Source organism: Petromyzon marinus, unplaced genomic scaffold (assembly GCF_048934315.1).
Source record: "Petromyzon marinus isolate PM22_M1 ecotype Great Lakes invasive population unplaced genomic scaffold, UKy_Petmar_22M1.pri1.0 PM_Scaffold_439, whole genome shotgun sequence".
Lineage (NCBI taxonomy): Eukaryota > Metazoa > Chordata > Hyperoartia > Petromyzontiformes > Petromyzontidae > Petromyzon > Petromyzon marinus.
In genome coordinates, this window is record NW_027423434.1 from 5737 (window position 1) to 77351 (window position 71615).

A 71615-nucleotide genomic window follows, 5' to 3' on the forward strand; every position below is an offset into this window, starting at 1 on the left:
GTCCGAGACATGGCGTTTGGTTTCTCCAATGTAACTACTACCACAGAGGCAACTTAGTTTGTAGACACCAGGGTATTGTATGTCCGGAATCACATCTTTTACAGACGGAACCAGATCACGGATTTTATGTAATGTGTTGAAACGGACCTGGATCTTGTGTTTATTCAAGATTTTGGAGATCTTTTTTTAAAATAAATTAATAAATACACCGTTTAAAAATAAATTTATGCAAACCAACACACCTGAAGACGACCTTTTGTGTTATGGTCGAAACGTCGTGAGAATTTTTATTGTTTTATATGTATTTTATTATTTTGTTGTTTCCCTTCAACGTGACTTTACCGAAAGAACTAAGAATATGAATTACTGCAGTCACGAAAGCTTTAAATCAAAAGTTTACAAAATATTGAGGGAACACAGTTCTTTTGCAATTAAGGTCATGGGTAAAATGCAGATCAATAGACGTCTAGCTACACATGTGCAGCCCTCTTGTAAATCCACTGTTGGATGATAGCTACACCACACTGGAGGTTACCTGACCATACTTCATCATGCTGTTGGAGCATAGCATCACAGTAAACAATAGATGCCCTCTGCTGACCACCACATAGCCCCGGACTTGCCTACGACTATATACGTGACTTTACCGAAAGAACCAAGAATATATTTGCCTATGACAATCCGGTATACGTGGTGGTCAATCACCTCAGCACTATCCAGGCTCAACCCTATTTAGCTTCCAAGTTCTGATGAAATCTGGTTCATTCTGGGAAATGTATGACCTTTACTTAAAATACAATCTCACATCACTTGATGCAAGACGAAATCTACATTGGGCTCTGCCATCCATAAAATCTCTTATTGTTAAATCTGTGCTATACTTAATATATTAACCCCATTATTAAACCCAAGAAACATAAGACGCCCATCGAATTTACTTTTAAATCTCCAAAGAACAAGAAAAGGAATAGGTGACAAAGCATTTGCCATTGCAGCTCCAACGTTTCGGAGCAACCTTGTTTCCACCATTAATATCGTAAATTTTCCTTCAAATAATATTATCAAGCAGAAGCTTAGTTCTGGATACCACTGCATTTCTAAATGTGATTCGTAACTTTCATCCTTCCCATGTATTGTTTGTGACATTTTCACGTACAATTTTATTGAGGGACTTTGTGTTGTCTGGGACTGTTTTTGCTGTCGTTTTGCTGCCTTGCCCAAGCTTGGAAATTGGGCAAGGGCATCCTTATTTTTGCGAGAATTCGTTATAATGAGCAATTTTAATTTGAACCCAGTTTGTTCGCAAAACGAGCAATTGTTTGTGAAACGAGCGGAGACCGATTGATGAAATGCGTGCTGTGGCGCCAGGGCCGCAGTTTGTTGTTTGCATCGCGCGCTTTCAGATGCGCTTCTGCGGCCATCTGGAACGTTGGTGAAGGGAGGGTAGCGCTAATTATTTGCAGATGCTGAGGACTGGCACCTGCATTCACTGTAGTTCTTCATGTGTGGTAAATGTGACATTTGATTTTATATTGTTCAAGAGTGGGAAATGTTGGGGCTGAAAAGTAACGTCTTTTAACATGGAAGTCAATGGCGAAACTGTGATCGTTTAACGAATTTTTACTTAACGAGCAATTTCCGTGGAAAGTTTCTCGCTTTTAAGCGAGACACGCCTGTACTTGATCTATTTTAGTTTTATTTTTAGTGATTTGCTTAATTTTCCTATACGTTGTCATCCTATCGTTTTTTTTGTATTGTAAATTTCTGACCCATCCCGACTGGACCTCTGTAAAAAAAAGTTTCATAGCTCATCGGATTTTTTTCCAGGATATAAATCCTGATTCTGATTTGGTCAAAGGCTATGAACCCACCCTTCACAGTGCCACCACAAGGCAATTACACGTTACTAGTTTTACTACCCGGCTTCGCCCGGGACTTGGATTCTTGTCTTGGACGAATACACGGCCTACGCGGAGGGTGGGGGGGATGCGTGACGTCGGCAGGCACACTGCGTGACGCTACGGCATACTTTTTGCATTGTGAAAGTCTGGAAGCTGCCCATATGCCAAATTTCAAGTTTGTTGCATGTCGGGAAGTATGCTAAACATTTCGAACAGACACGCATTCACAAATTTCCCTTTTATATGTAAGTATATTCTACAAAATTAAAGTCCTTACGTCCGTGTGGAATCCAGTGTCGTCAAGCCCTTGCTCCGGCTTAGTGCACGGCGTTCCTTGAGCCAAGAACTCCACCTTGACCCGTGTGCCCTCATGGTCATCTTTGGTGCCGTCCATCGGTGTTTGCTTGACGGGGACTTGGCCAAATTCAGGAGCGCTTGTGGAGTTCTCCTCAGGGTTGAAGGTTGTTTTTTTCTCCCAAGCACTCGGTGGAGTAATGCGAACATGTTGCCATATTATCGCCGACGTCACCATCAAGGTAATGAGCTTAGACATTTTCGAGGAGTGAGCTGGAAAAGCCGCCTCTCCAGATCGCCAGCGATGTGCGCTTCACTCCCGAGACGTCCCTCACGAATGCCGCGAAGAGCGGCCACGTGACCAAATCGCTATGGCTACAATATGGATGTGACGTCACCGGAAGACCGCGCTTATTTGGGCATTTTCGATTTAAAGTTTATTTCGCACAGGTAAATATTCGCGATTCTTTTTTGCATCGTCGTGCTTCGTTGATATTCGAGGGGTCGCATTTTAAACGGCTTGACACGAAATACTGTACGTGACTGTAGCGTGCCCAGACCAAGGATCTGTACCATCCTCGCACAACCCAGTTTAGTTAAACCCAGGGGTTGGGTCGTTGGCAACCCAGCCTGAATGTTTTAAACTCTCACAAGTGCTCAGGTTTCCTCCTACATCTAACCACTCGTCGATTGCCCAGTAACACCTTCATATATCGAGAACCACACGAGCTGTGTCATTTATGGACGGCCCCTTAGTGCTTGATACCTGCGTGTGCCGAGGGTAGAAATACTCGCCCGATCTTCGGGTTACAGGATGAGGATGACTTCACGAGGAAAGTTCGAAAGAGACAGTGATGTCGTCGGGGATGTCAAGACAAGATTGAAACGAGAGTAAATTCCACGTTTGCAGTACTGGTATGGATTTCTTTTTATTGAACAGACATTTGCTGAGGAAGATGCATTTATTAAAAAAAAAGTTATTTTCACCTCAAGAAACCTCCCAGGATATCTCAATTTTGCTGAATTGAATATTGTCTGGGGTGGTGCTAAAAGTAAAATGAAATGTTCCTGGTAAAGTGTAAAAAAAACGCGAATGAGTTTTTCTTTTCACGTTCAACCCTTCGCAAATTGAAGTGCTGCAATAAAACAGCACTTAGCGAATACCAGAAAATAATTAGTAGCTATTTACATGTTTGGCCGTTTTAACCTTTCTAGCTACGCATCCTAAACTTGCAAAAAATAACTTGTTGTGAAAACACAATTGATGTTTTAATCAAATCGCAATCACAAATATCACCATACTAAATTGTTTAATATTTTATTCGAAAGCTCATTGCATGTTTCATTGAGGTACATATGGCCTCACGTGGTATACTGTATATATGTACCGTTCATTGTGCATTCAACAGTTCCACTATAATGGTGTAATGGAGATGCCTGATATGAAACGACCATGAAGTGGCAAAATAGCAAAATACTGTAATTTAGCTATTCCCCTTCTCTTGCTATTCCTCCTCTGTTGAACGAGCTCCATTTACATTGGTTTACTATATGGTCCATAGTTTTGGTTACATGCCCACAATCGCAATGTGGCATGTGTCTTTACTATTCCATTCATGATGAAGATGTGTGCGTCAACCTAATGATGTTCTTGTACGGTTGATGGTTCCACCGTGTCTTCGAGGAATGTCAAAGCTAGGGGGTTTGATATTTGGGTCTAGGATAAGGTGTTTATTATGGATGCTAGCGTTATTTCCGAGCTGGATGCTATTCTAGGATGGTGCCAACCAGAGCTGAACGTTGAGCTCTTGGTTGGTGAAGGGTTGGTGCTTGTCGCTGGCAAGAACACATGTGACACCTCTGAGGATATTTGGAGGCAAAATGTTCTCCAGAACAGGGAGCCAGAGGGTTGGTGTCTGTTTTAGTGTTCCAGTTATGATGCACATTACATTGTTTGTGTATATAGCAGTTTTGTGTATCAGCTCCCAGGCCAGGCTGGAGCACAACATATTGCCACTGAGTAGAACGATGAGAGGGTAGCAGTTCGCAGCACATAAGCTGAGAGCACCCTAGGTTGTTCCTGTACTTTTATGCAGCAGGGCCATTCTTGATTTGGTCTTTTCACGGATCTGGCTCATGTGGGGCTTGAAGGAGAGGCTTCTGTCCTTGATAACCCCTTTAGAGTAGGGTCACAGCACGCTGCGCTATCACATGACACATCAATGGTGGCATCTGCTGCTTGATTTTTGAGGTGGAAAGCACAAGTGATTTTGGAGGGATTTCTTAGGCGTCTGCATGCAGTAACAAATATATTCCCAATGAAGTTTGATCAGCTGCTGAAGTATTAGCAATGTTTTGGGGGTTTGTGCCCTGCGCATAAAGGACTATGTCACCTGCACAGGAACTTTCGAGATGATGTACATGGCAGGGCACTTAAAGGTATGTTAAATCATTTCCGGTGTGAGGACTAACTTGTTCCAGTGCTAGTGAGGGAGGCTATTGTTCGTAATTATCTTGCAGCTGTATTTACCAGCGAGAGGTGTACCCTCAAAGTACTGTCGCTGAGCTCCACGTCGACTATTTGTGGAGTAAACCAGCATCGGATGATATTGGGTATCTTCAGCAGGTGGCCATGAGGCCCAAACGGTGTCAACGGCAGCAGCAGAGAGGTCAATCATGGCTGTGCCGGTTCTCTGTTGGTGCTGGAAATCATCTTCTAATGGGGTGCGGTGAAGACAATGATGTATTTACAGGAGCTGCTACGGCCAGTTTGAAATCCAGTTTGTTCGGGAGCTAAATTGCTTATTGACACCATTTCTGGTGGAATGGCCTCGATTTGAAGGAGCTCGAGGGAGCCCTAGAACGTATTTTGGTCTAATCCCACACTGGCCAGCAGTATAGAACGAGCAAACCGTGGAGAACATTCAGAGGTAGTTAGTCCATATAGCTGCGTGTGTGAGTGTTTGCGTGTGCGTAGGTCTCCGTGTGTGTGAGTGTATATAGTTTAATCCCAAAGCTGGATGTTTTGGGCATGAAGAAGCCGTAAACTTTGGTTGTTTCTTGTCCATTTGAGGAAGGTTGCAGGTCAATGTCTTCATGAGCAACGTTTACAATGGTGACCAAAGATTTCGGAATTCTTTTCTTCATTTTACTTTGGGCTTTTTCGAGTTCATATTGAAATGTATTCACGTTGCGACACACAGTCCTGATCTTTTTGCAGGTGGGCGGTGACAGGTCCTTTGAAAAAAAAAAACAAAAGCAAGATTTTTTTTTTAGGAAAAGTAGCTGTGTTCTATCTACAGCTGGATGAAAACTCCAACATGCTGTCTCCATCCCACAGGATTCCATGCTACCACAATCCATGAATACAATTACATTTCATGATCTATGCTTGCTGCCACTAGATAAAGCTCTAGAGGATAATTTGTCTATTCTGACTAGATGTATTGAAAGAGTTTGGAGGTACCAACACTTTACCCCACCACAAGTAAACTTTGCTTACTTGAAAAATGGGCAAACCACAGATTAGTTCATTGAAGGATTGCTCCGTTATTTTAATAAATATATTTTTTTATCCTGCTGGACCTTGTGAATGATCTGCATGCAGGCACAAGTGTAAGGGTTCGTGTCGAGTCTGGACTTTCCCCACGATTCAAGACCACATCTTAAGTACGTCAATGATGCATGCTTGCACCCATACTCTTCTGTCAGACGATCGACCGGATCTTGAAAACATGACCCTTGACCTTGGAGGCAAGATTGGCTGGCACCACTTCACTGACATGGACTACGTTGCTGATCCAGCCTTGTTTTTTGAGACGCATGAAACTTTCACAACAGTTCTCCAATATTTTCACAACAATGTAAGACAAATGGGACTAACTGTTTCATGGCAGAAAACAAAAGTCCAGAAGTTTAACACGTAGGCTTTCGCGACCAATATTATTCATAATAAAGGTTTTTGGGTTAGATCGGGTTATTTATAAATGTGTCGAAACCCTCCACCACCCGACACGGCCAATCAGCAAAATTAAGTGTCACGTTGACAAAAGACAATTAGTTCACTACTTTAGCCCACCGGTGTGTTGAAGAGTGAATCCACAACATTTACAGTTTGAATACGACGTTTCGCTGGTAATTACATCCAGCATAATCGGGCAATTCGCCAGAATGGTAAAGCCCTCACTTGCTCTCGGTCTTAAATAGAGCAGCAGGGTGACTTCATCATTTAACTCATTTCAGGTGCAGTGAATTGAGGCGGAGGGGAGGGGGGGTATTGTAATTATATAATCGATTGGCAATCAGTCAATGGTTATGATTAGTAATGAGTTGTAGATTGGTAATTAGTTGTAAGGTGTGTTATTGTGATTATATGCTACATTAGTAATCCGTTAATGTGTTTCCCTTATAAGGAATTGTAATATGTATGATTTAATAATACACTTCCAAGCCGCACTAAGCCTATAGCTATCAGAACGATTAAAGTTATTTCTGTTTCTCTCAATTTCAAAGGATTCTCTAATTAGTCTTTGCCAGTAATAATTAGTTTTACACAACACTTCAACGTTATCAAAATCAATTGAATGTCCTTGTTGACAAGCATGTTCTGCCACTGCCGACAGCTGTGTTTGAGATAATTTAATATTTCTTTGGTGTTCTTTTAGTCTTATGCTGATGTTACGTCCCGTCTGTCCAATATAGCATCTGCCACATAAATAATTAATCCGAAATACACCTTCTGTTGATAATTTAGGTAATTCGTCTTTCGTGCAAGATACTAGTTTTTGAATTTTGTGTACTTTACCAAATCTTACTGTAATGTTTTGCTTTTGCAAAACACGGGCTAATTTGTCAGTTACTCCTGAGATATATGGAATTTTAATTGTTTTAAGAATCTGATCGCTTTCAGCAGTGTTGCTTTGCGATCATGATTTGGCATTCAGTGCTCTGTTAATTTGAGTATTATTGTAGCCATTCTGTCGTAATGCTTCGTTAACGTGTTTGATCTCGATTTAAAGCTTTTGTGACTGCAGTAATTCATATTCTTAGTTCTTTCGGTAAAGTCACGTTGAAGGGAAACAAAAAAATAATAAAATATATATAAAACAATAAAAATTCTCACGACGTTTCGACCATAACACAAACGGTCGTCTTCAGGTGTGTTGGTTTGTATGAATTTATTTTTAAACGGTGTATTTATTTATTAAAAAACCGTTAGCGCCACGCGCAGCGATTTGGCAGTTTATTTAGGACTAGTCCATCTATATTCTGAAAAGAGGAGGGGGGAGACGAATTTTTTTTTTATGTATGCTGTCTGAAAGCCACTGTAAGCGTGAACAATCAATTAAGACCTGAAATGGTTTATCAAATCTTTCCAATGATTGCTAAGATAGAATCCATCTTCTCGGTTAAAATTGTCTCTGTGCTTGTATATGTGGATAGCCTCATGAACGAATCTCTCATGGTAGCCAGATGGCTTACAAAGAACCTCTGTCTTGGAAAAGTCAATAGCATGTGAGCCTACTGAATTATAACAATAATCTGCCACGGCCGAGGTGTTGGTCCTACCGTGTTTAAGGTCTGCTTTGTGTTCACGAATGCGGTCCGAGACATGGCGTTTGGTTTCTCCAATGTAACTACTACCACAGAGGCAACTTAGTTTGTAGACACCAGGGTATTGTATGTCCGGAATCACATCTTTTACAGACGGAACCAGATCACGGATTTTATGTAATGTGTTGAAACGGACCTGGATCTTGTGTTTATTCAAGATTTTGGAGATATTTTTAAATAAATAAATAAATACACCGTTTAAATTAAATTTATGCAAACCAACACACCTGAAGACGACAGTTTGTGTTATGGTCGAAACGTCGTGAGAATTTGTATTGTTTTATATATATTTTATTATTTTGTTGTTTCCCTTCAACGTGACTTTACCGAAAGAACTAAGAATATGAATTACTGCAGTCACGAAAGCTTTAAATCAAAAGTTTACAAGATATTGAGGGAACACAGTTCTTTTGCAATTAAGGTCATGGGTAAAATGCAGATCAATAGACGTCTAGCTACACATGTGCAGCCCTTTTGTAAATCCACTGTTGGATGATAGCTACACCACACTGGAGGTTACCTGACCATACTTCATCATGCTGTTGGAGCATAGCATCACAGTAAACAATAGATGCCCTCTGCTGACCACCACATAGCCCCGGACTTGCCTACGACTATATACGTGACTTTACCGAAAGAACCAAGAATATATTTGCCTATGACAATCCGGTATACGTGGTGGTCAATCACCTCAGCACTATCCAGGCTCAACCCTATTTAGCTTCCAAGTTCTGATGAAATCTGGTTCATTCTGGGAAATGTATGACCTTTACTTAAAATACAATCTCACATCACTTGATGCAAGACGAAATCTACATTGGGCTCTGCCATCCATAAAATCTCTTATTGTTAAATCTGTGCTATACTTAATATATTAACCCCATTCTTAAACCCAAGAAACATAAGACGCCCATCGAATTTACTTTTAAATCTCCCAAGAACAAGAAAAGGAATAGGTGACAAAGCATTTGCCATTGCAGCACCAACGTTTCGGAGCAACCTTGTTTCCACCATTAATATCGTAAATTTTCCTTCAACTAATATTATCAAGCAGAAGCTTAGTTCTGGATACCACTGCATTTCTAAATGTGATTCGTAACTTTCATCCTTCCCATGTATTCTTTGTGACATTTTCACGTACAATTTTATTGAGGGACTTTGTGTTGTCTGGGACTGTTTTTGCTGTCGTTTTGCTGCCTTGCCCAAGCTTGGAAATTGGGCAAGGGCATCCTTATTTTTGCGAGAATTCGTTATAATGAGCAATTTTAATTTCAACCCAGTTTGTTCGCAAAACGAGCAATTGTTTGTGAAACGAGCGGAAACTGATTGATGAAATGCGTGCTGTGGCGCCAGGGCCGCAGTTTGTGGTTTGCATCGCGCGCTTTCAGATGCGCTTCTGCGGCCATCTGGAACGTTGGTGAAGGGAGGGTGGCGCTAATTATTTGCAGATGCTGAGGACAGGCACCTGCATTCACTGTAGTTCTTCATGTGTGGTAAATGTGACATTTGATTTTATATTGTTCAAGAGTGGGAAATGTTGGGGCTGAAAAGTAACGTCATTTAACATGGAAGTCAATGGCGAAACTGTGATCGTTTAACGAATTTTTACTTAACGAGCAATTTCCGTGGAAAGTTTCTCGCTTTTAAGCGAGACACGCCTGTACTTGATCTATTTTAGTTTTATTTTTAGTGATTTGCTTAATTTTCCTATACGTTGTCATCCTATCGTTTTTTTTGTATTGTAAATTTCTGACCCATCCCGACTGGACCTCTGTAAAAAAAAGTTTCATAGCTCATCGGATTTTTTTCCAGGATATAAATCCTGATTCTGATTTGGTCAAAGGCTATCAACCCACCCTTCACAGTGCCACCACAAGGCAATTACACGTTACTAGTTTTACTACCCGGCTTCGCCCGGGACTTGGATTCTTGTCTTGGACGAATACACGGCCTACGCGGAGGGTGGGGGGGATGCGTGACGTCGGCAGGCACACTGCGTGACGCTACGGCATACTTTTTGCATTGTGAAAGTCTGGAAGCTGCCCATATGCCAAATTTCAAGTTTGTTGCATGTCGGGAAGTATGCTAAACATTTCGAACAGGCACGCATTCACAAATTTCCCTTTTATATATAAGTATATTCTACAAAATTAAAGTCCTTACGTCCGTGTGGAATCCAGTGTCGTCAAGCCCTTGCTCCGGCTTAGCAGTGCACGGCGTTCCTTGAGCCAAGAACTCCACCTTGACCCGTGTGCCCTCAGGGTCATCTTTGGTGCCGTCCATCGGTGGTTGCTTGACCGGGACTTGGCCAAATTCAGGAGCGCTTGTGGAGTTCTCCTCAGGGTTGAAGGTTGTTTTTTTCTCCCAAGCACTCGGTGGAGTAATGCGAACATGTTGCCATATTATCGCCGACATCACCATCAAGGTAATGAGCTTAGACATTTTCGAGGAGTGAGCTGGAAAAGCCGCCTCTCCAGATCGCCAGCGAAGCGCGCTTCACTCCCGAGACGTCCCTCACGAATGCCGCGAGGAGCGGCCACGTGACCAAATCGCTATGGCTACAATCTGGATGTGACGTCACCGGAAGAGCGCGCTTATTTGGGCATTTTCGATTTAAAGCTTATTTCGCACAGGTAAATATTCGCGATTCTTTTTTGCATCGTCGTGCTTGGTTGATATTCGAGGGGTCGCATTTTAAACGGCTTGACACGAAATACTGTACGTGACTGTAGCGTGCCCAGACCAAGGATCTGTACCATCCTCGCACAACCCAGTTTAGTTAAACCCAGGGGTTGGGTCGTTGGCAACCTAGCCTGAATGTTTTAAACTCTCACAAGTGCTCAGGTTTCCTCCTACGTCTAACCACTCGTCGATTGCCCAGTAACACCTTCATATATCGAGGACCACACGAGCTGTGTCATTTATGGATGGCCCCTTAGTGCTTGATACCTGCGTGTGCCGAGGGTAGAAATACTCGCCCGATCTTCGGGTTACAGGATGAGGATGACTTCACAAGGAAAGTTCGAGAGAGAGAGACAGTGATGTCGTCGGGGATGTCAAGACAAGATTGAAACGAGAGTAAATTCCACGTTTGCAGTACTGGTATGGTATGGATTTCTTTTTATTGAACAGACATTTGCTGAGGAAGATGCATGCATTTAAAAAAAAGTTATTTTCACCTCAAGAAACCTCCCAGGATATTTCAATGTTGCTGAATTGAATATTGTCTGGGGTGGTGCTAAAAGTAATATGAAATTTTCCTGGTGAAGTGTAAAAAAAAACGCGAATGAGTTTTTCTTTTCACGTTCAACCCTTCGCAAATTGAAGTGCTGCAATAAAACAGCACTTAGCGAATACCAGCAAATAATTAGTAGCTATTTACATTCTAGATTTAAAGCTTTCGTGTTTCTAGGATCCATACTCTTTGGTTCTATTGGGTAAAGTCACGTAGGTGAAAATAAAATAACAAAAAATCACGACGTTTCGGCCACAACACAAGCGGCCTTCATCAGATGAAGGGACGAGACTGTCTGGAGGACAGCGCTGGAGTGAGAGAAGCCACGCTTAGATCACGACCTTTAAGCTGTCAAGGCGCTTTGTTTTCTTGTCACACAGCTTAAAGGTCGTGATCTAAGCGTGGCTTCTCTCACTCCAGCGCTGTCCTCCAGACAGTCTCGTCCCTTCACCTGATGAAGGCCGCTTGTGTTGTGGCCGAAACGTCGTGATTTTTTGTTATTTTATTTTCACCTACGTGACTTTACCCAATAGAACCAAAGAGTATAGCTATTTACATGTTTGGCCGTTTTAACCTTTCTAGCTACGCATCCTAAACTTGCAAAAAATAACTTGTTGTGAAAACACAATTGATGTTTTAATCAAATCGCAATCACAAATATCACCATACTAAATTGTTGAATATTTTATTCGAAAGCTCATTGCATGTTGTTTAATTTATGTACATATGGCCTCACGTGGTATACTGTATATATGTACCGTTCATTGTGCATTGAACAGTTCCACTATATTGGTGCAATGGAGATGCCTGATATGAAACGACCATGAAGTGGCAAAATACCAAAATGCTGTCATTTAGCTATTCCCCTTCTCTTGCTATTCCTCCTTTGTTGAAGGTGCTCCATTTACATTGGTTTACTATATGGTCCATAGTTTTGGTTACATGCCCACAATCGCAATGTGGCATGTGTCTTTACTATTCCATTCATGATGAAGATGTGTGCGTCAACCTAATGATGTTCTAGTACGGTTGATGGTTCCACCGTGTCTTCGAGGAATGTCAAAGCTAGGGGGTTTGATATTTGGGTCTAGGATAAGGTGTTTATTATGGATGCTAGCGTTATTTCCGAGCTGGATGCTATTCTAGGATGGTGCCAACCAGAGCTGAACGTTGAGCTCTTGGTTGGTGAAGGGTTGGTGCTTGTCGCTGGCAAGAACACGTGTGACACCTCTGAGGATATTTGGTGGCAAAATGTTCTCCAGAACAGGGAGCCAGAGGGTTGGTGTCTGTTTTAGTGTTCCAGTTATGATGCACATTACATTGTTTGTGTATATAGCAGTTTTGTGTATCAGCTCCCAGGCCAGGCTGGAGCACAACATATTGCCACTGAGTAGAACGATGAGAGGGTAGCAGTTCGCAGCACATAAGCTGAGAGCACCCTAGGTTGTTCCTGTAAGTTTATGCAGCAGAGCCATTCTTGATTTGGTCTTTTCACGGATCTGGCTCATGTGGGGCTTGAAGGAGAGGCTTCTGTCCTTGATAACCCCTTTAGAGTAGGGTCACAGCACGCTGAGCTATCACATGACACATCAATGGTGGCATCTGCTGCTTGATTTTTGAGGTGGAAAGCACAAGTGATTTTGGAGGGATTTCTTAGGCGTCTGCATGCAGTAACAAATGTATTCCCAATGAAGTTTGATCAGCTGCTGAAGTATTAGCAATGTTTTGGGGGTTTGTGCCCTGCGCATAAAGGACTATGTCACCTGCACAGGAACTTTCGAGATGATGTACACGGCAGGGCACTTAAAGGTATGTTAAATCATTTCCGGTGTGAGGACTAAATTGTTCCAGTGCTAGTGAGGGAGGCTATTGTTCGTAATTATCTTGCAGCTGTATTTACCAGCGAGAGGTGTACCCTCAAAGTACTGTCGCTGAGCTCCACGTCGACTATTTGTGGAGTAAACCAGCATCGGATGATATTGGGTATCTTCAGCAGGCGGCCATGAGGCCCAAACGGTGTCAACGGCAGCAGCAGAGAGGTCAATCATGGCTGTGCCGGTTCTCTGTTGGCGCTGGAAACCATCTTCTAATGGGGGCGGTGAAGACAATGATCTGTTTACAGTAGCTGCTACAGCTATAAGAGATTTTTTATTTAGATCGCGTAAATATAAAAATGTGTCGTTAAACCCGCCACCACCCGACACAGACAACTAGTAAGGGTTGTAATGTAAACAGAACATGCCAATTCGTCACTCGTACAGCACACCAGTGTGTTTGAGAGCCAAGCCACAACATTTACAATCTGAGTACGACATTTCGCCAGTAATTACAACTAGCTTCATCAGGCGACAGCCAGATTTGCTATGGCCAGTTCGAAATCCAGCTTGTTCGGGAGCTAAATATCAACAATAAGGTAAAAGTGCAGCCCTGCAATTGCTTACTGACACCATTGCTGGTTGAAGGGCCTCGATTAGGAGATCTAGAGAGCCCTAGAAGATATTTTGGTCCAGTTCCACACTGGCCAGCAGTATAGAATGAGTAAATGTGGACAACATTCAGAGGTAGTCGAATTTTTTTTTATTTTTACAACTCCATTAGGGGTTCCAATAACAACATACAAGTGTGTATACGAGTGTGTGTGTTTGTGTATCAGTGTGTGCACGGGGGGCGGTGGTGTAGTAGTTGGTGCACTTCGCGATGAACCCTGCCACCAGAGTTAATTTCCAGTTCAAGGCCACCAACACCAGTGATGATATCTGAACTGGTCCTGGACCTCCCCTCGGTCGACTTGGCCCGAAATGAGTTCCTGGAGTTGTGTGTAAATGTCCGTGCTGGAGAGAGAGGGCATGGTGTTGGCCACCCACCCCCTTGTGTTCCATGCCAGCCTTCCACAGCACTTTTCCCCAACAGTCCGTATAGCTGCGTGTGTGAGTGTTTGCGTGTGCGTAGGTCTCCGTGTGTGTGAGTGTATGTAGTTTCATCTAACGGCTGGAGGTTTTGGGCATGGAGAAGACGTACACATTGGTTGTTTGTTGCCCGTTTCGTGCTTTGGTGATGTGAACCGTGCATCTGTTCATGGCGGAGTTCTCCTCAATGAAGCAAATGTCCTGTCGGTCTTTCATCTTGCGGTTGAAGGTGTGGTAAGTAACGGGGGTGTTGCGGGGTTGAATCTTTTTGTAGTATTCAAGTTTGTTGGCATATTTGCGAATGTATGCCCATTGGTCCACTTGGGTGTTTTCGTTGTGGCGGGAATAGTGTATCTCCTTGTAGGGTTTCTGGAATCGTTGTCCAGTCGGATCGATGGCCTCGTAGACTTCAGGCTCCGGGTCTGGCTTGTATTCCTGCCGCTGCCAAATCGCCACCCGATTTATTTCAGAAGGTTGCAGGTCAATATCTTCATGAGCAACGTTTTCAATGGTGGCTGGAGATTTCGGAAGTCTTTTCTTCATTTTCCTTCGGACTTTTTTTAGTTTGTTTTTCAACGTATTCATGTTGCGACACACAGTCCTGATCTTCTTGCTGATGGGCGGTGACAGGTCCTTAGAAAAAAACAAAAGCAAAGAAATGTTTTAGGAAAGGTATCATCAGTAGCAATGTTCTATCTCTAGCTGAATGGAAACATCCAACATGCTATCTCCATCTCACAGGATCCCATGATACCACAATACATGAATATATTTACATTTTATAATTATATGCTTGCTGTCACCAGAGGAAGCTCTAGAGCAGGGGTGGGTAACGTCCGGCCCGCAGGCCGTATGAGGCCCGCAAATTCATATGGTCTGGCCCTGCCAAGGCTACCGCAGGTGGGACTCGAAATTCAATAAATCTAGGAGCAAACCTGGAAAAGCAGTTGCGAGTAGCAACATCATCAATACCAGCAAACATCATCACACGCCCCACCAAAGAGAGGCAGACTCATGCCATCACATTAGAGGTGATTTAATTCAATGTTTGACACAATATAACAGGCTAATTTTTAAGTTGATAATTTTGTATGGCCTGCGAATGATGTTATAAATATCCAAATGGCCCTTGGCAGAAAAAAGGTTCCCCACCCCCGGCCTAGAGTGTAAGTGGACTCTTATTCCACACTGACTAGATGTGTTTAAAGAGTTGGGAGGTACCAACACTAAACCCCACCACATACGACCTTCCAGTCGATTGTGGTTTACACATTCATCGTATGAACTTTGCATTTCATCCATAATAGAGGTTTGTTTGGGTTATATCGCGTAAATATATAAATGTGTCATTAAACCCGCCACCACCCCGACACAGCCAATTAGTAAGGTTTGTCACGTAAACAGAAGATGCCAATTCGTTACTAGTACAGCACAACGGTGTGTTGGAGAGCCAAGCCACAACATTTACAATCTGAGTATGACTCTTCGCCAGTAATTACAACTAGTTTCATCAGGTGACAGCCAGATTCGTGGATGGGGGGGATTAATGAATACATATTAAAGACTATGCATTCAATACCCTGTTGATTTGTGCATCATTGTAACTTTTCAATTGCAGCACTTCTTTAACATGTTTAATTTCACTTCTCAGACTATCAACTTTCTTAGCCCGATGTACAGTGAGGGAAAAAAGTATTTGATCCCCTGCTGATTTTGTATGTTTGCCCACTGACAAAGAAATGATCAGTCTATAATTTTAATGGTAGGTTTATTTGAACAGTGAGAGACAGAATAACAACAAAAAAATCCAGAAAAACGCATGTCAAAAATGTTATAAATTGATTTGCATTTTAATGAGGGAAATAAGTATTTGACCCCTCTGCAAAACATGACTTAGTACTTGGTGGCAAAACCCTTGTTGGCAATTACAGAGGTCAGACGTTTCTTGTAGTTGGCCACCAGGTTTGCACACATCTCAGGAGGGATTTTGTCCCACTCCTCTTTGCAGATCTCCAAGTCATTAAGGTTTCGAGGCTGACGTTTGGCAACTCGAACCTTCAGCTCCCTCCACAGATTAAGGTCTGGAGACCGGCTAGGCCACTCCAGGACCTAAATGTGCTTCTTCTTGAGCCACTCCTTTGTTGCCTTGGCCGTGTGTTTTGGGTCATTGTCATGCTGGAATCCCCATCCACGACCCATTTTCAATGCCCTGGCTGAGGGAAGGAGGTTCTCACCCAAGATTTGAAGGTACATGGCCCCGTCCATCGTCCCTTTGATGCGGTGAAGTTGTCCTGTCCCCTTAGCAGAAAAACACCCCCAAAGCTTAATGTTTCCACCTCCATGTTTGACGGTGGGGATGGTGTTCTTGGGGTAATAGGCAGCATTCCTCCTCCTCCAAACACGGCGAGTTGAGTTGATGCCAAAGAGCTCTATTTTGGTCTCATCTGACCACAACACTTTCACCCAGTTGTCCTCTGAATCATTCAGATGTTCATTGGCAAACTTCAAACGGGCATGTATATGTGCTTTCTTGAGCAGGGGGACCTTGCGGGCGCTGCAGGATTTCAGTCCTTCACGGCGTAGTGTGTTACCAATTGTTTTCTTGGTAACTATGGTCCCAGCTGCCTTGACATCATTGACAAGATCCTCCCGTGTAGTTCTGGGCTGATTCCTCACCGTTCTCATAATCATTGCAACTCCATGAGGTGAGATCTTGCATGGAGCCCCAGGCCGAGGAAGATTTACAGTTCTTTTGTGTTTCTTCCATTTGCGAATAATCGCACCAACTGTTGTCACCTTCTCACCAAGCTGCTTGGCAATCGTCTTGTAGTCCATTCCAGCCTTGTGTAGGTCTACAGTCTTATCTCTGACATCCTTGGAGAGCTCTTTGGTCTTGGTCATGGTGGAGAGTTTGGAATCCGATTGATTAATTGCTTCTGTGGACAGGTGTCTTTTATACAGGTAGCAAGCTGAGATTAGGAGCACTCCCTTTAAGAGTGTGCTCCTAATCTCAGCTCGTTACCTGTATAAAAGACACCTGGGAGCCAGAAATCTTTCTGATTGAGAGGGGGTCAAATACTTATTTCCCTCATTAAAATGCAAATAAATTTATAACATTTTTGACATTCGTTTTTCTGGATTTTTGTTGTTGTTATTCTGCCTCTCACTGTTGAAATAAACCTACCATTAAAATTATAGACTGATCATTTCTTTGTCAGTGGGCAAAGGTACAAAATCAGCAGGGGAGCAAATACTTTTTCCCTCACTGTATGAGCGTCTTGATGAGAGCAGATTTCTACGCGGGGTGATGGTGTGACTGCATTCAGATAGGAGTCAATGTGCATTTGTTTTTTTTGGTAAACGCTGTGTGTTATTTTACCATTTCGACCACGTCCGAGCAGAATATTCAGAAATGGTAGAGTTCTACCAGCTTCCACTTCCATGATGAACTGCATTTCATGAGCAGTGTGCTAACCATTACAAAATGGCAGCGGGTCATCATAGCAGGTCATGTCAAACGCCAGTGGATATCCTGCTCAAATGAGCATTAAACCAGAGATAGCAATTACACATTCCTATAGGATGTACTTTTTTGTTCATAGAGCAACCACTGTTGATTTCCCCACAAAGTGGTACTTATTTCATCAGACCCCGAGGGATTGAGTCATTCACGCTAAGCCTCCGAGCTGGTCTAAAAATCAAAAGCCAGGATTTGTTTTATTCAGACTAATTGCATTGGTGATGATGAGCTGTCCCCCTTACCTTTCGGGATTGCAGCCACAGCCAGACTTGCACGAAAAGCAAGATGCTGTTGACGATGTCATCGGGGTGGATGATCTTGGCATAATCGGATGCGGTCTGAAAACAAGACATTGACATTTCAGAGATTAGTTCATTGAAGGATTGGTCCATTATTTTAATTAACACGTTTTTTCCTGCTAGACCTTGGGAATTATCTGCATGCAGGCACAAGTGTAAGGGTTTGTGCCAAGTCCAGACTTTCGCCATGATTTCGCCACGATTCAAGACCACATCTGGAGTACGTCAAGGATGCATGCTTGCACCGGCGCTGTTTTGTCAGGTAATCGACTGGATCATGTAAACATGACCCATGACCTTGGAGTCAAGATTGGCCGGCACCACTTCACTGACCTCGACTACGCTGATGATGCAGCCTTGTTTGTTGAGAAGCATCACACTTTCACACCAGTCCTCCAATATTTCCACAACAATGCAATAAAAATGGGACTAACTGTTTCATGGCAGAAAACAAAAGTCCAGAAGTTTAACACGTAGGCTTTCGCGACCAATATTATTCATAATAAAGGTTTTTGGGTTAGATCGGGTTATTTATAAATGTGTCGAAACCGTCCACCACCCGACACGGCCAATCAGCAAAATAAAGTGTCACGTTGACAAAAGACAATTAAATTTTGATTTAAAGCTTTCGTGACTGCAGTAATTCATATTCTTAGTTTTTTCGGTAAAGTCACGTTGAAGAGAAACAACAAAATAACAAAATATATATAAAACAATAAAAAATTCTCACGACGTTTCGACCATAACTCAAACGGTCATCATCAGGTGTGTCGGTTTGCATAAATTTATTTTGAAAACGGCATATTTATTTATATATATATAAATAACGTTTGCGTCACGCGCAACGATGGCAGTTTGCCAGGACTAGTCCATCTATTTTTTGAAAAGAGGAGGGGGGAGACGAAATTTGTTTTTATGTATGCTGTCTGAAAGGCACTGTAAGCGTGAACAATCAATCAAGAACTGAAATGATTTATCAAATCTTTCCAATGATTGCTAAGATAGAATCCATCTTCTCGGTTGAAATTGTCTCTGTGTTTGTATATGTGGATAGCCTCATGAACGAATCTCTCATGGAAGCCAGATGGCTTACAAAGAACCTCCGTCTTGGAAAAGTCAATGGCATGTGAGCCTACTGAATTAGAACAATGATCTGCTACGGCCGAGGTGTTGGTCCTACCGTGTTTAAGGTCTGCTTTATGTTCACGAATGCGGTCCGAGATATGGCGTTTGGTTTCTCCAATGTAACTACTACCACAGAGGCAACTTAGTTTGTAGACACCAGGGTATTGTATGTCCGGAATCACATCTTTTACAGACGGAACCAGATCACGGATTTTATGTAATGTGTTGAAACGGACCTGGATCTTGTGTTTATTCAAGATTTTGGAGATCTTTTTTGTAATCCCAGCAATGTAGGGTAAAGTGATGGTTTTGAAAGGCTCCTCAAGAGGGTTCTTCTTCATGGTTTGAGTGACGCAAACGTTATTTATATATATAAATAAATATGCCGTTTTCAAAATAAATTTATGCAAACCGACACACCTGATGATGACCGTTTGAGTTATGGTCGAAACGTCGTGAGAATTTTTTATTGTTTTATATATATTGTTATTTTGTTGTTTCTCTTCAACGTGACTTTACCGAAAAAACTAAGAATATAAAAGACAATTAGTTCACTACTTTAGCCCACCGGTGTGTTGAAGAGTGAATCCACAACATTTACAGTTTGAATATGACGTTTCGCTGGTAATTACATCCAGCATAATCGGGCAATTCGCCAGAATGGTAAAGCCCTCACTTGCTCTCGGTCTTAAATAGAGCAGCAGGGTGACTTCATCATTTAACTCATTTCAGGTGCAGTGAATTGAGGCGGAGGGGGGGGGGTATTGTAATTATATAATCGATTGGCAATCAGTCAATGGTTATGATTAGTAATGAGTTGTAGATTGGTAATTAGTTGTAAGGTGTGTTATTGTGATTATATGCTACATTAGTAATCCGTTAATGTGTTTCCCTTATAAGGAATTGTAATATGTATTATTTAATAATACGCTTCCAAGCCGCACTAAGCCTATAGCTATCAGAACGATTAAAGTTATTTCTGTTTCTCTCAATTTCAAAGGATTCTCTAATTAGTCTTTGCCAGTAATAATTAGTTTTACACAATACTTCAACGTTATCAAAATCAATTGAGTGTCCTTGTTGACAAGCATGTTTTGCCACTGCCGACAGCTGTGTTTGAGATAATTTAATATTTCTTTGGTGTTCTTTTAGTCTTATGCTGATGTTACGTCCCGTCTGTCCAATATAGCATCTGCCACATGAATAATTAATCCGAAATACACCTTCTGTTGATAATTTAGGTAATTCGTCTTTTGTGCAAGATACTAGTTTTTAAATTTTGTGTACTTTACCAAATCTTACTGTAATGTTTTGCTTTTGCAAAACACGGGCTAATTTGTCAGTTACTCCTGAGATATATGGAATTTTAATTGTTTTAAGAATCTGATCGCTTTCAGCAGTGTTGCTTTGCGATCGTGTTTTGGCATTCAGTGCTCTGTTAATTTGAGTATTATTGTAGCCATTCTGTCGTAATGCTTCTTTAACGTGTTTGATCTCGATTTAAAGCTTTCGTGACTGCAGTAATTTATGCAAACCAACACACCTGAAGACGACCTTTTGTGTTATGGTCGAAACGTCGTGAGAATTTTATTGTTTTATATGTATTTTATTATTTTGTTGTTTCCCTTCAACGTGACTTTACCGAAAGAACTAAGAATATGAATTACTGCAGTCACGAAAGCTTTAAATCAAAAGTTTACAAAATATTGAGGGAACACAGTTCTTTTGCAATTAAGGTCATGGGTAAAATGCAGATCAATAGACGTCTAGCTACACATGTGCAGCCCTCTTGTAAATCCACTGTTGGATGATAGCTACACCACACTGGAGGTTACCTGACCATACTTCATCATGCTGTTGGAGCATAGCATCACAGTAAACAATAGATGCCCTCTGCTGACCACCACATAGCCCCGGACTTGCCTACGACTATATACGTGACTTTACCGAAAGAACCAAGAATATATTTGCCTATGACAATCCGGTATACGTGGTGGTCAATCACCTCAGCACTATCCAGGCTCAACCCTATTTAGCTTCCAAGTTCTGATGAAATCTGGTTCATTCTGGGAAATGTATGACCTTTACTTAAAATACAATCTCACATCACTTGATGCAAGACGAAATCTACATTGGGCTCTGCCATCCATAAAATCTCTTATTGTTAAATCTGTGCTATACTTAATATATTAACCCCATTATTAAACCCAAGAAACATAAGACGCCCATCGAATTTACTTTTAAATCTCCAAAGAACAAGAAAAGGAATAGGTGACAAAGCATTTGCCATTGCAGCTCCAACGTTTCGGAGCAACCTTGTTTCCACCATTAATATCGTAAATTTTCCTTCAAATAATATTATCAAGCAGAAGCTTAGTTCTGGATACCACTGCATTTCTAAATGTGATTCGTAACTTTCATCCTTCCCATGTATTGTTTGTGACATTTTCACGTACAATTTTATTGAGGGACTTTGTGTTGTCTGGGACTGTTTTTGCTGTCGTTTTGCTGCCTTGCCCAAGCTTGGAAATTGGGCAAGGGCATCCTTATTTTTGCGAGAATTCGTTATAATGAGCAATTTTAATTTGAACCCAGTTTGTTCGCAAAACGAGCAATTGTTTGTGAAACGAGCGGAGACCGATTGATGAAATGCGTGCTGTGGCGCCAGGGCCGCAGTTTGTTGTTTGCATCGCGCGCTTTCAGATGCGCTTCTGCGGCCATCTGGAACGTTGGTGAAGGGAGGGTAGCGCTAATTATTTGCAGATGCTGAGGACAGGCACCTGCATTCACTGTAGTTCTTCATGTGTGGTAAATGTGACATTTGATTTTATATTGTTCAAGAGTGGGAAATGTTGGGGCTGAAAAGTAACGTCTTTTAACATGGAAGTCAATGGCGAAACTGTGATCGTTTAACGAATTTTTACTTAACGAGCAATTTCCGTGGAAAGTGTCTCGCTTTTAAGCGAGACACGCCTGTACTTGATCTATTTTAGTTTTATTTTTAGTGATTTGCTTAATTTTCCTATACGTTGTCATCCTATCGTTTTTTTTGTATTGTAAATTTCTGACCCATCCCGACTGGACCTCTGTAAAAAAAGTTTCATAGCTCATCGGATTTTTTTCCAGGATATAAATCCTGATTTATATCCTGGAATCCAAGTCCCGGCTTTGCCCGGGACTTGGATTCTTGTCTTGGACGAATACACGGCCTACGCGGAGGGTGGGGGGGATGCGTGACGTCGGCAGGCACACTGCGTGACGCTACGGCATACTTTTTGCATTGTGTAAGTCTGGAAGCTGCCCATATGCCAAATTTCAAGTTTGTTGCATGTCGGGAAGTATGCTAAACATTTCGAACAGACACGCATTCACAAATTTCCCTTTTATATATAAGTATATTCTACAAAATTAAAGTCCTTACGTCCGTGTGGAATCCAGTGTCGTCAAGCCCTTGCTCCGGCTTAGCAGTGCACGGCGTTCCTTGAGCCAAGAACTCCACCTTGACCCGTGTGCCCTCATGGTCATCTTTGGTGCCGTCCATCGGTGTTTGCTTGACGGGGACTTGGCCAAATTCAGGAGCGCTTGTGGAGTTCTCCTCAGGGTTGAAGGTTGTTTTTTTCTCCCAAGCACTCGGTGGAGTAATGCGAACATGTTGCCATATTATCGCCGACGTCACCATCAAGGTAATGAGCTTAGACATTTTCGAGGAGTGAGCTGGAAAAGCCGCCTCTCCAGATCGCCAGCGATGTGCGCTTCACTCCCGAGACGTCCCTCACGAATGCCGCGAAGAGCGGCCACGTGACCAAATCGCTATGGCTACAATATGGATGTGACGTCACCGGAAGACCGCGCTTATTTGGGCATTTTCGATTTAAAGTTTATTTCGCACAGGTAAATATTCGCGATTCTTTTTTGCATCGTCGTGCTTCGTTGATATTCGAGGGGTCGCATTTTAAACGGCTTGACACGAAATACTGTACGTGACTGTAGCGTGCCCAGACCAAGGATCTGTACCATCCTCGCACAACCCAGTTTAGTTAAACCCAGGGGTTGGGTCGTTGGCAACCCAGCCTGAATGTTTTAAACTCTCACAAGTGCTCAGGTTTCCTCCTACGTCTAACCACTCGTCGATTGCCCAGTAACACCTTCATATATCGAGGACCACACGAGCTGTGTCATTTATGGACGGCCCCTTAGTGCTTGATACCTGCGTGTGCCGAGGGTAGAAATACTCGCCCGATCTTCGGGTTACAGGATGAGGATGACTTCACGAGGAAAGTTCGAAAGAGACAGTGATGTCGTCGGGGATGTCAAGACAAGATTGAAACGAGAGTAAATTCCACGTTTGCAGTACTGGTATGGATTTCTTTTTATTGAACAGACATTTGCTGAGGAAGATGCATGCATTTAAAAAAAAAGTTATTTTCACCTCAAGAAACCTCCCAGGATATCTCAATTTTGCTGAATTGAATATTGTCTGGGGTGGTGCTAAAAGTAAAATGAAATGTTCCTGGTAAAGTGTAAAAAAAAACGCGAATGAGTTTTTCTTTTCACGTTCAACCCTTCGCAAATTGAAGTGCTGCAATAAAACAGCACTTAGCGAATACCAGCAAATAATTAGTAGCTATTTACATGTTTGGCCGTTTTAACCTTTCTAGCTACGCATCCTAAACTTGCAAAAAATAACTTGTTGTGAAAACACAATTGATGTTTTAATCAAATCGCAATCATAAATATCACCATACTAAATTGTTGAATATTTTATTCGAAAGCTCATTGCATGTTGTTTAATTTATGTACATATGGCCTCACGTGGTATACTGTATATATGTACCGTTCATTGTGCATTCAACAGTTCCACTATAATGGTGTAATGGAGATGCCTGATATGAAACGACCATGAAGTGGCAAAATAGCAAAATACTGTCATTTAGCTATTCCCCTTCTCTTGCTATTCCTCCTCTGTTGAACGAGCTCCATTTACATTGGTTTACTATATGGTCCATAGTTTTGGTTACATGCCCACAATCGCAATGTGGCATGTGTCTTTACTATTCCATTCATGATGAAGATGTGTGCGTCAAAATAACTTGTTGTGAAAACACAATTGATGTTTTAATCAAATCGCAATCACAAATATCACCATACTAAATTGTTTAATATTTTATTCGAAAGCTCATTGCATGTTTCATTTATGTACATATGGCCTCACGTGGTATACTGTATATATGTACCGTTCATTGTGCATTGAACAGTTCCACTATATTGGTGTAATGGAGATGCCTGATATGAAACGACCATGAAGTGGCAAAATAGCAAAATACTGTAATTTAGCTATTCCCCTTCTCTTGCTATTCCTCCTCTGTTGAACGAGCTCCATTTACATTGGTTTACTATATGGTCCATAGTTTTGGTTACATGCCCACAATCGCAATGTGGCATGTGTCTTTACTATTCCAGTCATGATGAAGATGTGTGCGTCAACCTAATGATGTTCTTGTACGGTTGATGGTTCCACCGTGTCTTCGAGGAATGTCAAAGCTAGGGGGTTTGATATTTGGGTCTAGGATAAGGTGTTTATTATGGATGCTAGCGTTATTTCCGAGCTGGATGCTATTCTAGGATGGTGCCAACCAGAGCTGAACGTTGAGCTCTTGGTTGGTGAAGGGTTGGTGCTTGTCGCTGGCAAGAACACGTGTGACACCTCTGAGGATATTTGGAGGCAAAATGCTCTCCAGAACAGGGAGCCAGAGGGTTGGTGTCTGTTTTAGTGTTCCAGTTATGATGCACATTACATTGTTTGTGTATATAGCAGTTTTGTGTATCAGCTCCCAGGCCAGGCTGGAGCACAACATATTGCCACTGAGTAGAACGATGAGAGGGTAGCAGTTCGCAGCACATAAGCTGAGAGCACCCTAGGTTGTTCCTGTACGTTTATGCAGCAGGGCCATTCTTGATTTGGTCTTTTCACGGATCTGGCTCATGTGGGGCTTGAAGGAGAGGCTTCTGTCCTTGATAACCCCTTTAGAGTAGGGTCACAGCACGCTGGGCTATCACATGACACATCAATGGTGGCATCTGCTGCTTGATTTTTGAGGTGGAAAGCACAAGTGATTTTGGAGGGATTTCTTAGGCGTCTGCATGCAGTAACAAATATATTCCCAATGAAGTTTGATCAGCTGCTGAAGTATTAGCAATGTTTTGGGGGTTTGTGCCCTGCGCATAAAGGACTATGTCACCTGCACAGGAACTTTCGAGATAATGTACATGGCAGGGCACTTAAAGGTATGTTAAATCATTTCCGGTGTGAGGACTAACTTGTTCCAGTGCTAGTGAGGGAGGCTATTGTTCGTAATTATCTTGCAGCTGTATTTACCAGCGAGAGGTGTACCCTCAAAGTACTGTCGCTGAGCTCCACGTCGACTATTTGTGGAGTAAACCAGCATCGGATGATATTGGGTATCTTCAGCAGGCGGCCATGAGGCCCAAACGGTGTCAACGGCAGCAGCAGAGAGGTCAATCATGGCTGTGCCGGTTCTCTGTTGGTGCTGGAAATCATCTTCTAATGGGGTGCGGTGAAGACAATGATGTATTTACAGGAGCTGCTACGGCCAGTTTGAAATCCAGTTTGTTCGGGAGCTAAATTGCTTATTGACACCATTTCTGGTGTAATGGCCTCGATTTGAAGGAGCTCGAGGGAGCCCTAGAACGTATTTTGGTCTAATCCCACACTGGCCAGCAGTATAGAACGAGCAAACCGTGGAGAACATTCAGAGGTAGTTGTAATGTTTCTTTTTACTTAATTAGTGGTTTCAATAACAGCATTCAAGTACATACAAGTGTGTATATGAGTGTGTGTGTTTGTGTATCAGTGTGTGTGTGTGCACGGGTGGGTGGGGGGGCATTGGTGTAGTAGTTGATGCACTGCACGATGAACCCTGCCACCAGAGTTCATTTCCAGTTCAAGGCCACCAACACCAGTGATGATATCTGAACTGGTCCTGGACTTCCCCTCGGTGGACTTGGCCTCAAATGAGTTCCTGGTGTTGTGCGTAAATGTTAGTGCAGGAGAGAGAGGGCATGGTGTTGGCCACCCACCCCCTTGTGTTCCATGCCAGCCTTCCACAGCACTTTTCCCCAATAGTCCATATAGCTGCGTGTGTGAGTGTTTGCGTGTGCGTAGGTCTCCGTGTGTGTGAGTGTATATAGTTTAATCCCAAAGATGGATGTTTTGGGCATGAAGAAGCCGTAAACTTTGGTTGTTTCTTGTCCATTTGAGGAAGGTTGCAGGTCAATGTCTTCATGAGCAACGTTTACAATGGTGACCAAAGATTTCGGAATTCTTTTCTTCATTTTACTTTGGGCTTTTTCGAGTTCATATTGAAATGTATTCACGTTGCGACACACAGTCCTGATCTTTTTGCAGGTGGGCGGTGACAGGTCCTTTGAAAAAAAAAACAAAAGCAAGATTTTTTTTTTTAGGAAAAGTAGCTGTGTTCTATCTACAGCTGGATGAAAACTCCAACATGCTGTCTCCATCCCACAGGATTCCATGCTAGCACAATCCATGAATACAATTACATTTCATGATCTATGCTTGCTGCCACTAGATAAAGCTCTAGAGGATAATTTGTCTATTCTGACTAGATGTATTGAAAGAGTTTGGAGGTACCAACACTTTACCCCACCACAAGTAAACTTTGCTTACTTGAAAAATGGGCAAACCACAGATTAGTTCATTGAAGGATTGCTCCATTATTTTAATAAATATTTTTTTTTATCCTGCTGGACCTTGTGAATGATCTGCATGCAGGCACAAGTGTAAGGGTTCGTGTCGAGTCTGGACTTTCCCCACGATTCAAGACCACATCTTAAGTACGTCAATGATGCATGCTTGCACCCATACTCTTCTGTCAGACGATCGACCGGATCTTGAAAACATGACCCTTGACCTTGGAGGCAAGATTGGCTGGCACCACTTCACTGACATGGACTACGTTGCTGATCCAGCCTTGTTTTTTGAGACGCATGAAACTTTCACAACAGTTCTCCAATATTTTCACTTCAATGTAAGACAAATGGGACTAACTGTTTCATGGCAGAAAACAAAAGTCCAGAAGTTTAACACGTAGGCTTTCGCGACCAATATTATTCATAATAAAGGTTTTTGGGTTAGATCGGGTTATTTATAAATGTGTCGAAACCCTCCACCACCCGACACGGCCAATCAGCAAAATAAAGTGTCACGTTGACAAAAGACAATTAGTTCACTACTTTAGCCCACCGGTGTGTTGAAGAGTGAATCCACAACATTTACAGTTTGAATACGACGTTTCGCTGGTAATTACATCCAGCATAATCGGGCAATTCGCCAGAATGGTAAAGCCCTCACTTGCTCTCGGTCTTAAATAGAGCAGCAGGGTGACTTCATCATTTAACTCATTTCAGGTGCAGTGAATTGAGGCGGAGGGGGGGGGGTATTGTAATTATATAATCGATTGGCAATCAGTCAATGGTTATGATTAGTAATGAGTTGTAGATTGGTAATTAGTTGTAAGGTGTGTTATTGTGATTATATGCTACATTAGTAATCCGTTAATGTGTTTCCCTTATAAGGAATTGTAATATGTATGATTTAATAATACGCTTCCAAGCCGCACTAAGCCTATAGCTATCAGAACGATTAAAGTTATTTCTGTTTCTCTCAATTTCAAAGGATTCTCTAATTAGTCTTTGCCAGTAATAATTAGTTTTACACAACACTTCAACGTTATCAAAATCAATTGAATGTCCTTGTTGACAAGCATGTTTTGCCACTGCCGACAGCTGTGTTTGAGATAATTTAATATTTCTTTGGTGTTCTTTTAGTCTTATGCTGATGTTACGTCCCGTCTGTCCAATATAGCATCTGCCACATAAATAATTAATCCGAAATACACCTTCTGTTGATAATTTAGGTAATTCGTCTTTCGTGCAAGATACTAGTTTTTGAATTTTGTGTACTTTACCAAATCTTACTGTAATGTTTTGCTTTTGAAAAACACGGGCTAATTTGTCAGTTACTCCTGAGATATATGGAATTTTAATTGTTTTAAGAATCTGATCGCTTTCAGCAGTGTTGCTTTGCGATCGTGATTTGTCATTCAGTGCTCTGTTAATTTGAGTATTATTGTAGCCATTCTGTCGTAATGCTTCTTTAACGTGTTTGATCTCGATTTAAAGCTTTTGTGACTGCAGTAATTCATATTCTTAGTTATTTCGGTAAAGTCACGTTGAAGGGAAACAACAAAATAATAAAATATATATAAAACAATAAAAATTCTCACGACGTTTCGACCATAACACAAACGGTCGTCTTCAGGTGTGTTGGTTTGCATGAATTTATTTTTAAACAGTGTATTTATTTATTTACTTATAAAAAAACGTTAGCGCCACGCGCAGCGATTTGGCAGTTTATTTAGGACTAGTCCATCTATATTCTGAAAAGAGGAGGGGGGAGACGAATTTTTTTTTTAATGTATGCTGTCTGAAAGCCACTGTAAGCGTGAACAATCAATTAAGACCTGAAATGGTTTATCAAATCTTTCCAATGATTGCTAAGATAGAATCCATCTTCTCGGTTAAAATTGTCTCTGTGCTTGTATATGTGGATAGCCTCATGAACGAATCTCTCATGGTAGCCAGATGGCTTACAAAGAACCTCTGTCTTGGAAAAGTCAATAGCATGTGAGCCTACTGAATTATAACAATAATCTGCCACGGCCGAGGTGTTGGTCCTACCGTGTTTAAGGTCTGCTTTGTGTTCACGAATGCGGTCCGAGACATGGCGTTTGGTTTCTCCAATGTAACTACTACCACAGAGGCAACTTAGTTTGTAGACACCAGGGTATTGTATGTCCGGAATCACATCTTTTACAGACGGAACCAGATCACGGATTTTATGTAATGTGTTGAAACGGACCTGGATCTTGTGTTTATTCAAGATTTTGGAGATCTTTTTTTATAAATAAATACACCGTTTAAATTAAATTTATGCAAACCAACACACCTGAAGACGACCGTTTGTGTTATGGTCGAAACGTCGTGAGAATTTTATTGTTTTATATATATTTTATTATTTTGTTGTTTCCCTTCAACGTTACTTTACCGAAAGAACTAAGAATATGAATTACTGCAGTCACGAAAGCTTTAAATCAAAAGTTTACAAGATATTGAGGGAACACAGTTCTTTTGCAATTAAGGTCATGGGTAAAATGCAGATCAATAGACGTCTAGCTACACATGTGCAGCCCTTTTGTAAATCCACTGTTGGATGATAGCTACACCACACTGGAGGTTACCTGACCATACTTCATCATGCTGTTGGAGCATAGCATCACAGTAAACAATAGATGCCCTCTGCTGACCACCACATAGCCCCGGACTTGCCTACGACTATATACGTGACTTTACCGAAAGAACCAAGAATATATTTGCCTATGACAATCCGGTATACGTGGTGGTCAATCACCTCAGCACTATCCAGGCTCAACCCTATTTAGCTTCCAAGTTCTGATGAAATCTGGTTCATTCTGGGAAATGTATGACCTTTACTTAAAATACAATCTCACATCACTTGATGCAAGACGAAATCTACATTGGGCTCTGCCATCCATAAAATCTCTTATTGTTAAATCTGTGCTATACTTAATATATTAACCCCATTCTTAAACCCAAGAAACATAAGACGCCCATCGAATTTACTTTTAAATCTCCCAAGAACAAGAAAAGGAATAGGTGACAAAGCATTTGCCATTGCAGCACCAACGTTTCGGAGCAACCTTGTTTCCACCATTAATATCGTAAATTTTCCTTCAACTAATATTATCAAGCAGAAGCTTAGTTCTGGATACCACTGCATTTCTAAATGTGATTCGTAACTTTCATCCTTCCCATGTATTCTTTGTGACATTTTCACGTACAATTTTATTGAGGGACTTTGTGTTGTCTGGGACTGTTTTTGCTGTCGTTTTGCTGCCTTGCCCAAGCTTGGAAATTGGGCAAGGGCATCCTTATTTTTGCGAGAATTCGTTATAATGAGCAATTTTAATTTCAACCCAGTTTGTTCGCAAAACGAGCAATTGTTTGTGAAACGAGCGGAAACCGATTGATGAAATGCGTGCTGTGGCGCCAGGGCCGCAGTTTGTGGTTTGCATCGCGCGCTTTCAGATGCGCTTCTGCGGCCATCTGGAACGTTGGTGAAGGGAGGGTGGCGCTAATTATTTGCAGATGCTGAGGACAGGCACCTGCATTCACTGTAGTTCTTCATGTGTGGTAAATGTGACATTTGATTTTATATTGTTCAAGAGTGGGAAATGTTGGGGCTGAAAAGTAACGTCATTTAACATGGAAGTCAATGGCGAAACTGTGATCGTTTAACGAATTTTTACTTAACGAGCAATTTCCGTGGAAAGTTTCTCGCTTTTAAGCGAGACACGCCTGTACTTGATCTATTTTAGTTTTATTTTTAGTGATTTGCTTAATTTTCCTATACGTTGTCATCCTATCGTTTTTTTTGTATTGTAAATTTCTGACCCATCCCGACTGGACCTCTGTAAAAAAAAGTTTCATAGCTCATCGGATTTTTTTCCAGGATATAAATCCTGATTCTGATTTGGTCAAAGGCTATCAACCCACCCTTCACAGTGCCACCACAAGGCAATTACACGTTACTAGTTTTACTACCCGGCTTCGCCCGGGACTTGGATTCTTGTCTTGGACGAATACACGGCCTACGCGGAGGGTGGGGGGGATGCGTGACGTCGGCAGGCACACTGCGTGACGCTACGGCATACTTTTTGCATTGTGTAAGTCTGGAAGCTGCCCATATGCCAAATTTCAAGTTTGTTGCATGTCGGGAAGTATGCTAAACATTTCGAACAGACACGCATTCACAAATTTCCCTTTTATATATAAGTATATTCTACAAAATTAAAGTCCTTACGTCCGTGTGGAATCCAGTGTCGTCAAGCCCTTGCTCCGGCTTAGCAGTGCACGGCGTTCCTTGAGCCAAGAACTCCACCTTGACCCGTGTGCCCTCATGGTCATCTTTGGTGCCGTCCATCGGTGTTTGCTTGACGGGGACTTGGCCAAATTCAGGAGCGCTTGTGGAGTTCTCCTCAGGGTTGAAGGTTGTGTTTTTCTCCCAAGCACTCGGTGGAGTAATGCGAACATGTTGCCATATTATCGCCGACGTCACCATCAAGGTAATGAGCTTAGACATTTTCGAGGAGTGAGCTGGAAAAGCCGCCTCTCCAGATCGCCAGCGATGTGCGCTTCACTCCCGAGACGTCCCTCACGAATGCCGCGAAGAGCGGCCACGTGACCAAATCGCTATGGCTACAATATGGATGTGACGTCACCGGAAGACCGCGCTTATTTGGGCATTTTCGATTTAAAGTTTATTTCGCACAGGTAAATATTCGCGATTCTTTTTTGCATCGTCGTGCTTCGTTGATATTCGAGGGGTCGCATTTTAAACGGCTTGACACAAAATACTGTACGTGACTGTAGCGTGCCCACACCAAGGATCTGTACCATCCTCGCACAACCCAGTTTAGTTAAACCCAGGGGTTGGGTCGTTGGCAACCCAGCCTGAATGTTTTAAACTCTCACAAGTGCTCAGGTTTCCTCCTACGTCTAACCACTCGTCGATTGCCCAGTAACACCTTCATATATCGAGGACCACACGAGCTGTGTCATTTATGGACGGCCCCTTAGTGCTTGATACCTGCGTGTGCCGAGGGTAGAAATACTCGCCCGATCTTCGGGTTACAGGATGAGGATGACTTCACGAGGAGGTCTCATAATGTTAATGCTCACCCCGAGCCCTCAATACTCTGATAGTGCGAGACTAGGCTCTAAGAAAAGCTGTCTCGGGTGTGGACCAATCAAATTCAAGGACAGTGCATATTATTATCAGAGTTGTCTTTTTTGTTTTGCATTTTGACTGCTTGTGTTGTGGTTATTGCAAACATGATGCCTTGAATAAAGGTGTCAGTCTTTGTGCCAGTTAAAAGGGTAAAACCTATTTCTATATTCACGAGGAAAGTTCGAGAGAGAGAGACAGTGATGTCGTCGGGGATGTCAAGACAAGATTGAAACGAGAGTAAATTCCACGTTTGCAGTACTGGTATGGTATGGATTTATTTTTATTGAACAGACATTTGCTGAGGAAGATGCATGCATTTAAAAAAAAGTTATTTTCACCTCAAGAAACCTCCCAGGATATCTCAATTTTGCTGAATTGAATATTGTCTGGGGTGGTGCTAAAAGTAATATGAAATTTTCCTGGTAAAGTGTAAAAAAAAAACGCGAATGAGTTTTTCTTTTCACGTTCAACCCTTCGCAAATTGAAGTGCTGCAATAAAACAGCACTTAGCGAATACCAGGAAATAATTAGTAGCTATTTACATTCTAGATTTAAAGCTTTCGTGACTGCTAGGATCCATACTCTTTGGTTCTATTGGGTAAAGTCACGTAGGTGAAAATAAAATAACAAAAAATCACGACGTTTCGGCCACAACACAAGCGGCCTTCATCAGGTGAAGGGACGAGACTGTCTGGAGGACAGCGCTGGAGTGAGAGAAGCCACGCTTAGATCACGACCTTTAAGCTGTCAAGGCGCTTTGTTTTCTTCTCACACAGCTTAAAGGTCGTGATCTAAGCGTGGCTTCTCTCACTCCAGCGCTGTCCTCCAGACAGTCTCGTCCCTTCACCTGATGAAGGCCGCTTGTGTTGTGGCCGAAACGTCGTGATTTTTTGTTATTTTATTTTCACCTACGTGACTTTACCCAATAGAACCAAAGAGTATAGCTATTTACATGTTTGGCCGTTTCAACCTTTCTAGCTACGCATCCTAAACTTGCAAAAAATAACTTGTTGTGAAAACACAATTGATGTTTTAATCAAATCGCAATCACAAATATCACCATACTAAATTGTTGAATATTTTATTCGAAAGCTCATTGCATGTTGTTTAATTTATGTACATATGGCCTCACGTGGTATACTGTATATATGTACCGTTCATTGTGCATTCAACAGTTCCACTATATTGGTGTAATGGAGATGCCTGATATGAAACGACCATGAAGTGGCAAAATAGCAAAATACTGTTATTTAGCTATTCCCCTTCTCTTGCTATTCCTCCTCTGTTGAACGAGCTCCATTTACATTGGTTTACTATATGGTCCATAGTTTTGGTTACATGCCCACAATCGCAATGTGGCATGTGTCTTTACTATTCTATTCATGATGAAGATGTGTGCGTCAACCTAATGATGTTCTAGTACGGTTGATGGTTCCACCGTGTCTTCGAGGAATGTCAAAGCTAGGGGGTTTGATATTTGGGTCTAGGATAAGGTGTTTATTAGGGATGCTAGCGTTATTTCCGAGCTGGTTGCTATTCTAGGATGGTGCCAACCAGAGCTGAACGTTGAGCTCTTGGTTGGTGAAGGGTTGGTGCTTGTCGCTGGCAAGAACACGTGTGACACCTCTGAGGATATTTGGTGGCAAAATGTTCTCCAGAACAGGGAGCCAGAGGGTTGGTGTCTGTTTTAGTGTTCCAGTTATGATGCACATTACATTGTTTGTGTATATAGCAGTTTTGTGTATCAGCTCCCAGGCCAGGCTGGAGCACAACATATTTCCACTGAGTAGAACGATGAGAGGGTAGCAGTTCGCAGCACATAAGCTGAGAGCACCCTAGGTTGTTCCTGTACGTTTATGCAGCAGGGCCATTCTTGATTTGGTCTTTTCACGGATCTGGCTCATGTGGGGCTTGAAGGAGAGGCTTCTGTCCTTGATAACCCCTTTAGAGTAGGGTCACAGCACGCTGGGCTATCACATGACACATCAATGGTGGCATCTGCTGCTTGATTTTTGAGGTGGAAAGCACAAGTGATTTTGGAGGGATTTCTTAGGCGTCTGCAAGCAGTAACAAATATATTCCCAATGAAGTTTGATCAGCTGCTGAAGTATTAGCAATGTTTTGGGGGTGTGTGCCCTGCGCATAAAGGACTATGTCACCTGCACAGGAACTTTCGAGATGATGTACACGTCAGGGCACTTAAAGGTATGTTAAATCATTTCCGGTGTGAGGACTAAATTGTTCCAGTGCTAGTGAGGGAGGCTATTGTTCGTAATTATCTTGCAGCTGTATTTACCAGCGAGAGGTGTACCCTCAAAGTACTGTCGCTGAGCTCCACGTCGACTATTTGTGGAGTAAACCAGCATCGGATGATATTGGGTATCTTCAGCAGGCGGCCATGAGGCCCAAACGGTGTCAACGGCAGCAGAAGAGAGGTCAATCATGGCTGTGCCGCTTCTCTGTTGGCGCTGGAAACCATCTTCTAATGGGGGCGGTGAAGACAATGATCTGTTTACAGTAGCTGCTACAGCTATAAGAGATTTTTTATTTAGATCGCGTAAATATAAAAATGTGTCGTTAAACCCGCCACCACCCGACACAGACAACTAGTAAGGGTTGTAATGTAAACAGAACATGCCAATTCGTCACTCGTACAGCACACCAGTGTGTTTGAGAGCCAAGCCACAACATTTACAATCTGAGTACGACATTTTGCCAGTAATTACAACTAGCTTCATCAGGCGACAGCCAGATTTGCTATGGCCAGTTCGAAATCCAGCTTGTTCGGGAGCTAAATATCAACAATAAGGTAAAAGTGCAGCCCTGCAATTGCTTACTGACACCATTGCTGGTTGAAGGGCCTCGATTAGGAGATCTAGAGAGCCCTAGAAGATATTTTGGTCCAGTTCCACACTGGCCAGCAGTATAGAATGAGTAAATGTGAACAACATTCAGAGGTAGTCGAATTTTTTTTTATTTTTACAACTCCATTAGGGGTTCCAATAACAACATACAAGTGTGTATACGAGTGTGTGTGTTTGTGTATCAGTGTGTGCATGGGGGGCGGTGGTGTAGTAGTTGGTGCACTTCGTGATGAACCCTGCCACCAGAGTTCATTTCCAGTTCAAGGCCACCAACACCAGTGATCATATCTGAACTGGTCCTGGACCTCCCCTCGGTCGACTTGGCCCGAAATGAGTTCCTGGTGTTGTGTGTAAATATCCGTGCTGGAGAGAGAGGGCATGGTGTTGGCCACCCACCCCCTTGTGTTCCATGCCAGCCTTCCACAACACTTTTCCCCAACAGTCCGTATAGCTGCGTGTGTGAGTGTTTGCGTGTGCGTAGGTCTTCGTGTGTGTGAGTGTATGTAGTTTCATCTAACGGCTGGAGGTTTTGGGCATGGAGAAGACGTACACATTGGTTGTTTGTTGCCTGTTTTGTGCTTTGGTGATGTGAACCGTGCATCTGTTCATGGCGGAGTTCTGCTCAATGAAGCAAATGTCCTGTCGGCCTTTCATCTTGCGGTTGAAGGTGTGGTAAGTAACGGGGGTGTTGCGGGGTTGAATCTTTTTGTAGTATTCAAGTTTGTTGGCATATTTGCGAACGTATGCCCATTGGTCCACTTGGGTGTTTTCGTTGTGGCGGGAAAAGTGTATCTCCACGTAGGGTTTCTGGAATCGTTGTCTAGTCGGATCGATGGCCTCGTAGACTTCAGGCTCCGGGTCTGGCTTGTATTCCTGCCGCTGCCAAATCGCCACCCGATTTATTTCAGAAGGTTGCAGGTCAATATCTTCATGAGCAACGTTTTCAATGGTGGCTGGAGATTTCGGAAGTCTTTTCTTCATTTTCCTTCGGACTTTTTTTAGTTTGTTTTTCAACGTATTCATGTTGCGACACACAGTCCTGATCTTCTTGCTGATGGGCGGTGACAGGTCCTTAGAAAAAAACAAACGCAAAGAAATGTTTTAGGAAAGGTATCATCAGTAGCAATGTTCTATCTCTAGCTGAATGGAAACTTCCAACATGCTATCTCCATCTCACAGGATCCCATGATACCACAATACATGAATATATTTACATTTTATAATTATATGCTTGCTGTCACCAGAGGAAGCTCTAGAGCAGGGGTGGGTAACGTCCGGCCCGCAGGCCGTATGAGGCCCGCAAATGCATATGGTCTGGCCCTGCCAAGGCAACCGCAGGTGGGACTCGAAATTCAATAAATCTAGGAGCAAACCTGGAAAAGCAGTTGCGAGTAGCAACATCATCAATACCAGCAAACATCATCACACGCCTCACCACAGAGAAGCAGACTCATGCCATCACATTAGAGGTGATTTAATTCAATGTTTGACACAATATAACAGGCTAATTTTTAAGTTGATAATTTTGTATGGCCTGCGAATGATGTTATAAATATCCAAATGGCCCTTGGCAGAAAAAAGGTTCCCCACCCCCGGCCTAGAGTGTAAGTGGACTCTTCTTCCACACTGACTAGATGTGTTTAAAGAGTTGGGAGGTACCAACACTAAACCCCACCACATACGACCTTCCAGTCGACTGTGGTTTACACATTCATCGTATGAATGTGCATTTCATCCATAATAGAGGTTTGTTTGGGTTATATCGCGTAAATATAAAAATGTGTCGTTAAACCCTCCACCACCCGACACAGACAACTAGTAAGGGTTGTAATGTAAACAGAACATGCCAATTCGTCACTCGTACAGCACACCAGTGTGTTTGAGAGCCAAGCCACAACATTTACAATCTGAGTATGACATTTCGCCAGTAATTACAACTAGCTTCATCAGGCGACAGCCAGATTTGCTACGGCCAGTTCGAAATCCAGCTTGTTCGGGAGCTAAATATCAACAATAAGGTAAAAGTGCAGCCCTGCAATTGCTTACTGACACCATTGCTGATTGAAGGGCCTCGATTAGGAGATCTAGAGAGCCCTAGAAGATATTTTGGTCCAGTTCCACACTGGCCAGCAGTATAGAATGAGTAAATGTGGACAACATTCAGAGGTAGTCGAATTTTTTTTTATTTTTACAACTCCATTAGGGGTTCCAATAACAACATACAAGTGTGTATACGAGTGTGTGTGTTTGTGTATCAGTGTGTGCATGGGGGGCGGTGGTGTAGTAGTTGGTGCACTTCGTGATGAACCCTGCCACCAGAGTTCATTTCCAGTTCAAGGCCACCAACACCAGTGATGATATCTGAACTGGTCCTGGACCTCCCCTCGGTCGACTTGGCCCGAAATGAGTTCCTGGTGTTGTGTGTAAATATCCGTGCTGGAGAGAGAGGGCATGGTGTTGGCCACCCACCCCCTTGTGTTCCATGCCAGCCTTCCACAGCACTTTTCCCCAACAGTCCGTATAGCTGCGTGTGTGAGTGTTTGCGTGTGCGTAGGTCTTCGTGTGTGTGAGTGTATGTAGTTTCATCTATCGGCTGGAGGTTTTGGGCATGGAGAAGACGTACACATTGGTTGTTTGTTGCCTGTTTTGTGCTTTGGTGATGTGAACCGTGCATCTGTTCATGGCGGAGTTCTGCTCAATGAAGCAAATGTCCTGTCGGCCTTTCATCTTGCGGTTGAAGGTGTGGTAAGTAACGGGGGTGTTGCGGGGTTGAATCTTTTTGTAGTATTCAAGTTTGTTGGCATATTTGCGAACGTATGCCCATTGGTCCACTTGGGTGTTTTCGTTGTGGCGGGAAAAGTGTATCTCCTTGTAGGGTTTCTGGAATCGTTGTCCAGTCGGATCGATGGCCTCGTAGACTTCAGGCTCCGGGTCTGGCTTGTATTCCTGCCGCTGCCAAATCGCCACCCGATTTATTTCAGAATGTTGCAGGTCAATATCTTCATGAGCAACGTTTTCAATGGTGGCTGGAGATTTCGGAAGTCTTTTCTTCATTTTCCTTCGGACTTTTTTTAGTTTGTTTTTCAACGTATTCATGTTGCGACACACAGTCCTGATCTTCTTGCTGATGGGCGGTGACAGGTCCTTAGAAAAAAACAAAAGCAAAGAAATGTTTTAGGAAAGGTATCATCAGTAGCAATGTTCTATCTCTAGCTGAATGGAAACTTCCAACACGCTATCTCCATCTCACAGGATCCCATGATACCACAATACATGAATATATTTCATTTTATAATTATATGCTTGCTGTCACCAGAGGAAGCTCTAGAGCAGGGGTGGGTAACGTCCGGCCCGCAGGCCGTATGACGCCCGCAAATTCATATGGTCTGGCCCTGCCAAGGCATCCGCAGGTGGGACTCGAAATTCAATAAATCTAGGAGCAAACCTGGAAAAGCAGTTGCGAGTAGCAGCATCATCAATACCAGCAAACATCATCACATGCCTCACCAAAGAGAAGCAGACTCATGCCATCACATTAGAGGTGATTTAATTCAATGTTTGACACAATATAACAGGCTTATTTTTAAGTTGATAATTTTGTATGGCCTGCGAATGATGTTATAAATATCCAAATGGCCCTTGGCAGAAAAAAGGTTCCCCACCCCCGGCCTAGAGTGTAAGTGGACTCTTCTTCCACACTGACTAGATGTGTTTAAAGAGTTGGGAGGTACCAACACTAAACCCCACCACATACGACCTTCCAGTCGATTGTGGTTTACACATTCATCGTATGAACTTTGCATTTCATCCATAATAGAGGTTTGTTTGGGTTATATCGCGTAAATATATAAATGTGTCATTAAACCCGCCACCACCCGACACAGCCAATTAGTAAGGTTTGTCACGTAAACAGAACATGCCAATTCGTTACTAGTACAGCACAACGGTGTGTTGGAGAGCCAAGCCACAACATTTACAATCTGAGTACGACTCTTCGCCAGTAATTACAACTAGTTTCATCAGGTGACAGCCAGATTCGTGGATGGGGGGGATTAATGAATACATATTAAAGACTATGCATTCAATACCCTGTTGATTTGTGCATCATTGTAACTTTTCAATTGCAGCACTTCTTTAACATGTTTAATTTCACTTCTCAGACTATCAACTTTCTTAGCCCAATGTACAGTGAGGGAAAAAAGTATTTGATCCCCTGCTGATTTTGTACGTTTGCCCACTGACAAAGAAATGATCAGTCTATAATTTTAATGGTAGGTTTATTTGAACAGTGAGAGACAGAATAACAACAAAAAAAATACAGAAAAACGCATGTCAAAAATGTTATAAATTAATTTGCATTTTAATGAGGGAAATAAGTATTTGACCCCTCTGCAAAACATGACTTAGTACTTGGTGGCAAAACCCTTGTTGGCAATTACACAGGTCAGACGTTTCTTGTAGTTGGCCACCAGGTTTGCACACATCTCAGGAGGGATTTTGTCCCACTCCTCTTTGCAGATCTCCAAGTAATTAAGGTTTCGAGGCTGACGTTTGGCAACTCGAACCTTCAGCTCCCTCCACAGATTAAGGTCTGGAGACTGGCTAGGCCACTCCAGGACCTAAATGTGCTTCTTCTTGAGCCACTCCTTTGTTGTCTTGGCCGTGTGTTTTGGGTCATTGTCATGCTGGAATCCCCATCCACGACCCATTTTCAATGCCCTGGCTGAGGGAAGGAGGTTCTCACCCAAGATTTAAAGGTACATGGCCCCGTCCATCGTCCCTTTGATGCGGTGAAGTTGTCCTGTCCCCTTAGCAGAAAAACACCCCCAAAGCTTAATGTTTCCACCTCCATGTTTGACGGTGGGGATGGTGTTCTTGGGGTAATAGGCAGCATTCCTCCTCCTCCAAACACGGCGAGTTGAGTTGATGCCAAAGAGCTCTATTTTGGTCTCATCTGACCACAACACTTTCACCCAGTTGTCCTCTGAATCATTCAGATGTTCATTGGCAAACTTCAAACGGGCATGTATATGTGCTTTCTTGAGCAGGGGAACCTTGCGGGCGCTGCAGGATTTCAGTCTTTCACGGCGTAGTGTGTTACCAATTGTTTTCTTGGTGACTATGGTCCCAGCTGCCTTGAGATCATTGACAAGATCCTCCCGTATAGTTCTGGGCTGATTCCTCACCGTTCTCATAATCATTGCAACTCCATGAGGTGAGATCTTGCATGGAGCCCCAGGCCGAGGAAGATTGACGTTCTTTTGTGTTTCTTCCATTTGCGAATAATCGCACCAACTGTTGTCACCTTCTCACCAAGCTGCTTGGCAATCGTCTTGTAGTCCATTCCAGCTTTGTGTAGGTCTACAATCTTATCTCTGACATCCTTGGAGAGCTCTTTGGTCTTGGTCATGGTGGAGAGTTTGGAATCCGATTGATTAATTGCTTCTGTGGACAGGTGTCTTTTATACAGGTAACAAGCTGAGATTAGGAGCACTCCCTTTAAGAGTGTGCTCCTAATCTCAGCTCGTTACCTGTATAAAAGACACCTGGGAGCCAGAAATCTTTCTGATTGAGAGGGGGTCAAATACTTATTTCCCTCATTAAAATGCAAATAAATTTATAACATTTTTGACATGCGTTTTTCTGGATTTTTGTTGTTGTTATTCTGCCTCTCACTGTTGAAATAAACCTACCATTAAAATTATAGACTGATCATTTCTATGTCAGTGGGCAAAGGTACAAAATCAGCAGGGGAGCAAATACTTTTTCCCTCACTGTATGAGCGTCTTGATGAGAGCAGATTTCTGCGCGGGGTGATGGTGTGACTGCATTCAGATAGGAGTCAATGTGCATTTGTTTTTTTTGGTAAACGCTGTGTGTTATTTTACCATTTCGACCACGTCCGAGCAGAATATTCAGAAATGGTAGAGTTCTACCAGCTTCCACTTCCATGATGAACTGCATTTCATGAGCAGTGTGCTAACCATTACAAAATGGCAGCGGGTCATCATAGCAGGTCATGTCAAACGCCAGTGGATATCCTGCTCAAATGAGCATTAAAGCAGAGATAGCAATTACACATTCCTATAGGATGTACTTGTTTGTTCATAGAGCAACCACTGTTGATTTCCCCACAAAGTGGTACTTATTTCATCAGACCCCGAGGGATTGAGTCATTCACGCTAAGCCTCTGAGCTGGTCTAAAAATCAAAAGCCAGGATTTGTTTTATTCAAACTAATTGCATTGGTGATGATGAGCTGTCCCCCTTACCTTTCGGGATTGCAGCCACAGCCAGACTTGCACGAAAAGCAAGATGCTGTTGACGATGTCATTGGGGTGGATGATCTTGGCATAATCGGATGCGGTCTGAAAACAAGACATTGACATTTCAGAGATTAGTTCATTGAAGGATTGGTCCATTATTTTAATTAACACGTTTTTTTCCTGCTAGACCTTGGGAATTATCTGCATGCAGGCACAAGTGTAAGGGTTTGTGCCAAGTCCAGACTTTCGCCATGATTTCGCCACGATTCAAGACCACATCTGGAGTACGTCAAGGATGCATGCTTGCACCGGCGCTGTTTTGTCAGGTAATCGACTGGATCATGTAAACATGACCCATGACCTTGGAGTCAAGATTGGCCGGCACCACTTCACTGACCTCGACTACGCTGATGATGCAGCCTTGTTTGTTGAGAAGCATCACACTTTCACACCAGTCCTCCAATATTTCCACAACAATGCAATAAAAATGGGACTAACTGTTTCATGGCAGAAAACAAAAGTCCAGAAGTTTAACACGTAGGCTTTTCGCGACCAATATTATTCATAATAAAGGTTTTTGGGTTAGATCGGGTTATTTATAAATGTGTCGAAACCCTCCACCACCCGACACGGCCAATCAGCAAAATAAAGTGTCACGTTGACAAAAGACAATTAGTTCACTACTTTAGCCCACCGGTGTGTTGAAGAGTGAATCCACAACATTTACAGTTTGAATACGACGTTTCGCTGGTAATTACATCCAGCATAATCGGGCAATTCGCCAGAATGGTAAAGCCCTCACTTGCTCTCGGTCTTAAATAGAGCAGCAGGGTGACTTCATCATTTAACTCATTTCAGGTGCAGTGAATTGAGGCGGAGGGGGGGGTATTGTAATTATATTATCGATTGGCAATCAGTCAATGGTTATGATTAGTAGTGTTAGGGGCCGTCCATAAATGACGTCACGCGATTTTGGACGATTTTTTACATACCCCCCCCATCGTCACACGGCGTACTTAATCTGCCGCTGTACACTGTTGTAGGACCAAACATTTAATAAAAAGACGATTTAATTAAGTAGAACGTGTTGTCTATATTTATTTAAAGTTGCGCATTTTGATGTGACGTCACATTTCTCACCCCCCCCCGTCACACATCGTCACAAATGTCTGACCCCCCCCCCCCCAGGTGCGTGACGTCATCTATGGACGGCCCCTTAGTGCTTGATACCTGCGTGTGCCGAGGGTAGAAATACTCGCCCGATCTTCGGGTTACAGGATGAGGATGACTTCACGAGGAAAGTTCGAGAGAGAGCCACAGTGATGTCGTCAGGGATGTCAAGACAAGATTGAAACGAGAGTAAATTCCACGTTTGCAGTACTGGTATGGTATGGATTTCTTTTTATTGAACAGACATTTGCTGAGGAAGATGCATGCATTTAAAAAAAAGTTATTTTCACCTCAAGAAACCTCCCAGGATATCTCAATTTTGCTGAATTGAATATTGTCTGGGGTGGTGCTAAAAGTAAAATGAAATGTTCCTGGTAAAGTGTAAAAAAAAACGCGAATGAGTTTTTCTTTTCACGTTCAACCCTTCGCAAATTGAAGTGCTGCAATAAAACAGCACTTAGCGAATACCAGCAAATAATTAGTAGCTATTTACATTCTAGATTTAAAGCTTTCGTGACTGCTAGGATCCATACTCTTTGGTTCTATTGGGTAAAGTCACGTAGGTGAAAATAAAATAACAAAAAATCACGACGTTTCGGCCACAACACAAGCGGCCTTCATCAGGTGAAGGGACGAGACTGTCTGGAGGACAGCGCTGGAGTGAGAGAAGCCACGCTTAGATCACGACCTTTAAGCTGTCAAGGCGCTTTGTTTTCTTGTCACACAGCTTAAAGGTCGTGATCTAAGCGTGGCTTCTCTCACTCCAGCGCTGTCCTCCAGACAGTCTCGTCCCTTCACCTGATGAAGGCCGCTTGTGTTGTGGCCGAAACGTCGTGATTTTTTGTTATTTTATTTTCACCTACGTGACTTTACCCAATAGAACCAAATAGTATAGCTATTTACATGTTTGGCCGTTTCAACCTTTCTAGCTACGCATCCTAAACTTGCAAAAAATAACTTGTTGTGAAAACACAATTGATGTTTTAATCAAATCGCAATCACAAATATCACCATACTAAATTGTTGAATATTTTATTCGAAAGCTCATTGCATGTTGTTTAATTTATGTACATATGGCCTCACGTGGTATACTGTATATGTGTACCGTTCATTGTGCATTGAACAGTTCCACTATATTGGTGTAATGGAGATGCCTGATATGAAACGACCATGAAGTGGCAAAATACCAAAATGCTGTCATTTAGCTATTCCCCTTCTCTTGCTATTCCTCCTCTGTTGAAGGAGCTCCATTTACATTGGTTTACTATATGGTCCATAGTTTTGGTTACATGCCCAAAATCGCAATGTGGCATGTGTCTTTACTATTCCATTCATGATGAAGATGTGTGCGTCAACCTAATGATGTTCTAGTACGGTTGATAGTTCCACCGTGTCTTCGAGGAATGTCAAAGCTAGGAGGTTTGATATTTGGGTCTAGCATAAGGTGTTTATTATGGATGCTAGCGTTATTTCGGAGCTGGATTGTATTCTAGGATGGTGCCAACCAAGAGCTGAACGTTGAGCTCTTGGTTGGTGAAGGGTTGGTGCTTGTCGTTGGCAAGAACACGTGTGACACCTCTGAGGATATTTGGTGGCAAAATGTTCTCCAGAACAGGGAGCCAGAGGGTTGGTGTCTGTTTTAGTGTTCCAGTTATGATGCACATTACATTGTTTGTGTATATAGCAGTTTTGTGTATCAGCTCCCAAGCCAGGCTGGAGCACAACATATTGCCACTGAGTAGAACGATGAGAGGGTAGCAGTTCGCAGCACATAAGCTGAGAGCACCCTAGGTTGTTCCTGTACGTTTATGCAGCAGGGCCATTCTTGATTTGGTCTTTTCACGGATCTGGCTCATGTGGGGCTTGAAGGAGAGGCTTCTGTCCTTGATAACCCCTTTAGAGTAGGGTCACAGCACGCTGGGCTATCACATGACACATCAATGGTGGCATCTGCTGCTTGATTTTTGAGGTGGAAAGCACAAGTGATTTTGGAGGGATTTCTTAGGCGTCTGCATGCAGTAACAAATATATTCCCAATGAAGTTTGATCAGCTGCTGAAGTATTAGCAATGTTTTGGGGGTGTGTGCCCTGCGCATAAAGGACTATGTCACCTGCACAGGGACTTTCGAGATGATGTACACGGCAGGGCACTTAAAGGTATGTTAAATCATTTCCGGTGTGAGGACTAAATTGTTCCAGTGCTAGTGAGGGAGGCTATTGTTCGTAATTATCTTGCAGCTGTATTTACCAGCGAGAGGTGTACCCTCAAAGTACTGTCGCTGAGCTCCACGTCGACTATTTGTGGAGTAAACCAGCATCGGATGATATTGGGTATCTTCAGCAGGCGGCCATGAGGCCCAAACGGTGTCAACGGCAGCAGCAGAGAGGTCAATCATGGCTGTGCCGCTTCTCTGTTGGCGCTGGAAACCATCTTCTAATGGGGCGGTGAAGACAATGATCTGTTTACAGTAGCTGCTACAGCTATAAGAGATTTTTTATTTAGATCGCGTAAATATAAAAATGTGTCGTTAAACCCGCCACCACCCGACACAGACAACTAGTAAGGGTTGTAATGTAAACAGAACATGCCAATTCGTCACTCGTACAGCACACCAGTGTGTTTGAGAGCCAAGCCACAACATTTACAATCTGAGTACGACATTTCGCCAGTAATTACAACTAGCTTCATCAGGCGACAGCCAGATTTGCTACGGCCAGTTCGAAATCCAGCTTGTTCGGGAGCTAAATATCAACAATAAGGTAAAAGTGCAGCCCTGCAATTGCTTACTGACACCATTGCTGGTTGAAGGGCCTCGATTAGGAGATCTAGAGAGCCCTAGAAGATATTTTGGTCCAGTTCCACACTGGCCAGCAGTATAGAATGAGTAAATGTGGACAACATTCAGAGGTAGTCGAATTTTTTTTTATTTTTACAACTCCATTAGGGGTTCCAATAACAACATACAAGTGTGTATACGAGTGTGTGTGTTTGTGTATCAGTGTGTGCACGGGGGGCGGTGGTGTAGTAGTTGGTGCAGTTCAAGGCCACCAACACCAGTGATGATATCTGAACTGGTCCTGGACCTCCCCTCGGTCGACTTGGCCCGAAATGAGTTCCTGGAGTTGTGTGTAAATGTCCGTGCTGGAGAGAGAGGGCATGGTGTTGGCCACCCATCCCCTTGTGTTCCATGCCAGCCTTCCACAGCACTTTTCCCCAACAGTCCGTATAGCTGCGTGTGTGAGTGTTTGCGTGTGCGTAGGTCTCCGTGTGTGTGAGTGTATGTAGTTTCATCTAACGGCTGGAGGTTTTGGGCATGGAGAAAACGTACACATTGGTTGTTTGTTGCCCGTTTCGTGCTTTGGTGATGTGAACCGTGCATCTGTTCATGGCAGAGTTCTCCTCAATGAAGCAAATGTCCTGTCGGTCTTTCATCTTGCGGTTGAAGGTGTGGTAAGTAACGGGGGTGTTGCGGGGTTGAATCTTTTTGTAGTATTCAAGTTTGTTGGCATATTTGCGAATGTATGCCCATTGGTCCACTTGGTTGTTTTCGTTGTGGCGAGAAAAGTGTATCTCCTTGTAGGGTTTCTGGAATCGTTGTCCAGTCGGATCGATGGCCTCGTAGACTTCAGGCTCCGGGTCTGGCTTGTATTCCTGCCGCTGCCAAATCGCCACCCGATTTATTTCAGAAGGTTGCAGGTCAATATCTTCATGAGCAACGTTTTCAATGGTGGCTGGAGATTTCGGAAGTCATTTCTTCATTTTCCTTCGGACTTTTTTTAGTTTGTTTTTCAACGTATTCATGTTGCGACACACAGTCCTGATCTTCTTGCTGATGGGCGGTGACAGGTCCTTAGAAAAAAACAAAAGCAAAGAAATGTTTTAGGAAAGGTATCATCAGTAGCAATGTTCTATCTCTAGCTGAATGGAAACATCCAACATGCTATCTCCATCTCACAGGATCCCATGATACCACAATACATGAATATATTTACATTTTATAATTATATGCTTGCTGTCACCAGAGGAAGCTCTAGAGCAGGGGTGGGTAACGTCCGGCCCGCAGGCCGTATGAGGCCCGCAAATTCATATGGTCTGGCCCTGCCAAGGCAACCGCAGGTGGGACTCGAAATTCAATAAATCTAGGAGCAAACCTGGAAAAGCAGTTGCGAGTAGCAACATCATCAATACCAGCAAACATCATCACACGCCCCACCAAAGAGAGGCAGACTCATGCCATCACATTAGAGGTGATTTAATTCAATGTTTTACACAATATAACAGGCTAATTTTTAAGTTGATAATTTTGTATGGCCTGCGAATGATGTTATAAATATCCAAATGGCCCTTGGCAGAAAAAAGGTTCCCCACCCCCGGCCTAGAGTGTAAGTGGACTCTTCTTCCACACTGACTAGATGTGTTTAAAGAGTTGGGAGGTACCAACACTAAACCCCACCACATACGACCTTCCAGTCGACTGTGGTTTACACATTCATCGTATGAATTTGCATTTCATCCATAATAGAGGTTTGTTTGGGTTATATCGCGTAAATATATAAATGTGTCATTAAACCCGCCACCACCCGACACAGCCAATTAGTAAGGTTTGTCACGTAAACAGAACATGCCAATTCGTTACTAGTACAGCACAACGGTGTGTTGGAGAGCCAAGCCACAACATTTACAATCTGAGTATGACTCTTCGCCAGTAATTACAACTAGTTGCATCAGGTGACAGCCAGATTCGTGGATGGGGGGGATTAATGAATACATATTAAAGACTATGCATTCAATACCCTGTTGATTTGTGCATCATTGTAACTTTTCAATTGCAGCACTTCTTTAACATGTTTAATTTCACTTCTCAGACTATCAACTTTCTTAGCCCAATGTACAGTGAGGGAAAAAAAGTATTTGATCCCCTGCTGATTTTGTACGTTTGCCCACTGACAAAGAAATGATCAGTCTATAATTTTAATGGTAGGTTTATTTGAACAGTGAGAGACAGAATAACAACAAAAAAAATACAGAAAAACGCATGTCAAAAATGTTATAAATTGATTTGCATTTTAATGAGGGAAATAAGTATTTGACCCCTCTGCAAAACATGACTTAGTACTTGGTGGCAAAACCCTTGTTGGCAATTACAGAGGTCAGACTTTTCGTGTAGTTGGCCACCAGGTTTGCACACATCTCAGGAGGGATTTTGTCCCACTCCTCTTTGCAGATCTCCAAGTAATTAAGGTTTCGAGGCTGACGTTTGGCAACTCGAACCTTCAGCTCCCTCCACAGATTAAGGTCTGGAGACCGGCTAGGCCACTCCAGGACCTAAATGTGCTTCTTCTTGAGCCACTCCTTTGTTGCCTTGGCCGTGTGTTTTGGGTCATTGTCATGCTGGAATCCCCATCCACGACCCATTTTCAATGCCCTGGCTGAGGGAAGGAGGTTCTCACCCAAGATTTAAAGGTACATGGCCCCGTCCATCGTCCTTTTGATGCGGTGAAGTTGTCCTGTCCCCTTAGCAGAAAAACACCCCCAAAGCTTAATGTTTCCACCTCCATGTTTGACGGTGGGGATGGTGTTCTTGGGGTAATAGGCAGCATTCCTCCTCCTCCAAACACGGCGAGTTGAGTTGATGCCAAAGAGCTCTATTTTGGTCTCATCTGACCACAACACTTTCACCCAGTTGTCCTCTGAATCATTCAGATGTTCATTGGCAAACTTCAAACGGGCATGTATATGTGCTTTCTTGAGCAGGGGAACCTTGCGGGCGCTGCAGGATTTCAGTCCTTCACGGCGTAGTGTGTTACCAATTGTTTTCTTGGTGACTATGGTCCCAGCTGCCTTGAGATCATTGACAAGATCCTCCCGTATAGTTCTGGGCTGATTCCTCACCGTTCTCATAATCATTGCAACTCCATGAGGTGAGATCTTGCATGGAGCCCCAGGCCGAGGAAGATTGATAGTTCTTTTGTGTTTCTTCCATTTGCGAATAATCGCACCAACTGTTGTCACCTTCTCACCAAGCTGCTTGGCAATCGTCTTGTAGTCCATTCCAGCTTTGTGTAGGTCTACAATCTTATCTCTGACATCCTTGGAGAGCTCTTTGGTCTTGGTCATAGTGGAGAGTTTGGAATCCGATTGATTAATTGCTTCTGTGGACAGGTGTCTTTTATACAGGTAACAAGCTGAGATTAGGAGCACTCCCTTTAAGAGTGTGCTCCTAATCTCAGCTCGTTACCTGTATAAAAGACACCTGGGAGCCAGAAATCTTTCTGATTGAGAGGGGGTCAAATACTTATTTCCCTCATTAAAATGCAAATAAATGTATAACATTTTTGACATGCGTTTTTCTGGATTTTTGTTGTTGTTATTCTGCCTCTCACTGTTGAAATAAACCTACCATTAAAATTATAGACTGATCATTTCTATGTCAGTGGGCAAAGGTACAAAATCAGCAGGGGAGCAAATACTTTTTCCCTCACTGTATGAGCGTCTTGATGAGAGCAGATTTCTGCGCGGGGTGATGGTGTGACTGCATTCAGATAGGAGTCAATGTGCATTTGTTTTTTTTGGTAAACGCTGTGTGTTATTTTACCATTTCGACCACGTCCGAGCAGAATATTCAGAAATGGTAGAGTTCTACCAGCTTCCACTTCCATGATGAACTGCATTTCATGAGCAGTGTGCTAACCATTACAAAATGGCAGCGGGTCATCATAGCAGGTCATGTCAAACGCCAGTGGATATCCTGCTCAAATGAGCATTAAAGCAGAGATAGCAATTACACATTCCTATAGGATGTACTTGTTTGTTCATAGAGCAACCACTGTTGATTTCCCCACAAAGTGGTACTTATTTCATCAGACCCCGAGGGATTGAGTCATTCACGCTAAGCCCCCGAGCTGGTCTAAAAATCAAAAGCCAGGATTTGTTTTATTCAAACTAATTGCATTGGTGATGATGAGCTGTCCCCCTTACCTTTCGGGATTGCAGCCACAGCCAGACTTGCACGAAAAGCAAGATGCTGTTGACGATGTCATCGGGGTGGATGATCTTGGCATAATCGGATGCGGTCTGAAAACAAGACATTGACATTTCAGAGATTAGTTCATTGAAGGATTGGTCCATTATTTTAATTAACACGTTTTTTTCCTGCTAGACCTTGGGAATTATCTGCATGCAGGCACAAGTGTAAGGGTTTGTGCCAAGTCCAGACTTTCTCCATGATTTCGCCACGATTCAAGACCACATCTGGAGTACGTCAAGGATGCATGCTTGCACCGGCGCTGTTTTGTCAGGTAATCGACTGGATCATGTAAACATGACCCATGACCTTGGAGTCAAGATTGGCCAGCACCACTTCACTGACCTCGACTACGCTGATGATGCAGCCTTGTTTGTTGAGAAGCATCACACTTTCACGCCAGTCCTCCAATATTTCCACAACAATGCAATAAAAATGGGACTATCTGTTTCATGGCAGAAAACAAAAGTCCAGAAGTTTAACACGTAGGCTTTCGCGACCAATATTATTCAGAATAAAGGTTTTTGGGTTAGATCGGGTTATTTATAAATGTGTCGAAACCCTCCACCACCCGACACGGCCAATCAGCAAAATATAGTGTCACGTTGGCAAAAGACAATTAGTTCACTACTTTAGCCCACCGGTGTGTTGAAGAGTGAATCCACAACATTTACAGTTTGAATACGACGTTTCGCTGGTAATTACATCCAGCATAATCGGGCAATTCGCCAGAATGGTAAAGCCCTCACTTGCTCTCGGTCTTAAATAGAGCAGCAGGGTGACTTCATCATTTAACTCATTTCAGGTGCAGTGAATTGAGGCGGAGGGGGGGGGTATTGTAATTATATAATCGATTGGCAATCAGTCAATGGTTATGATTAGTAGTGTTAGGGGCCGTCCATAAATGACGTCACGCGATTTTGGACGATTTTTTACATACCCCCCCCCCCCCCCATCGTCACACGGCGCACTTAATCTGCCGCTGTACACTGTTGTAGGACCAAACATTTAATAAAAAGACGATTTAATTAAGTAGAACGTGTTGTCTATATTTATTTAAAGTTGCGCATTTTGATGTGACGTCACATTTCTCACCCCCCCCCCCCCCGTCACACATCGTCACAAATGTCTGACCCCCCCCCCCCAGGTGCGTGACGTCATCTATGGACGGCCCCTTAGTGCTTGATACCTGCGTGTGCCGAGGGTAGAAATACTCGCCCGATCTTCGGGTTACAGGATGAGGATGACTTCACGAGGAAAGTTCGAGAGAGAGACACAGTGATGTCGTCAGGGATGTCAAGACAAGATTGAAACGAGAGTAAATTCCACGTTTGCAGTACTGGTATGGTATGGATTTATTTTTATTGAACAGACATTTGCTGAAGAAGATGCATTTATTAAAAAAAAGTTATTTTCACCTCAAGAAACCTCCCAGGATATCTCAATTTTGCTGAATTGAATATTGTCTGGGGTGGTGCTAAAAGTAATACGAAATGTTCCTGGTAAAGTGTAAAAAAAAACGCGAATGAGTTTTTCTTTTCACGTTCAACCCTTCGCAAATTGAAGTGCTGCAATAAAACAGCACTTAGCGAATACCAGCAAATAATTAGTAGCTGTTTACATTCTAGATTTAAAGCTTTCGTGACTGCTAGGATCCATACTCTTTGGTTCTATTGGGTAAAGTCACGTAGGTGAAAATAAAATAACAAAAAATCACGACGTTTCGGCCACAACACAAGCGGCCTTCATCAGGTGAAGGGACGAGACTGTCTGGAGGACAGCGCTGGAGTGAGAGAAGCCACGCTTAGATCACGACCTTTAAGCTGTCAAGGCGCTTTGTTTTCTTGTCACACAGCTTAAAGGTCGTGATCTAAGCGTGGCTTCTCTCACTCCAGCGCTGTCCTCCAGACAGTCTCGTCCCTTCACCTGATGAAGGCCGCTTGTGTTGTGGCCGAAACGTCGTGATTTTTTGTTATTTTATTTTCACCTACGTGACTTTACCCAATAGAACCAAAGAGTATAGCTATTTACATGTTTGGCCGTTTTAACCTTTCTAGCTACGCATCCTAAACTTGCAAAAAATAACTTGTTGTGAAAACACAATTGATGTTTTAATCAAATCGCAATCACAAATATCACCATACTAAATTGTTGAATATTTTATTCGAAAGCTCATTGCATGTTGTTTAATTTATGTACATATGGCCTCACGTGGTATACTGTATATATGTACCGTTCATTGTGCATTGAACAGTTCCACTATATTGGTCTAATGGAGATGCCTGATATGAAACGACCATGAAGTGGCAAAATACCAAAATGCTGTCATTTAGCTATTCCCCTTCTCTTGCTATTCCTCCTTTGTTGAAGGTGCTCCATTTACATTGGTTTACTATATGGTCCATAGTTTTGGTTACATGCCCACAATCGCAATGTGGCATGTGTCTTTACTATTCCATTCATGATGAAGATGTGTGCGTCAACCTAATGATGTTCTAGTACGGTTGATGGTTCCACCGTGTCTTCGAGGAATGTCAAAGCTAGGAGGTTTGATATTTGGGTCTAGGATAAGGTGTTTATTATGGATGCTAGCGTTATTTCGGAGCTGGATGCTATTCTAGGATGGTGCCAACCAAGAGCTGAACGTTGAGCTCTTGGTTGGTGAAGGGTTGGTGCTTGTCGTTGGCAAGAACACGTGTGACACCTCTGAGGATATTTGGTGGCAAAATGTTCTCCAGAACAGGGAGCCAGAGGGTTGGTGTCTGTTTTAGTGTTCCAGTTATGATGCACATTACATTGTTTGTGTATATAGAAGTTTTGTGTATCAGCTCCCAGGCCAGGCTGGAGCACAACATATTGCCACTGAGTAGAACGATGAGAGGGTAGCAGTTCGCAGCACATAAGCTGAGAGCACCCTAGGTTGTTCCTGTACGTTTATGCAGCAGGGCCATTCTTGATTTGGTCTTTTCACGGATCTGGCTCATGTGGGGCTTGAAGGAGAGGCTTCTGTCCTTGATAACCCCTTTAGAGTAGGGTCACAGCACGCTGGGCTATCGCATGACACATCAATGGTGGCATCTGCTGCTTGATTTTTGAGGTGGAAAGCACAAGTGATTTTGGAGGGATTTCTTAGGCGTCTGCATGCAGTAACAAATATATTCCCAATGAAGTTTGATCAGCTGCTGAAGTATTAGCAATGTTTTGGGGGTTTGTGCCCTGCGCATAAAGGACTATGTCACCTGCACAGGAACTTTCGAGATGATGTACACGGCAGGGCACTTAAAGGTATGTTAAATCATTTCCGGTGTGAGGACTAAATTGTTCCAGTGCTAGTGAGGGAGGCTATTGTTCGTAATTATCTTGCAGCTGTATTTACCAGCGAGAGGTGTACCCTCAAAGTACTGTCGCTGAGCTCCACTTTGACTATTTGTGGAGTAAACCAGCATCGGATGATATTGGGTATCTTCAGCAGGCGGCCATGAGGCCCAAACGGTGTCAACGGCAGCAGCAGAGAGGTCAATCATGGCTGTGCCGCTTCTCTGTTGGCGCTGGAAACCATCTTCTCATGGGGGCGGTGAAGACAATGATCTGTTTACAGTAGCTGCTACAGCTATAAGAGATTTTTTTATTTAGATCGCGTAAATATAAAAATGTGTCGTTAAACCCGCCACCACCCGACACAGACAACTAGTAAGGGTTGTAATGTAAACAGAACATGCCAATTCGTCACTCGTACAGCACACCAGTGTGTTTGAGAGCCAAGCCACAACATTTACAATCTGAGTACGACATTTCGCCAGTAATTACAACTAGCTTCATCAGGCGACAGCCAGATTTGCTACGGCCAGTTCGAAATCCAGCTTGTTCGGGAGCTAAATATCAACAATAAGGTAAAAGTGCAGCCCTGCAATTGCTTACTGACACCATTGCTGGTTGAAGGGCCTCGATTAGGAGATCTAGAGAGCCCTAGAAGATATTTTGGTCCAGTTCCACACTGGCCAGCAGTATAGAATGAGTAAATGTGGACAACATTCAGAGGTAGTCGAATTTTTTTTTATTTTTACAACTCCATTAGGGGTTCCAATAACAACATACAAGTGTGTATACGAGTGTGTGTGTTTGTGTATCAGTGTGTGCACGGGGGGCGGTGGTGTAGTAGTTGGTGCACTTCGCGATGAACCCTGCCACCAGAGTTAATTTCCAGTTCAAGGCCACCAACACCAGTGATGATATCTGAACTGGTCCTGGACCTCCCCTCGGTCGACTTGGCCCGAAATGAGTTCCTGGAGTTGTGTGTAAATGTCCGTGCTGGAGAGAGAGGGCATGGTGTTGGCCACCCACCCCCTTGTGTTCCATGCCAGCCTTCCACAGCACTTTTCCCCAACAGTCCGTATAGCTGCGTGTGTGAGTGTTTGCGTGTGCGTAGGTCTCCGTGTGTGTGAGTGTATGTAGTTTCATCTAACGGCTGGAGGTTTTGGGCATGGAGAAGACGTACACATTGGTTGTTTGTTGCCCGTTTCGTGCTTTGGTGATGTGAACCGTGCATCTGTTCATGGCGGAGTTCTCCTCAATGAAGCAAATGTCCTGTCGGTCTTTCATCTTGCGGTTGAAGGTGTGGTAAGTAACGGGGGTGTTGCGGGGTTGAATCTTTTTGTAGTATTCAAGTTTGTTGGCATATTTGCGAATGTATGCCCATTGGTCCACTTGGGTGTTTTCGTTGTGGCGGGAATAGTGTATCTCCTTGTAGGGTTTCTGGAATCGTTGTCCAGTCGGATCGATGGCCTCGTAGACTTCAGGCTCCGGGTCTGGCTTGTATTCCTGCCGCTGCCAAATCGCCACCCGATTTATTTCAGAAGGTTGCAGGTCAATATCTTCATGAGCAACGTTTTCAATGGTGGCTGGAGATTTCGGAAGTCTTTTCTTCATTTTCCTTCGGACTTTTTTTAGTTTGTTTTTCAACGTATTCATGTTGCTACACACAGTCCTGATCTTCTTGCTGATGGGCGGTGACAGGTCCTTAGAAAAAAACAAAAGCAAAGAAATGTTTTAGGAAAGGTATCATCAGTAGCAATGTTCTATCTCTAGCTGAATGGAAACATCCAACATGCTATCTCCATCTCACAGGATCCCATGATACCACAATACATGAATATATTTACATTTTATAATTATATGCTTGCTGTCACCAGAGGAAGCTCTAGAGCAGGGGTGGGTAACGTCCGGCCCGCAGGCCGTATGAGGCCCGCAAATTCATATGGTCTGGCCCTGCCAAGGCTACCGCAGGTGGGACTCGAAATTCAATAAATCTAGGAGCAAACCTGGAAAAGCAGTTGCGAGTAGCAACATCATCAATACCAGCAAACATCATCACACGCCCCACCAAAGAGAGGCAGACTCATGCCATCACATTAGAGGTGATTTAATTCAATGTTTGACACAATATAACAGGCTAATTTTTAAGTTGATAATTTTGTATGGCCTGCGAATGATGTTATAAATATCCAAATGGCCCTTGGCAGAAAAAAGGTTCCCCACCCCCGGCCTAGAGTGTAAGTGGACTCTTATTCCACACTGACTAGATGTGTTTAAAGAGTTGGGAGGTACCAACACTAAACCCCACCACATACGACCTTCCAGTCGATTGTGGTTTACACATTCATCGTATGAACTTTGCATTTCATCCATAATAGAGGTTTGTTTGGGTTATATCGCGTAAATATATAAATGTGTCATTAAACCCGCCACCACCCCGACACAGCCAATTAGTAAGGTTTGTCACGTAAACAGAACATGCCAATTCGTTACTAGTACAGCACAACGGTGTGTTGGAGAGCCAAGCCACAACATTTACAATCTGAGTATGACTCTTCGCCAGTAATTACAACTAGTTTCATCAGGTGACAGCCAGATTCGTGGATGGGGGGGATTAATGAATACATATTAAAGACTATGCATTCAATACCCTGTTGATTTGTGCATCATTGTAACTTTTCAATTGCAGCACTTCTTTAACATGTTTAATTTCACTTCTCAGACTATCAACTTTCTTAGCCCGATGTACAGTGAGGGAAAAAAGTATTTGATCCCCTGCTGATTTTGTACGTTTGCCCACTGACAAAGAAATGATCAGTCTATAATTTTAATGGTAGGTTTATTTGAACAGTGAGAGACAGAATAACAACAACAAAAAATACAGAAAAACGCATGTCAAAAATGTTATAAATTGATTTGCATTTTAATGAGGGAAATAAGTATTTGACCCCTCTGCAAAACATGACTTAGTACTTGGTGGCAAAACCCTTGTTGGCAATTACAGAGGTCAGACTTTTCGTGTAGTTGGCCACCAGGTTTGCACACATCTCAGGAGGGATTTTGTCCCACTCCTCTTTGCAGATCTCCAAGTAATTAAGGTTTCGAGGCTGACGTTTGGCAACTCGAACCTTCAGCTCCCTCCACAGATTAAGGTCTGGAGACCGGCTAGGCCACTCCAGGACCTAAATGTGCTTCTTCTTGAGCCACTCCTTTGTTGCCTTGGCCGTGTGTTTTGGGTCATTGTCATGCTGGAATCCCCATCCACGACCCATTTTCAATGCCCTGGCTGAGGGAAGGAGGTTCTCACCCAAGATTTAAAGGTACATGGCCCCGTCCATCGTCCTTTTGATGCGGTGAAGTTGTCCTGTCCCCTTAGCAGAAAAACACCCCCAAAGCTTAATGTTTCCACCTCCATGTTTGACGGTGGGGATGGTGTTCTTGGGGTAATAGGCAGCATTCCTCCTCCTCCAAACACGGCGAGTTGAGTTGATGCCAAAGAGCTCTATTTTGGTCTCATCTGACCACAACACTTTCACCCAGTTGTCCTCTGAATCATTCAGATGTTCATTTGCAAACTTCAAACGGGCATGTATATGTGCTTTCTTGAGCAGGGGAACCTTGCGGGCGCTGCAGGATTTCAGTCCTTCACGGCGTAGTGTGTTACCAATTGTTTTCTTGGTGACTATGGTCCCAGCTGCCTTGAGATCATTGACAAGATCCTCCCGTATAGTTCTGGGCTGATTCCTCACCGTTCTCATAATCATTGCAACTCCATGAGGTGAGATCTTGCATGGAGCCCCAGGCCGAGGAAGATTGATAGTTCTTTTGTGTTTCTTCCATTTGCGAATAATCGCACCAACTGTTGTCACCTTCTCACCAAGCTGCTTGGCAATCGTCTTGTAGTCCATTCCAGCTTTTTGTAGGTCTACAATCTTATCTCTGACATCCTTGGAGAGCTCTTTGGTCTTGGTCATAGTGGAGAGTTTGGAATCCGATTGATTAATTGCTTCTATGGACAGGTGTCTTTTATACAGGTAACAAGCTGAGATTAGGAGCACTCCCTTTAAGAGTGTGCTCCTAATCTCAGCTCGTTACCTGTATAAAAGACACCTGGGAGCCAGAAATCTTTCTGATTGAGAGGGGGTCAAATACTTATTTCCCTCATTAAAATGCAAATAAATGTATAACATTTTTGACATGCGTTTTTCTGGATTTTTGTTGTTGTTATTCTGCCTCTCACTGTTGAAATAAACCTACCATTAAAATTATAGACTGATCATTTCTATGTCAGTGGGCAAAGGTACAAAATCAGCAGGGGAGCAAATACTTTTTCCCTCACTGTATGAGCGTCTTGATGAGAGCAGATTTCTGCGCGGGGTGATGGTGTGACTGCATTCAGATAGGAGTCAATGTGCATTTGTTTTTTTTGGTAAACGCTGTGTGTTATTTTACCATTTCGACCACGTCCGAGCAGAATATTCAGAAATGGTAGAGTTCTACCAGCTTCCACTTCCATGATGAACTGCATTTCATGAGCAGTGTGCTAACCATTACAAAATGGCAGCGGGTCATCATAGCAGGTCATGTCAAACGCCAGTGGATATCCTGCTCAAATGAGCATTAAAGCAGAGATAGCAATTACACATTCCTATTGGATGTACTTGTTTGTTCATAGAGCAACCACTGTTGATTTCCCCACAAAGTGGTACTTATTTCATCAGACCCCGAGGGATTGAGTCATTCACGCTAAGCCCCCGAGCTGGTCTAAAAATCAAAAGCCAGGATTTGTTTTATTCAAACTAATTGCATTGGTGATGATGAGCTGTCCCCCTTACCTTTCGGGATTGCAGCCACAGCCAGACTTGCACGAAAAGCAAGATGCTGTTGACGATGTCATCGGGGTGGATGATCTTGGCATAATCGGATGCGGTCTGAAAACAAGACATTGACATTTCAGAGATTAGTTCATTGAAGGATTGGTCCATTATTTTAATTAACACGTTTTTTTCCTGCTAGACCTTGGGAATTATCTGCATGCAGGCACAAGTGTAAGGGTTTGTGCCAAGTCCAGACTTTCTCCATGATTTCGCCACGATTCAAGACCACATCTGGAGTACGTCAAGGATGCATGCTTGCACCGGCGCTGTTTTGTCAGGTAATCGACTGGATCATGTAAACATGACCCATGACCTTGGAGTCAAGATTGGCCAGCACCACTTCACTGACCTCGACTACGCAGATGATGCAGCCTTGTTTGTTGAGAAGCATCACACTTTCACGCCAGTCCTCCAATATTTCCACAACAATGCAATAAAAATGGGACTATCTGTTTCATGGCAGAAAACAAAAGTCCAGAAGTTTAACACGTAGGCTTTCGCGACCAATATTATTCAGAATAAAGGTTTTTGGGTTAGATCGGGTTATTTATAAATGTGTCGAAACCCTCCACCACCCGACACGGCCAATCAGCAAAATATAGTGTCACGTTGACAAAAGACAATTAGTTCACTACTTTAGCCCACCGGTGTGTTGAAGAGTGAATCCACAACATTTACAGTTTGAATACGACGTTTCGCTGGTAATTACATCCAGCATAATCGGGCAATTCGCCAGAATGGTAAAGCCCTCACTTGCTCTCGGTCTTAAATAGAGCAGCAGGGTGACTTCATCATTTAACTCATTTCAGGTGCAGTGAATTGAGGCGGAGGGGGGGGGTATTGTAATTATATAATCGATTGGCAATCAGTCAATGGTTATGATTAGTAGTGTTAGGGGCCGTCCATAAATGACGTCACGCGATTTTGGACGATTTTTTACATACCCCCCCCCCCCCCCATCGTCACACGGCGCACTTAATCTGCCGCTGTACACTGTTGTAGGACCAAACATTTAATAAAAAGACGATTTAATTAAGTAGAACGTGTTGTCTATATTTATTTAAAGTTGCGCATTTTGATGTGACGTCACATTTCTCACCCCCCCCCCCCCCGTCACACATCGTCACAAATGTCTGACCCCCCCCCCCCAGGTGCGTGACGTCATCTATGGACGGCCCCTTAGTGCTTGATACCTGCGTGTGCCGAGGGTAGAAATACTCGCCCGATCTTCGGGTTACAGGATGAGGATGACTTCACGAGGAAAGTTCGAGAGAGAGACACAGTGATGTCGTCAGGGATGTCAAGACAAGATTGAAACGAGAGTAAATTCCACGTTTGCAGTACTGGTATGGTATGGATTTATTTTTATTGAACAGACATTTGCTGAGGAAGATGCATTTATTAAAAAAAAGTTATTTTCACCTCAAGAAACCTCCCAGGATATCTCAATTTTGCTGAATTGAATATTGTCTGGGGTGGTGCTAAAAGTAATACGAAATGTTCCTGGTAAAGTGTAAAAAAAAACGCGAATGAGTTTTTCTTTTCACGTTCAACCCTTCGCAAATTGAAGTGCTGCAATAAAACAGCACTTAGCGAATACCAGCAAATAATTAGTAGCTGTTTACATTCTAGATTTAAAGCTTTCGTGACTGCTAGGATCCATACTCTTTGGTTCTATTGGGTAAAGTCACGTAGGTGAAAATAAAATAACAAAAAATCACGACGTTTCGGCCACAACACAAGCGGCCTTCATCAGGTGAAGGGACGAGACTGTCTGGAGGACAGCGCTGGAGTGAGAGAAGCCACGCTTAGATCACGACCTTTAAGCTGTCAAGGCGCTTTGTTTTCTTGTCACACAGCTTAAAGGTCGTGATCTAAGCGTGGCTTCTCTCACTCCAGCGCTGTCCTCCAGACAGTCTCGTCCCTTCACCTGATGAAGGCCGCTTGTGTTGTGGCCGAAACGTCGTGATTTTTTGTTATTTTATTTTCACCTACGTGACTTTACCCAATAGAACCAAAGAGTATAGCTATTTACATGTTTGGCCGTTTTAACCTTTCTAGATACGCATCCTAAACTTGCAAAAAATAACTTGTTGTGAAAACACAATTGATGTTTTAATCAAATCGCAATCACAAATATCACCATACTAAATTGTTGAATATTTTATTCGAAAGCTCATTGCATGTTGTTTAATTTATGTACATATGGCCTCACGTGGTATACTGTATATATGTACCGTTCATTGTGCATTGAACAGTTCCACTATATTGGTCTAATGGAGATGCCTGATATGAAACGACCATGAAGTGGCAAAATACCAAAATGCTGTCATTTAGCTATTCCCCTTCTCTTGCTATTCCTCCTTTGTTGAAGGTGCTCCATTTACATTGGTTTACTATATGGTCCATAGTTTTGGTTACATGCCCACAATCGCAATGTGGCATGTGTCTTTACTATTCCATTCATGATGAAGATGTGTGCGTCAACCTAATGATGTTCTAGTACGGTTGATGGTTCCACCGTGTCTTCGAGGAATGTCAAAGCTAGGAGGTTTGATATTTGGGTCTAGGATAAGGTGTTTATTATGGATGCTAGCGTTATTTCGGAGCTGGATGCTATTCTAGGATGGTGCCAACCAAGAGCTGAACGTTGAGCTCTTGGTTGGTGAAGGGTTGGTGCTTGTCGTTGGCAAGAACACGTGTGACACCTCTGAGGATATTTGGTGGCAAAATGTTCTCCAGAACAGGGAGCCAGAGGGTTGGTGTCTGTTTTAGTGTTCCAGTTATGATGCACATTACATTGTTTGTGTATATAGAAGTTTTGTGTATCAGCTCCCAGGCCAGGCTGGAGCACAACATATTGCCACTGAGTAGAACGATGAGAGGGTAGCAGTTCGCAGCACATAAGCTGAGAGCACCCTAGGTTGTTCCTGTACGTTTATGCAGCAGGGCCATTCTTGATTTGGTCTTTTCACGGATCTGGCTCATGTGGGGCTTGAAGGAGAGGCTTCTGTCCTTGATAACCCCTTTAGAGTAGGGTCACAGCACGCTGGGCTATCGCATGACACATCAATGGTGGCATCTGCTGCTTGATTTTTGAGGTGGAAAGCACAAGTGATTTTGGAGGGATTTCTTAGGCGTCTGCATGCAGTAACAAATATATTCCCAATGAAGTTTGATCAGCTGCTGAAGTATTAGCAATGTTTTGGGGGTTTGTGCCCTGCGCATAAAGGACTATGTCACCTGCACAGGAACTTTCGAGATGATGTACACGGCAGGGCACTTAAAGGTATGTTAAATCATTTCCGGTGTGAGGACTAAATTGTTCCAGTGCTAGTGAGGGAGGCTATTGTTCGTAATTATCTTGCAGCTGTATTTACCAGCGAGAGGTGTACCCTCAAAGTACTGTCGCTGAGCTCCACTTTGACTATTTGTGGAGTAAACCAGCATCGGATGATATTGGGTATCTTCAGCAGGCGGCCATGAGGCCCAAACGGTGTCAACGGCAGCAGCAGAGAGGTCAATCATGGCTGTGCCGCTTCTCTGTTGGCGCTGGAAACCATCTTCTCATGGGGGCGGTGAAGACAATGATCTGTTTACAGTAGCTGCTACAGCTATAAGATATTTTTTTATTTAGATCGCGTAAATATAAAAATGTGTCGTTAAACCCGCCACCACCCGACACAGACAACTAGTAAGGGTTGTAATGTAAACAGAACATGCCAATTCGTCACTCGTACAGCACACCAGTGTGTTTGAGAGCCAAGCCACAACATTTACAATCTGAGTACGACATTTCGCCAGTAATTACAACTAGCTTCATCAGGCGACAGCCAGATTTGCTACGGCCAGTTCGAAATCCAGCTTGTTCGGGAGCTAAATATCAACAATAAGGTAAAAGTGCAGCCCTGCAATTGCTTACTGACACCATTGCTGGTTGAAGGGCCTCGATTAGGAGATCTAGAGAGCCCTAGAAGATATTTTGGTCCAGTTCCACACTGGCCAGCAGTATAGAATGAGTAAATGTGGACAACATTCAGAGGTAGTCGAATTTTTTTTTATTTTTACAACTCCATTAGGGGTTCCAATAACAACATACAAGTGTGTATACGAGTGTGTGTGTTTGTGTATCAGTGTGTGCACGGGGGGCGGTGGTGTAGTAGTTGGTGCACTTCGCGATGAACCCTGCCACCAGAGTTAATTTCCAGTTCAAGGCCACCAACACCAGTGATGATATCTGAACTGGTCCTGGACCTCCCCTCGGTCGACTTGGCCCGAAATGAGTTCCTGGAGTTGTGTGTAAATGTCCGTGCTGGAGAGAGAGGGCATGGTGTTGGCCACCCACCCCCTTGTGTTCCATGCCAGCCTTCCACAGCACTTTTCCCCAACAGTCCGTATAGCTGCGTGTGTGAGTGTTTGCGTGTGCGTAGGTCTCCGTGTGTGTGAGTGTATGTAGTTTCATCTAACGGCTGGAGGTTTTGGGCATGGAGAAGACGTACACATTGGTTGTTTGTTGCCCGTTTCGTGCTTTGGTGATGTGAACCGTGCATCTGTTCATGGCGGAGTTCTCCTCAATGAAGCAAATGTCCTGTCGGTCTTTCATCTTGCGGTTGAAGGTGTGGTAAGTAACGGGGGTGTTGCGGGGTTGAATCTTTTTGTAGTATTCAAGTTTGTTGGCATATTTGCGAATGTATGCCCATTGGTCCACTTGGGTGTTTTCGTTGTGGCGGGAATAGTGTATCTCCTTGTAGGGTTTCTGGAATCGTTGTCCAGTCGGATCGATGGCCTCGTAGACTTCAGGCTCCGGGTCTGGCTTGTATTCCTGCCGCTGCCAAATCGCCACCCGATTTATTTCAGAAGGTTGCAGGTCAATATCTTCATGAGCAACGTTTTCAATGGTGGCTGGAGATTTCGGAAGTCTTTTCTTCATTTTCCTTCGGACTTTTTTTAGTTTGTTTTTCAACGTATTCATGTTGCGACACACAGTCCTGATCTTCTTGCTGATGGGCGGTGACAGGTCCTTAGAAAAAAACAAAAGCAAAGAAATGTTTTAGGAAAGGTATCATCAGTAGCAATGTTCTATCTCTAGCTGAATGGAAACATCCAACATGCTATCTCCATCTCACAGGATCCCATGATACCACAATACATGAATATATTTACATTTTATAATTATATGCTTGCTGTCACCAGAGGAAGCTCTAGAGCAGGGGTGGGTAACGTCCGGCCCGCAGGCCGTATGAGGCCCGCAAATTCATATGGTCTGGCCCTGCCAAGGCTACCGCAGGTGGGACTCGAAATTCAATAAATCTAGGAGCAAACCTGGAAAAGCAGTTGCGAGTAGCAACATCATCAATACCAGCAAACATCATCACACGCCCCACCAAAGAGAGGCAGACTCATGCCATCACATTAGAGGTGATTTAATTCAATGTTTGACACAATATAACAGGCTAATTTTTAAGTTGATAATTTTGTATGGCCTGCGAATGATGTTATAAATATCCAAATGGCCCTTGGCAGAAAAAAGGTTCCCCACCCCCGGCCTAGAGTGTAAGTGGACTCTTATTCCACACTGACTAGATGTGTTTAAAGAGTTGGGAGGTACCAACACTAAACCCCACCACATACGACCTTCCAGTCGATTGTGGTTTACACATTCATCGTATGAACTTTGCATTTCATCCATAATAGAGGTTTGTTTGGGTTATATCGCGTAAATATATAAATGTGTCATTAAACCCGCCACCACCCTGACACAGCCAATTAGTAAGGTTTGTCACGTAAACAGAAGATGCCAATTCGTTACTAGTACAGCACAACGGTGTGTTGGAGAGCCAAGCCACAACATTTACAATCTGAGTATGACTCTTCGCCAGTAATTACAACTAGTTTCATCAGGTGACAGCCAGATTCGTGGATGGGGGGGATTAATGAATACATATTAAAGACTATGCATTCAATACCCTGTTGATTTGTGCATCATTGTAACTTTTCAATTGCAGCACTTCTTTAACATGTTTAATTTCACTTCTCAGACTATCAACTTTCTTAGCCCGATGTACAGTGAGGGAAAAAAGTATTTGATCCCCTGCTGATTTTGTATGTTTGCCCACTGACAAAGAAATGATCAGTCTATAATTTTAATGGTAGGTTTATTTGAACAGTGAGAGACAGAATAACAACAAAAAAATCCAGAAAAACGCATGTCAAAAATGTTATAAATTGATTTGCATTTTAATGAGGGAAATAAGTATTTGACCCCTCTGCAAAACATGACTTAGTACTTGGTGGCAAAACCCTTGTTGGCAATTACAGAGGTCAGACGTTTCTTGTAGTTGGCCACCAGGTTTGCACACATCTCAGGAGGGATTTTGTCCCACTCCTCTTTGCAGATCTCCAAGTCATTAAGGTTTCGAGGCTGACGTTTGGCAACTCGAACCTTCAGCTCCCTCCACAGATTAAGGTCTGGAGACCGGCTAGGCCACTCCAGGACCTAAATGTGCTTCTTCTTGAGCCACTCCTTTGTTGCCTTGGCCGTGTGTTTTGGGTCATTGTCATGCTGGAATCCCCATCCACGACCCATTTTCAATGCCCTGGCTGAGGGAAGGAGGTTCTCACCCAAGATTTGAAGGTACATGGCCCCGTCCATCGTCCCTTTGATGCGGTGAAGTTGTCCTGTCCCCTTAGCAGAAAAACACCCCCAAAGCTTAATGTTTCCACCTCCATGTTTGACGGTGGGGATGGTGTTCTTGGGGTAATAGGCAGCATTCCTCCTCCTCCAAACACGGCGAGTTGAGTTGATGCCAAAGAGCTCTATTTTGGTCTCATCTGACCACAACACTTTCACCCAGTTGTCCTCTGAATCATTCAGATGTTCATTGGCAAACTTCAAACGGGCATGTATATGTGCTTTCTTGAGCAGGGGGACCTTGCGGGCGCTGCAGGATTTCAGTCCTTCACGGCGTAGTGTGTTACCAATTGTTTTCTTGGTGACTATGGTCCCAGCTGCCTTGACATCATTGACAAGATCCTCCCGTGTAGTTCTGGGCTGATTCCTCACCGTTCTCATAATCATTGCAACTCCATGAGGTGAGATCTTGCATGGAGCCCCAGGCCGAGGAAGATTTACAGTTCTTTTGTGTTTCTTCCATTTGCGAATAATCGCACCAACTGTTGTCACCTTCTCACCAAGCTGCTTGGCAATCGTCTTGTAGTCCATTCCAGCCTTGTGTAGGTCTACAGTCTTATCTCTGACATCCTTGGAGAGCTCTTTGGTCTTGGTCATGGTGGAGAGTTTGGAATCCGATTGATTAATTGCTTCTGTGGACAGGTGTCTTTTATACAGGTAGCAAGCTGAGATTAGGAGCACTCCCTTTAAGAGTGTGCTCCTAATCTCAGCTCGTTACCTGTATAAAAGACACCTGGGAGCCAGAAATCTTTCTGATTGAGAGGGGGTCAAATACTTATTTCCCTCATTAAAATGCAAATAAATTTATAACATTTTTGACATGCGTTTTTCTGGATTTTTGTTGTTGTTATTCTGCCTCTCACTGTTGAAATAAACCTACCATTAAAATTATAGACTGATCATTTCTTTGTCAGTGGGCAAAGGTACAAAATCAGCAGGGGAGCAAATACTTTTTCCCTCACTGTATGAGCGTCTTGATGAGAGCAGATTTCTACGCGGGGTGATGGTGTGACTGCATTCAGATAGGAGTCAATGTGCATTTGTTTTTTTTGGTAAACGCTGTGTGTTATTTTACCATTTCGACCACGTCCGAGCAGAATATTCAGAAATGGTAGAGTTCTACCAGCTTCCACTTCCATGATGAACTGCATTTCATGAGCAGTGTGCTAACCATTACAAAATGGCAGCGGGTCATCATAGCAGGTCATGTCAAACGCCAGTGGATATCCTGCTCAAATGAGCATTAAAGCAGAGATAGCAATTACACATTCCTATAGGATGTACTTGTTTGTTCATAGAGCAACCACTGTTGATTTCCCCACAAAGTGGTACTTATTTCATCAGACCCCGAGGGATTGAGTCATTCACGCTAAGCCTCCGAGCTGGTCTAAAAATCAAAAGCCAGGATTTGTTTTATTCAGACTAATTGCATTGGTGATGATGAGCTGTCCCCCTTACCTTTCGGGATTGCAGCCACAGCCAGACTTGCACGAAAAGCAAGATGCTGTTGACGATGTCATCGGGGTGGATGATCTTGGCATAATCGGATGCGGTCTGAAAACAAGACATTGACATTTCAGAGATTAGTTCATTGAAGGATTGGTCCATTATTTTAATTAACACGTTTTTTCCTGCTAGACCTTGGGAATTATCTGCATGCAGGCACAAGTGTAAGGGTTTGTGCCAAGTCCAGACTTTCGCCATGATTTCGCCACGATTCAAGACCACATCTGGAGTACGTCAAGGATGCATGCTTGCACCGGCGCTGTTTTGTCAGGTAATCGACTGGATCATGTAAACATGACCCATGACCTTGGAGTCAAGATTGGCCGGCACCACTTCACTGACCTCGACTACGCTGATGATGCAGCCTTGTTTGTTGAGAAGCATCACACTTTCACACCAGTCCTCCAATATTTCCACAACAATGCAATAAAAATGGGACTAACTGTTTCATGGCAGAAAACAAAAGTCCAGAAGTTTAACACGTAGGCTTTCGCGACCAATATTATTCATAATAAAGGTTTTTGGGTTAGATCGGGTTATTTATAAATGTGTCGAAACCGTCCACCACCCGACACGGCCAATCAGCAAAATAAAGTGTCACGTTGACAAAAGACAATTAAATTTTGATTTAAAGCTTTCGTGACTGCAGTAATTCATATTCTTAGTTTTTTCGGTAAAGTCACGTTGAAGAGAAACAACAAAATAACAAAATATATATAAAACAATAAAAAATTCTCACGACGTTTCGACCATAACTCAAACGGTCATCATCAGGTGTGTCGGTTTGCATAAATTTATTTTGAAAACGGCATATTTATTTATTTATATATATATATAAATAACGTTTGCGTCACGCGCAACGATGGCAGTTTGCCAGGACTAGTCCATCTATTTTTTGAAAAGAGGAGGGGGGAGACGAAATTTGTTTTTATGTATGCTGTCTGAAAGGCACTGTAAGCGTGAACAATCAATCAAGAACTGAAATGATTTATCAAATCTTTCCAATGATTGCTAAGATAGAATCCATCTTCTCGGTTGAAATTGTCTCTGTGTTTGTATATGTGGATAGCCTCATGAACGAATCTCTCATGGAAGCCAGATGGCTTACAAAGAACCTCCGTCTTGGAAAAGTCAATGGCATGTGAGCCTACTGAATTAGAACAATGATCTGCTACGGCCGAGGTGTTGGTCCTACCGTGTTTAAGGTCTGCTTTATGTTCACGAATGCGGTCCGAGATATGGCGTTTGGTTTCTCCAATGTAACTACTACCACAGAGGCAACTTAGTTTGTAGACACCAGGGTATTGTATGTCCGGAATCACATCTTTTACAGACGGAACCAGATCACGGATTTTATGTAATGTGTTGAAACGGACCTGGATCTTGTGTTTATTCAAGATTTTGGAGATCTTTTTTGTAATCCCAGCAATGTAGGGTAAAGTGATGGTTTTGAAAGGCTCCTCAAGAGGGTTCTTCTTCATGGTTTGAGTGACGCAAACGTTATTTATATAAATAAATAAATATGCCGTTTTCAAAATAAATTTATGCAAACCGACACACCTGATGATGACCGTTTGAGTTATGGTCGAAACGTCGTGAGAATTTTTTATTGTTTTATATATATTGTTATTTTGTTGTTTCTCTTCAACGTGACTTTACCGAAAAAACTAAGAATATAAAAGACAATTAGTTCACTACTTTAGCCCACCGGTGTGTTGAAGAGTGAATCCACAACATTTACAGTTTGAATATGACGTTTCGCTGGTAATTACATCCAGCATAATCGGGCAATTCGCCAGAATGGTAAAGCCCTCACTTGCTCTCGGTCTTAAATAGAGCAGCAGGGTGACTTCATCATTTAACTCATTTCAGGTGCAGTGAATTGAGGCGGAGGGGGGGGGGTATTGTAATTATATAATCGATTGGCAATCAGTCAATGGTTATGATTAGTAATGAGTTGTAGATTGGTAATTAGTTGTAAGGTGTGTTATTGTGATTATATGCTACATTAGTAATCCGTTAATGTGTTTCCCTTATAAGGAATTGTAATATGTATTATTTAATAATACGCTTCCAAGCCGCACTAAGCCTATAGCTATCAGAACGATTAAAGTTATTTCTGTTTCTCTCAATTTCAAAGGATTCTCTAATTAGTCTTTGCCAGTAATAATTAGTTTTACACAATACTTCAACGTTATCAAAATCAATTGAGTGTCCTTGTTGACAAGCATGTTTTGCCACTGCCGACAGCTGTGTTTGAGATAATTTAATATTTCTTTGGTGTTCTTTTAGTCTTATGCTGATGTTACGTCCCGTCTGTCCAATATAGCATCTGCCACATGAATAATTAATCCGAAATACATCTTCTGTTGATAATTTAGGTAATTCGTCTTTTGTGCAAGATACTAGTTTTTAAATTTTGTGTACTTTACCAAATCTTACTGTAATGTTTTGCTTTTGCAAAACACGGGCTAATTTGTCAGTTACTCCTGAGATATATGGAATTTTAATTGTTTTAAGAATCTGATCGCTTTCAGCAGTGTTGCTTTGCGATCGTGTTTTGGCATTCAGTGCTCTGTTAATTTGAGTATTATTGTAGCCATTCTGTCGTAATGCTTCTTTAACGTGTTTGATCTCGATTTAAAGCTTTCGTGACTGCAGTAATTTATGCAAACCAACACACCTGAAGACGACCTTTTGTGTTATGGTCGAAACGTCGTGAGAATTTTTATTGTTTTATATGTATTTTATTATTTTGTTGTGTCCCTTCAACGTGACTTTACCGAAAGAACTAAGAATATGAATTACTGCAGTCACGAAAGCTTTAAATCAAAAGTTTACAAAATATTGAGGGAACACAGTTCTTTTGCAATTAAGGTCATGGGTAAAATGCAGATCAATAGACGTCTAGCTACACATGTGCAGCCCTCTTGTAAATCCACTGTTGGATGATAGCTACACCACACTGGAGGTTACCTGACCATACTTCATCATGCTGTTGGAGCATAGCATCACAGTAAACAATAGATGCCCTCTGCTGACCACCACATAGCCCCGGACTTGCCTACGACTATATACGTGACTTTACCGAAAGAACCAAGAATATATTTGCCTATGACAATCCGGTATACGTGGTGGTCAATCACCTCAGCACTATCCAGGCTCAACCCTATTTAGCTTCCAAGTTCTGATGAAATCTGGTTCATTCTGGGAAATGTATGACCTTTACTTAAAATACAATCTCACATCACTTGATGCAAGACGAAATCTACATTGGGCTCTGCCATCCATAAAATCTCTTATTGTTAAATCTGTGCTATACTTAATATATTAACCCCATTATTAAACCCAAGAAACATAAGACGCCCATCGAATTTACTTTTAAATCTCCAAAGAACAAGAAAAGGAATAGGTGACAAAGCATTTGCCATTGCAGCTCCAACGTTTCGGAGCAACCTTGTTTCCACCATTAATATCGTAAATTTTCCTTCAAATAATATTATCAAGCAGAAGCTTAGTTCTGGATACCACTGCATTTCTAAATGTGATTCGTAACTTTCATCCTTCCCATGTATTGTTTGTGACATTTTCACGTACAATTTTATTGAGGGACTTTGTGTTGTCTGGGACTGTTTTTGCTGTCGTTTTGCTGCCTTGCCCAAGCTTGGAAATTGGGCAAGGGCATCCTTATTTTTGCGAGAATTCGTTATAATGAGCAATTTTAATTTGAACCCAGTTTGTTCGCAAAACGAGCAATTGTTTGTGAAACGAGCGGAGACCGATTGATGAAATGCGTGCTGTGGCGCCAGGGCCGCAGTTTGTTGTTTGCATCGCGCGCTTTCAGATGCGCTTCTGCGGCCATCTGGAACGTTGGTGAAGGGAGGGTGGCGCTAATTATTTGCAGATGCTGAGGACAGGCACCTGCATTCACTGTAGTTCTTCATGTGTGGTAAATGTGACATTTGATTTTATATTGTTCAAGAGTGGGAAATGTTGGGGCTGAAAAGTAACGTCTTTTAACATGGAAGTCAATGGCGAAACTGTGATCGTTTAACGAATTTTTACTTAACGAGCAATTTCCGTGGAAAGTTTCTCGCTTTTAAGCGAGACACGCCTGTACTTGATCTATTTTAGTTTTATTTTTAGTGATTTGCTTAATTTTCCTATACGTTGTCATCCTATCGTTTTTTTTGTATTGTAAATTTCTGACCCATCCCGACTGGACCTCTGTAAAAAAAAGTTTCATAGCTCATCGGATTTTTTTCCAGGATATAAATCCTGATTCTGATTTGGTCAAAGGCTATGAACCCACCCTTCACAGTGCCACCACAAGGCAATTACACGTTACTAGTTTTACTACCCGGCTTCGCCCGGGACTTGGATTCTTGTCTTGGACGAATACACGGCCTACGCGGAGGGTGGGGGGGATGCGTGACGTCGGCAGGCACACTGCGTGACGCTACGGCATACTTTTTGCATTGTGAAAGTCTGGAAGCTGCCCATATGCCAAATTTCAAGTTTGTTGCATGTCGGGAAGTATGCTAAACATTTCGAACAGACACGCATTCACAAATTTCCCTTTTATATATAAGTATATTCTACAAAATTAAAGTCCTTACGTCCGTGTGGAATCCAGTGTCGTCAAGCCCTTGCTCCGGCTTAGTGCACGGCGTTCCTTGAGCCAAGAACTCCACCTTGACCCGTGTGCCCTCATGGTCATCTTTGGTGCCGTCCATCGGTGTTTGCTTGACGGGGACTTGGCCAAATTCAGGAGCGCTTGTGGAGTTCTCCTCAGGGTTGAAGGTTGTTTTTTTCTCCCAAGCACTCGGTGGAGTAATGCGAACATGTTGCCATATTATCGCCGACGTCACCATCAAGGTAATGAGCTTAGACATTTTCGAGGAGTGAGCTGGAAAAGCCGCCTCTCCAGATCGCCAGCGATGTGCGCTTCACTCCCGAGACGTCCCTCACGAATGCCGCGAAGAGCGGCCACGTGACCAAATCGCTATGGCTACAATATGGATGTGACGTCACCGGAAGACCGCGCTTATTTGGGCATTTTCGATTTAAAGTTTATTTCGCACAGGTAAATATTCGCGATTCTTTTTTGCATCGTCGTGCTTGGTTGATATTCGAGGGGTCGCATTTTAAACGGCTTGACACGAAATACTGTACGTGACTGTAGCGTGCCCAGACCAAGGATCTGTACCATCCTCGCACAACCCAGTTTAGTTAAACCCAGGGGTTGGGTCGTTGGCAACCCAGCCTGAATGTTTTAAACTCTCACAAGTGCTCAGGTTTCCTCCTACGTCTAACCACTCGTCGATTGCCCAGTAACACCTTCATATATCGAGGACCACACGAGCTGTGTCATTTATGGACGGCCCCTTAGTGCTTGATACCTGCGTGTGCCGAGGGTAGAAATACTCGCCCGATCTTCGGGTTACAGGATGAGGATGACTTCACGAGGAAAGTTCGAAAGAGACAGTGATGTCGTCGGGGATGTCAAGACAAGATTGAAACGAGAGTAAATTCCACGTTTGCAGTACTGGTATGGTATGGATTTCTTTTTATTGAACAGATTTGCTGAGGAAGATGCATGCATTTAAAAAAAAAGTTATTTTCACCTCAAGAAACCTCCCAGGATATCTCAATTTTGCTGAATTGAATATTGTCTGGGTGGTGCTAAAAGTAAAATGAAATGTTCCTGGTAAAGTGTAAAAAAAAACGCGAATGAGTTTTTCTTTTCACGTTCAACCTTTCGCAAATTGAAGTGCTGCAATAAAACAGCACTTAGCGAATACCAGCAAATAATTAGTAGCTATTTACATGTTTGGCCGTTTTAACCTTTCTAGCTACGCATCCTAAACTTGCAAAAAATAACTTGTTGTGAAAACACAATTGATGTTTTAATCAAATCGCAATCACAAATATCACCATACTAAATTGTTTAATATTTTATTCGAAAGCTCATTGCATGTTTCATTTATGTACATATGGCCTCACGTGGTATACTGTATATATGTACCGTTCATTGTGCATTGAACAGTTCCACTATATTGGTGTAATGGAGATGCCTGATATGAAACGACCATGAAGTGG

At 42.9% G+C, this 71615-nt stretch overlaps 4 protein-coding genes and 1 long non-coding RNA gene across 5 annotated transcripts; all 5 read right to left on the reverse strand.

Moving 5' to 3' along the window:
- Window positions 1-13597: 13597 nt before the first annotated feature.
- On the reverse strand, window positions 13598-22681 carry LOC142923350 (uncharacterized). Its single transcript, XM_076064425.1, has 3 exons — window positions 22315-22681; window positions 17712-17807; window positions 13598-14582 (listed from the first exon to the last, which is right to left on the reverse strand). Exons 1-3 carry the CDS (start codon window positions 22591-22593, stop codon window positions 14025-14027), a joined length of 933 nt encoding a protein of 310 aa, XP_075920540.1. The 5' UTR covers window positions 22594-22681; the 3' UTR covers window positions 13598-14024.
- Window positions 22682-36826: 14145 nt separating this feature from the next.
- Window positions 36827-41049, reverse strand: LOC116948078 (uncharacterized). Its single transcript, XM_032964394.2, has 2 exons — window positions 40939-41049; window positions 36827-37811 (listed from the first exon to the last, which is right to left on the reverse strand). Exons 1-2 carry the CDS (start codon window positions 41047-41049, stop codon window positions 37254-37256), a joined length of 669 nt encoding a protein of 222 aa, XP_032820285.2. The 3' UTR covers window positions 36827-37253.
- Window positions 41050-45003: 3954 nt separating this feature from the next.
- Window positions 45004-49192, reverse strand: LOC142923351 (uncharacterized). Its single transcript, XR_012940698.1, has 2 exons — window positions 49082-49192; window positions 45004-45952 (listed from the first exon to the last, which is right to left on the reverse strand). It is a non-coding gene; the product is annotated as an uncharacterized LOC142923351 (long non-coding RNA).
- A 3966-nt stretch (window positions 49193-53158) lies between these two features.
- On the reverse strand, window positions 53159-57400 carry LOC142923352 (uncharacterized). Its single transcript, XM_076064427.1, has 2 exons — window positions 57275-57400; window positions 53159-54143 (listed from the first exon to the last, which is right to left on the reverse strand). Exons 1-2 carry the CDS (start codon window positions 57389-57391, stop codon window positions 53586-53588), a joined length of 675 nt encoding a protein of 224 aa, XP_075920542.1. The 5' UTR covers window positions 57392-57400; the 3' UTR covers window positions 53159-53585.
- A 3951-nt stretch (window positions 57401-61351) lies between these two features.
- LOC116948080 (uncharacterized) lies at window positions 61352-70496 on the reverse strand. Its single transcript, XM_032964396.2, has 3 exons — window positions 70133-70496; window positions 65466-65561; window positions 61352-62336 (listed from the first exon to the last, which is right to left on the reverse strand). Exons 1-3 carry the CDS (start codon window positions 70406-70408, stop codon window positions 61779-61781), a joined length of 930 nt encoding a protein of 309 aa, XP_032820287.1. The 5' UTR covers window positions 70409-70496; the 3' UTR covers window positions 61352-61778.
- Between the last annotated feature and the right edge of the window lie 1119 nt (window positions 70497-71615).

Coding starts and splice junctions, on each gene's coding strand:
- LOC142923350 (XM_076064425.1), bottom strand. CDS start 22,593: ATGTCTAAGCTCATTACCTTGATGGTGACGTCGGCGATAATATGGCAA. Junction 17,808..22,314: donor ACACTGGATTCCACACGGAC/GTAAGGACTTTA, acceptor TCTTGTTTTCAG/ACCGCATCCGATTATGCCAA. Junction 14,583..17,711: donor TGTGGCTGCAATCCCGAAAG/GTAAGGGGGACA, acceptor TTTTTTTCTAAG/GACCTGTCACCGCCCATCAG.
- LOC116948078 (XM_032964394.2), bottom strand. CDS start 41,049: ATGTCTTGTTTTCAGACCGCATCCGATTATGCCAAGATCATCCACCCC. Junction 37,812..40,938: donor TGTGGCTGCAATCCCGAAAG/GTAAGGGGGACA, acceptor TTTTTTTCTAAG/GACCTGTCACCGCCCATCAG.
- LOC142923352 (XM_076064427.1), bottom strand. CDS start 57,391: ATGTCAATGTCTTGTTTTCAGACCGCATCCGATTATGCCAAGATCATC. Junction 54,144..57,274: donor TGTGGCTGCAATCCCGAAAG/GTAAGGGGGACA, acceptor TTTTTTTCTAAG/GACCTGTCACCGCCCATCAG.
- LOC116948080 (XM_032964396.2), bottom strand. CDS start 70,408: ATGTCTAAGCTCATTACCTTGATGGTGACGTCGGCGATAATATGGCAA. Junction 65,562..70,132: donor ACACTGGATTCCACACGGAC/GTAAGGACTTTA, acceptor TCTTGTTTTCAG/ACCGCATCCGATTATGCCAA. Junction 62,337..65,465: donor TGTGGCTGCAATCCCGAAAG/GTAAGGGGGACA, acceptor TTTTTTTCTAAG/GACCTGTCACCGCCCATCAG.